The 72,089-nt window shown below is 32.0% G+C and overlaps 1 protein-coding gene across 1 annotated transcript; it reads right to left on the bottom strand.

Moving 5' to 3' along the window:
• Window positions 1-32,526: 32,526 nt before the first annotated feature.
• LOC127711168 (LIM/homeobox protein Lhx5-like) lies at window positions 32,527-61,547 on the bottom strand. Its single transcript, XM_052217120.1, has 6 exons — window positions 61,018-61,547; window positions 59,417-59,619; window positions 49,847-50,385; window positions 38,626-38,803; window positions 35,323-35,469; window positions 32,527-33,235 (listed from the first exon to the last, which is right to left on the bottom strand). Exons 1-6 carry the CDS (start codon window positions 61,227-61,229, stop codon window positions 33,066-33,068), a joined length of 1,449 nt encoding a protein of 482 aa, XP_052073080.1. The 5' UTR covers window positions 61,230-61,547; the 3' UTR covers window positions 32,527-33,065.
• Between the last annotated feature and the right edge of the window lie 10,542 nt (window positions 61,548-72,089).

Below are 72,089 nucleotides of genomic sequence, written 5' to 3'. Positions count from 1 at the left end.
CCAGACTGTCAAGAATGTTTTGTTTAAATTTCCTTTGTTTATATTTACGTAGCTTATTATACTCCCTATAACATTTATAGTAAGACCCTTTTATAATTGGGTCCCAGGGGAATTTTGATAACAGCTCACCTTTAGAAATAAGGCTTTTACGTTTTTGTACCAGGTCTTTGTCAAACCATTTTTTGTTTTTGTATTTACGTGCAACTTTTTTCTTGGTTTTACGGAATATTAAACATTTACTGGCAGCATTATCTATTATATCAAAACATTCATTAGCTGCCTTTTCAATATAGTCCTCTGAAAGATTAAATTTTGTGTCTAAAAAATTTTTGATACTATTTCTAATAATTGGCTGGCATAAAGTATCTTGAAGTTTTTGTGTAGAGGTTTCTGACCATATATATTTTCCTGGAAATAAAATAGTATTGTCTTGCTCCTTAGCTTTATGCGAGTAACTAGCTAACAGGCCAAATGTCAGTTTACAGTGACAGTCTGACAGAGTTGATAAAAAATCAGCAACATGAAAAAATAAAGTATCTTCAATCAAGTCTTCCGACATGATAACATAGTCAACCACACTACTACCTACTGCTTTTATACAAGTGTATTTACCATAAGAATCGCCCCACATTCTTCCATTTAAAATACGTAATTTGGACGCAATACACAAGTCCAGAAGTTGTTTACCTCTTGAATCTACTTTCATATCATAACTTAATCTCTTTTCTTGAATAATATCACAACTATAATTATCATACATTGGTATATGTGTATCATTAACATCATTTATTATAAAATCTGGCTCTGACCCTGTCCTTGCATTTAAGTCCCCACACAATATAATACTACCTTGATGGCTAAAATTTATGATATCTTTTTCTATGTTTTCTAGTGTGTCATCTTCTGATTGATCAACATAAAATGAAGTAGCTGGTATAATATATGCCAAACATAGGAATATATCTGTACTTAGATTAAAATAATGTTTATCAAACTGTAACCATTGATAATCTTTACATGTATTTATCAAAATCTTGATGCCCTTGCGAACTTCATATTTGATCAAAATACCTAAGCCCCCATAGTATCTAGAGTTAGCTGATTGTGGTCTACAAATAGGGTAATAGTTAAAACCCTCAATATTGACTGTAGTGTTATAACCTACATGGGTCTCAGTTAATAGTATAACATCATATTTTCTTATCTCTTGAAGAAAAAGGGGATCTGTTATTTTATCATGATGCTTTGAAATAAGCCCACCTATGCTAATATGCTATTTATTAATGTAAATATATCACAATAGAATATTAATTTCACACTCGAAAAGATGCATGATTTATTGTTGTATTCTAAATAAGGCAGTCAATGTTGTGTAAGGACAACTTCGGTTGAGTGGGTAGCAACCTTAATTGATAATAACGACTACATAATTTGATAAACTGGGATGTTATAGACAAAACAAGTAACAGAATATATGAAAGGGATTAGAAAATCATTAGTCGAAGAATCTGGACAACACCACAGCAAAATAACTACAAAAAAATACCGATGTTCGTCATCATGAGTGAAGTAGGTACAATCACATTGGACATGAGGCTAAAATGCTTTAACGCGAGGGATTGGAGTTATAAAACGTATATAAATATACATAAAGTTACCAAAGCAGAGTTTATAATACTATTGTAAGAAAATCTAAACAAACCACGAACGGAATAATAATAAAAGGATATACTTCAAGTTTCCATTTTTATTTCTGTTCTTACTCGATATTGATGAATAAACAGTTCGAAAACTGGAGACAACCAATCGAATTATTCAAAAAGAAGATAAGATGTCATACCCAGATACAAAATAATCTTAAAGCAAACTTTTAGCGTGTTCACTTAAAACTCGCAAGATAAAAATAAGGCAGAACTTTTCACTTCTCTGTTTAGCCAAACGTAGATGCTGTAAAGCTGCGGTTATCTAGATAAAGCATCCACGTACAATAATAAGCTTTTCAAAATGAAGTCCAAATTTAATATATGTTGATGTATATAATGAAAATATAGAGTAGCATAAGCATGTTAAAAGTACTAGGTGAATAATTAACGATAACGACACAAACATGAAATGTTCATGCTATTGCGCAACGTCTTCATTTTAGAATCAAACATAATATACTGTTATAAGTTATTATAAGAGAAAATCTAAAAATACATACTAATTAATTTTTCTTTCTAATTTGGTCTTGCATACTTAATCAATCCTTGACTGCTTTGATATTGTCCATTGAACCTCTCAATATCTTGGTTTTCATTGTGCAGTTTGATAAAACAAAAGTAAATCAAACCCTAACGGAAAATTATATCCGGCATGCTCTCTGTTTCTTCTATATTTTATAAACATTAAATGTAAAACTTTCGTTACGATTTAGTAAAATTTAATGGTTGACTTTACTAAAATAAAAAGATATGGTGTGGTTGTCGATAAGACTACTCAGTATTTATCATCAGCGTACCGGCCTCAGAGCAATTATCGTAGCGTGCTCAACTCGAGTGCGGAACGTCGATGGTTCGATTTCCGGCCTAGTCAAATTAAAAACTTTGAAAAAATGTGTTTGCTGCTTCTCCACAAAGAACTTGCATTTCGGGAGTAAGTGCAAATGCAAATCGTCAGAAGTAAGAATAATATGTTCAGAAACGGTAACATCCCGTCCTGTTCTGATTAGACACATGCTCCAATTGTGACAGTATTAAACTAGTTTCGGGGTACCAAACCGTTACCCTGTTTAGTTTGGTTCATGTAACTTAAACTTACCCGATTTATATCAAATGTGGTCATAGTGGGTTTTTCTATGGATCATTATACAATTGTTGGTTCAATGGCATAATACAAAAAAATAAAACATCGGCAATGGAGGACTAAACATGTTTAAAACGATTTAAGCACATGTGAAAAGTTTACTTTATAAATAAATAAAAAGTAGGTTAAGCTAAACTTGTTGAATGTAGAAATTCAACTTTAAATACTCTAGATAAGAGGCCAATGAGAAGGTATGATAAGCCAACATTTATGGCTCCTGGAATTCGAAAAACAAAAAGTAGTGTGTATATGTTCCGGACCATATGAGTATTTGGACCATATGCATATGGTCATGAACATATGGGTATATAATGGTCCGACCATACGCGTATGGTCCGGGTAATGAATACGATGGGCATTGAAAATTTGTTAAATACTGTAAATTGCCTAAGGTATGAACGACCATTGAAGCAGTAATCAATGAAGAGTTTCGAAAAACACAATTTTAACTTATTTATTCATAACTATGGTATTTATTGTTATACGAATAATTTTACTCACAAGTTAAAATAATAGTAAAAGCAATTTTACATAATCAATAAAATCGATACGTTGCCTTACGAAACAAAATATGCCGATTTTTGAAAATAACTCCAAGAAATATCTAAATGAACCGCTAAACAATAAGTCAACTGGATTTATTTCCACACTGAACCCTCTTTTTATTCTTTATTTTGGTGTTTAATGTTGGTTATGTAAATCAAAATTTCTTAAATAGTTCAAATCAATTTTAGTTATTCAATGTGTTCATGCTCCTCTTCATAGGATTTCACGATAAGAGTATGTGGAACAATAAAAATAGAGGGGCAGCACGTGATGGTATGAATAGAAGCAAGAACACACCAATTAAGTGAAAATAAGTAGAAATTAGAATGAATAATAATAATAAAAACAATCTAAACACCGGGGGAAAAAGTTGCCATGGGTTTGACTTACGGGCAAAAAAGGTAGACAGGATAAAGGCGCTTAAAATTGACTTTCGTCGATAAGATAATAGATAAATCAAGATTCCAACATTATGTCAAAGATTGAGAATTTCGGTTAGTAGCTTGTGCCGATTTGGTTCGGAGAACGAGCTGTGTGTTCCTGCGAAGAAAGATAGAATTTATAAGAAAAATACCTATATAGTCTAAATACTCATACAGTCCGGCCCGTTAATAACCAAACGAGTGTATACTCATATAGTCCGATTATACGCGTATGGTCGGACCATATGAGTATACGCATATGGTCATGACCATACGCTTATGGTCCAAATAGTCATATGGTCCGGAACATATACATGCACCCCAAAAAAAAAATCCTCCAGATTTTTGTAATACATAAGACTGTCATACATCAGTATACAAATTGCTCATCTTTATCTTACGTATTTGCTTTAAGGTTTCGAAGTTGTTGCATTTCATGTGAAACTTCCCAAAAAGCCTCATTCGTCCATTTTGTCCTAATCATTTATGTATGAACCAAGGCTTACCCAAAAAGATAGATTGCTACAGTAAGATGTCTTATACACATTAAGATGTTAGTGTGGGTTTACTATCTTTTTGGTTCTGTCTTGGTTCTTAACTGTTTCTACCAAAAACTACGTGTAGCATTGGTTATTAAGGTGAAAACATCAATTTAAAAATGTTGATGAAATCAGAAAGACGTTACAATTGACATTTATGAACTTAAAGAGTCCGTTTTATATCAAATATATTCATTTATCAGTGGAACTTACGTGCTTTAAAAACGCTAACATTTTAGCAACTTTAGTGCCGACAAATAAGGGCTTTTATCATAACACACATTCTTTGTATTACGGAAGGAATTATACTATGTATATGTCATTCACTGTGTATATGATGTAATATAGTTAGAAATGTTGAGATTACAATGCCACTGTAATATAACAAAAACTGTTGTGCCGTTTTATTGATGCTCGACCTTTCTGCGGCGTTTGATGCGATTGACCATAATATTATCGAAGCTAGATTAGAATATGCTTTTGGAATCTCAGGTTCTGCTCTGAAATGGTTACTCTCTTACCTCCGAGATAGGACACAGCGTATAGCAGTAGGCTCGGCCCACTCCAACGAATTTCGTCTTAATTGCGGTGTGCCGCAGGGCTCCGTGCTTGGCCCAAAGCTCTATATACTATATTTTCGAAGCCGATCGGCGAAATCTGTAGACGTCACAACATGTCTTATCAATGCTACGCCGATGATACGCAGATCTATTTAGTTTTTGAACCTCTTGATAACTGGAAAAACACATCGAATCGAATTGAGGACTGTTTGGCCGATATAAGTTCCTGGATGTGTGTAAACATGCTTAAACTGAACGAGGACAAAACGGAACTGATGCTATTTGCTCCGAAAAACCGAGTGAAAGATTTGAAGGATTGCAATCTCACCTTTAAAGGAAACATCATTACAAGTTCTGAGTGTATTAAAAATCTGGGTGTTCATTTTGATAAGACTCTGTCAATGCACCAACAAGTCAGTTCAGTTTCGAGATCATGTTTTTATCAAATACGAAATATAGGCCGCATACGTCCGTACATCAACGAAAATGCATGTAAAACTCTGGTCAATTCGTTAATCATTTCTAGATTGGATTATGGCAACGCTTTACTCTATGGACTACCAGCTTACATGATTCAGAGACTACAAAGGGTTCAGAACACTGTTGCGCGAGTGGTTACAAGAAAAAAGAAATACGAACACATTACTTCGACACTTGAGTCTCTTCACTGGCTGCCTGTGCAATACAGGGTGCAATACAAAATATTATTATATGTATTCAAGTCCGTGAAACATGAAGCGCCATTATATCTTAGTGAACTTGTAAATTTATACAGGCCATCAAGATCATTAAGGTCTGAAAACAACTTAACACTCGTAACTCCTATTGTGCGAACCAAAACCTACGGCAATAGAAGATTTGATCAAGCAGCGGCCATCCTTTGGAATGCATTACCAAAAAAACTTCAAAATGCAAAGTCGGTGCCTGTATTCAAAAAGAACTTAAAAACTCACTTTTTTCGACAAGCATTTTTAATCCCTTAAATTCGTTTCTGTGATACATTGTGCATAGACGTTAGCCTGCTTTTGATTTATCGAACCTTTCTTTTAACTGCAGATATGTTTCATTTATAATATGTACATTGTATGTTTTTAGTAGCACACATATTTTTCATTTCAGTAATTATATTTTTACATGGTAATATTCCTTTTTCATCTTTTGAATACGTTTTCAAATTTTTAACTTAAATTTGATAATTTTTAATAGCAATCTTATTTTAGACTTTTTTGGCTATTTATTTTACCAACTTTATTCAGTATAATTTTATTTTGATTCATTGATATATATATTCCACTTTTTTGTAAAAATTTCCACATTATTGATCCTTTTATCTAGAAAAGTTTTAACACTTAAATATTTATTTTGTGTGTTCATGTTTTATATTTTTATCACTGTCTGTGTGTATATTTCGTTTAACATGTGATGTAAAGCGCTTTGAGTAATATTGTTTTAGATTTAGCGCTATAGAAAAATTGTAATAATAATAATAATAATAATAATAACTGAACAAACAAAGAATTGAAGAAATTAAAATTTAAAATTACGTGTAATAAAAAAATAACTAACTTAAATCGCCGATATACATTTTACTTGATACTTGTTACCTTGATAAGCTGTAATGAGTCCAAATGGTTTGAAAACTTTTCCACAACAAGTAACTGGAGAAAAAGAAAAAGGTTCACACTAGGATAAGGATGTTTCCTTCCGTGCATGTAATCATTATATAATCGTAACATCAAAATATGACAGAAATCCCGACTATATGCAGATGTGTTTAATGAAGATGTGTAGAAGCACAAGCATTTGAAAGTACAAGTTGAATAATTTACAAGTACGACATAAACAGGAAATGTACAAATGAAATTGGATATTCTTGATTGTGACGATTTAAGTTTTGAGTAAATAAATTACACAAAAAATTTGCAGCGACGCGGGTTTGGTTTACTAAGGCTATATATATATATAAAGTATTATACCTTTATAAAGTATATTTGTAATGAAACATAGCATAACTTTTCTCTAAATTGTGTCTTGCTTTTCTATCCTTGAATGTTTCAATATTCCATGGAGGCTCTCAATCATTTGGTTTCATAGCAAACTTAAAACCAAACCAAATTAAGGTTAACAAAATATGTCCCACACACTCTTTATTTCCCCAATATATCAATAACTTTAAATGGTGATCTTAATGAAAAAATAGGAGGTATGCAGTGGTTACCATTGAGACAACGTGTATCTATTTAGCATTTATAAATCAGATATGTACATGTATATGTGTGCTTACTGTTACGGTTAAACAACGTAACCTTAGTTTCAAATAGATAAGTGAAGCTTTGATGCGACACAAAATAATTAAATCAAAAGAAATTCAACAAAAGACAAGCATTAAGCTCTAAATCGTAGAGCGTAACCCGAATATGTCAATAACCCGAATATGTCAGTAACCCGAATATGTCGGTAACCCGAATATGTCAGTAACCCGAATATGTTAGTAACCCGAATATGTCAGTTACCCGAATATGTCAATCGTTATATTTCGCTTCTCTACGATTGCTGCAGTAACGTGTTGGAAAAAATTGGACACGGCGATAGACTGAAATATTCGAGTTACGTAGAGCTTAAATATTTAACAGAGACTATCCAAGAACAATCATCAATATCAAAATGTTTGGACTTTGGACTAACAATAGCATGTGCCGTTGTTAAACTAAATGTGTGCTAGTGCTAGAAACCTTCCTCTTTTAACGTGACTCGTCCATTTAACTGCGTATTTTTAATGTATGTTATAATGACGGGCAGGTACTCTCCATATTTCATAGGATCGCTTCGAGGGGTTTTCTCAAAAAATATTTGACACATAAGAACGCGGACGTGTCAGTGAGCACTATTTTCTGTTGTAAACAAATGGATGCGAAACGTAGGCACACTATCCACAACAAAAGAAATATGGTCAGCAGTATGGTGATAAACGTGCACAGTGGTTTGTTAATTTTCAACATAAAATGTTAAATGTACAAAAATATAGACGTTTGTCGTACAATCAAGCGACTAGTAGGTGCTTAGCATTAAACAAAATATATACAATACATCATTAAAATCAATCAGGGACCATTTTTGGCATTTCATTTAGAATGCATACAATAAGATTCTTTCAAAATACAAATAAAGTTTACAAATCGTCTCAAATAAGACTCAAAATTAAAAGATCAGCGACAAAACGTGCGATAAAAAAAGTTCAAAAGTACTTTTTTTCATGTTCAATCATTATAGTCCATAAAAAGTTGTAATTTATTTTTCTTTACCTCATACAAATTTATGAACTACACCATAAGTCCGTGTTTTCCATTGCATAATACTATATACTGTCCCCATGTTGAATGAGTAGATGTGGTATGACTAGCAATGAGATAACTATCGACCAGAGACCAAAAGGACGAGGATATAAAAAACTATATAATACTGGGTTTAATGAACAAATCAAATACCGTTAGTAATCTAAAAAAGACCTCGGCATGACAAAATTTGGAACATTTTCCGTTCACTATTCAGTACCTACCAATTGCATGTGCTTTCTAATTTAATTTATGAATATTCATATCAACCTTGCCACAGTAAATTCCTACTATAATCTGGTGAGGTTATTAACAGATAGTTCATCCCCAGTGACACAAACTGTATGACAAGCAAATATTGCATGCATTTGTTTAATCTTGATACAACATTCCTTTCTTATGAAAATCCGTATTTTCGATACACTTTTCAGTAAGTAATATCTTAATGATAACGAAATATTTCTTTTTATATGCACTTTTTCATACTTCTCACATTACTACCAAAAAGAAAGTTCAAAAGCAAATAAGACGGAACACCTTTGGACTTTTGTTTGAAGATGAAGGTGATACGAAGGTGTGACGTTAACCTGTACATCATTCATCAATGTCCTTTTATCAAACATTTAACAAAAATCATTCTGTAATTAACTTGTCAGCTGTGAATTTTTGAAGTATAGCATGGGTAAAAATATACAGGATCAGTATAAAAAGTATATTACGATAAGTTTAACAACACCTAGATTTGTTTTACGAAACTTTGAGAATATTATGTCACAAAAAATTGAAAACAACTATACCTTTGTCCGTAATAGTTGCTGAAATAAAACAAATGTTTATATATCTTGTCGTGTAGAAGGTATATTTTAGTATAGTAGCCTTGTATGCCTTATTTTTAATTGAATGTTCGCCCCTCTGTTTTAAAAGCTTTTTAAAAGACTGTTATATAAATTGATAGAATATAAATAAGGGAACTTAAAAATTTGAAAAAATGATAGGACCGTGTCCTTGTTTTCGAGATACTAAAACACACCCGCGAAATCGCGGGCATTTAGAGCGTGGTTGAAAGTATGTAAGCTGTTGTAGGATGAATTTTGGTAAAAGATTTTATGACTGGAGAATTTCAGGAAAGGTATCAAAAGTCATAGGTACTTGGTGACAGGACAATTTTTTTTTTAGCCCTCTACCTTTTTTCCAATGTCCGTTATTTTTTGTTTTCTGTTTTTCTGTATACTATGAACATACATATACTATAAATAATAAAGTGTATTTGTTATTTACTATCAATTCCAAATTAGTAAACTTGGAATTAGTCTCCATATAATATATCAGTGACACCCGCGTAGTCGCGGGCATTTAGAGCGTGGTTGAAAGTATGTTAACTGATGTAGGATGAATTTTGGTAAAAGATTTTATGACTGGAGAATTTCAGGAAAGGTATCAAAAGTCATAGGTACTTGGTGACAGGACAATTTTTTTTTAGCCCTCTACCTTTTTTCCAATGTCCGTATTTTTTTGTTTTCTGTTTTTCTGTATACTATGAACATACATATACCATAAATAAAGTGTATTTGCTATTTACTATCAATTCCAAGTTTACTATCCACGGCGGTCACTGACATATTATATAGAGACTGGCATATTATATAGAGACTCTCTATGTTCGCCCCTCTGTTTTTTTATACATTTTTAGGCATTTAGAGCGTGGTTGAAAGTATGTAAACTGTTTGAGATTGAATTTTTGTAAAAGATTTTATGACTGTAGAATTTCTGGAAAGGTATCAAATGTCATAGGTACTTGGTGACAGGACCATTTTTTTTTTTTAGTCCTCTTCTTTTTTTTCCAAAGTCCGTAATTTTTTGTTTTCTGTTTTTCTGTATACTATGAACATACATATACCATAAATAAAGTGTATTTGCTATTTACTATCAATTCCAAGTTTACTATCGTCACTATCCACGGCGGTCATTGATGATATATTTCATATAGACTCTCTATATAGCCGTGGATAGTAAACTTGGAATTGATAGTAAATGGCAAATACACTTTTTTTTATCGTATATGTATGATCTTAGTATACAGAAAAACGCGAAAATAATGTCCTGTCCCCAAGTACTTATGAAAATTAAATGTAATTTTAAAACAGTCCTAAACGGAAGTCTTGTCTATGACTTAAAAGTCCGTCCGATGACGGAAACAATATCCGGACTCCCTTTATTTTCGTTTTTCTTCCAAAATAACCAAAACTGAATAATCATAAGCGACAAATGCGACTATGCATGGTACCTATAGGACACAGATGCATGATGATTAAATTATTATAATTTAATTTTTGATGTCAAGCGTTTTCCGATTGGCTGACGTTGTTTTGTTTATCAGCTCCACAGGCGCTTGGGTATATGATACAGAAATTTTTTTTAATTTTTTTTTGTTGTTGATTAAAATATTCAATTTTCTATATTTATACTACATATCTATCACTACTGCGCATGTCTCACCTAGTTTCGAGTGATTTTACCAACTTTGAGACAAACCCCCATTTTACTATCCACACTAAGAAACAAAAAGGCAACTAACTCGACGCCATCTTGCGTGCTATAAATAAATAATAAAATTGACCTACCTGGATTCCCCATCGATTTTTATGGAAAACATGCCTTTCTCGCAGTCCGATTGCAGACGTCGTTTCTATTTATCAAATTGCGACTGTTCGTAACATTTTTAGTCCATCTCAAGCATATAATAAAAAGATTTTCACTATTTTCACTAAATTCAAATTTACGTGCCCGGAAGTTTACTGTTTATATTCAGGGGAAGTTACTTTTTCCCGAACTTTTGTTAAAGGGAAGTAATATTGTCCCGGACTTTTTCGGAACATCTCTGCAAGTACACATAAAACAAAGAAAGGGATACAATGATTTCCGAACTATTATAAAAAAGGCGCAACTTTTTCGTTGCTGAAAAAAGAAAAGATCTGTTTTAGAAATAATGGCAAGTCAATCAAAGGAAGAAATTACGAAGGAAAACATAGTTTCATGGTAATTTATGAATATACAAATGCTCACACAAAATTGTCTTATGAAAAGAATTAAAAAAATAATCCGTGGACCATTTGATCTGATATTTTTTTTATTTTATTTTATTTTGGGGGGGGGGGAGTGCACTTACAATCAAATTAAAGGCTTGACCTTGTTCTTCGTCCATCATATCTGTTTGTTTACATTCAGTATTATTTCGGAAATCATCGTATCCCTTTCTTTGTTTTATGTGTACTTGCAGAGATGTTCCGAAAAAGTCCGGGAAAATATTACTTCCCTTTAACAAAAGTTCGGGAAAAAGTAACTTCCCCTGAATATAAACAGTAAACTTCCGGGCACGAAAATTGGAATTTAGTGAAAATAGTGAAAATCTTTTTATTATATGCTTGAGATGGACTAAAAATGTTACGAACAGTCGCAATTTGATAAATAGAAACGACGTCTGCGATCGGACTGCGAGAAAGGCATGTTTTCCATAAAAATCGATGGGGAATCCAGGTAGGTAAATTTTATTATTTATTTATAGCACGCAAGATGGCGTCGAGTTAGTTGCCTTTTTGTTTCTTAGTGTGGATAGTAAAATGGGGGTTTGTCTCAAAGTTGGTAAAATCACTCGAAACTAGGTGAGACATGCGCAGTGGTGATAGATATGTAGTATAAATATAGAAAATTGAATATTTTAATCAACAACAACAAAAAATTAAAAAAAATGTCTGTATCATATACCCAAGCGCCTGTGATCAGCTCATAGACATAATTTTGTCATGTGACCTTGACGTCATTAACGTTTTTTCATGATTTATTCCGGTTTAAAATGGAATTAGGATTAAATTATATGAAATGACTGTAACATTTTTTCTGTCTATTCGAAATAACATAAAAAATGTGGTGCACACTTTAAAATAACCCGCTACGCGGGTTATTCAGTGTGCACCACATTTTTGATGTTATTTCTTCATAGACAGAAAAAATATTACAGTCATTCCTTAAGTGGAAGGAAGAGAAGCGACACACAAAATGAGGTCTTCTCATTTAATAGTATAGATAATCAACTGAAAATTTGGCGGGAAATGATTCTCTCTAGACTTTTCATACATTTTCACATTGTCACTTTTTTTCTTACAAAAACATTGAAAAAATAACAAGGATTATATAAGATTTTCAAAAATGGAGTTTTAAACTATATGTTATAAAATTGTGAAAAGAAAAGTAGGGTTTAGCGGACAAAATTTTTATTGGCACTACATGAATAAAACTATAGGATTCCGAATATCTGACAAAATGTCAAAGCGAACATATATAAGCGAATGTATTAGAAATTTTGTAAAATCGCGAAAATAAAGCGTCGCGCAATCTGAGGGTTAAACGCGAAATAAAGTATATGCAAAAATACATTGTTTGCAGTACAAGTTTGATTTCAAAGGAATCATATATTTGTTTTTTTTTTCTTCTTCAAGTATTGCTATAAAAACTTATCTCCAGCTATCTTAACATGTTTTTCTTAAAATGAGGTTTACAGAAGTCGGAATTTCGCATCTAGATTTTTATAACAATTTTGTCATCAGCGCGTAGGAATACAACTGATGCATATATTATCATCATATAATCTGACATCTTGAAGTACATTTAAGCGTCCCATTTTCATCACTCACTAATTTTCCATTTTAATTTTCTGTCTTTGACAGTTTACATGTAATAATTTATTTTTTCCTGATAAAATTAAAATTTAATTTATGCATGGTGAGTAAAAAAATGTATCTAATTCTTGACTTTTTAAAGCTTTTATGGTCCACCAGTAATACTGCAGACACAATAAAAAGATTTTTGAAAGTAAACGGGTAGCTACTTAGCTGACAACGCCCATAGGCGTGGTTGTCATATAAGACAGTTGTGACTTTCACCTGAAGATTTGACATTCTTGGATTAAAGTTAATTATATTGTTTTGTTCCGATAGCATGGTGACAAATGGTATAAAGCCAAAACGATGAAGCTATTCTATCTTGATAATTACTTTTTAAATCCAATATTTGGTTTTTAATGACTATTTTTTATTTTTCAAAATGATCTTTTAGAAGATGTTAATCCCACATGAGTCAAACAGCTGAGGAATTTAGCCTTATAGAACGTAAAACATCTGGGGACAATTGAAGATGATGACTATGTTATGTGAGTGGAAATTCCAACAAATTAATTACAAAACTAAGTAAATGGAGCCAAATAAATAGGGGACAATTATAGATACACTTATTACAAATTGCTATTTGATTGTTGTGGTAGTAGTTTAGCGTAAATAAAATGTTGTGGTAGTAGGTTAGCGTAAATGAAAAGTATGGGGACACTTTTCCCACTACTAGTGTAATATTTATTGGAACATTAAAGCAGACAAGTTGAATATTCTGATTGCGATTAAATTGTTTCCATTTCTACAGATTTTTTCTCTGATTTATATTGATAATATTATAGGTGCGATGACAGGTGTTATAGCATACCAACGTGTAATCTGATGAAAAATTGTAAAAAATATGAATTTAATCTCATAAATATAATATAAAGAAGATGCCTTTCCTGCCATGCTAATTAAATAAATATTTCTAAAAATGAAATATATTTTTTACAGTTAAGTTTTTCTGCAAATCATTTAGTTACTTTTTTCTTTAATGAAATACAAATTACATATGCAATTCTATATGTAGCAAAAACATAATGTGTATTAGTAAAAATGCAAATGAATAAGTAAATCGAAAAAAAAAATAATATAAAAAAAAAGATGCCTCAAGTTGAATGTAAAAATGAAGAAAGGTAAAAAAACAAAAGGAGTAATCGAATATAAAATGTATTGATTTTTTTTTCTAAAAACTAACCCAATGTCAAGTTTTTAGAACAAATCAATAAATAAACAAGAAGAAAGCATACAAACAACAAACAAAACATCACTCTAAAGAACAAATATATAAATAGGGAGATGTGGTATGATTGCGAATTAAACAATTATCCGTCAGACTCTCCAAATGATGGGGAAGTAAGCAACTATATAGGTAACAGTACGGCCTTCAACAATGAGCAAAACCCGCACTGTATTGTTAGCTATAAAAGGTCCCAACGTGAAAAAATGTCAAACAATTCAAACGAGAAAACCAACTGCCTGATTTATGACAAAATGTTAAACGATTAACAAATAAAAAAAACAACGACAACCACTGAACTACAGGCTCCTGGCTTGAGATAGATATATTTCTCTTCTTTGTATCCCAGTGACCAAAATGGAAGAAAACCTTCAACTGTAAATAAAAGATAAAAACAAGTATCAACAACACTTTAGGGATTATAAGTAAAAAAAAAATATATAGTTAAAATTATGTTGTTTGAAATACTTATACACCTGCCCTTTTGGTAATCGATGCAATGACTAGACTGTGTTTAATAAATAATAAAACTGATAAGAAAAAAACACAACAAAACAAACAAAAAAAGAAAAATTAATACTTAAATAGGATATTTATAGCAACTGGAATAACAATAACATATGGTGACTCCTACGCGAACAACAGATGTATAATCAGACAAAAACCAACAAACAATACACGGTCCTGACGGTCTGACTCGGTATAAAGGCACAAAATGTGGTGGGCTTAAGCCAGTTTTACGTGCGCACAACCCAATCCCCTTCCTTTGCTTATCAAGACTATATGCCGTAAAGTAAAACACTCAAGCTACCAACAGGTATGATCACTTACGAGGACTAGGAAATAGAGGAACGGTACGCAATTTGGAAAGCGAGGCCAAAATGTGCTTGCTACTACAGAAAGCAAGGTCAAAATGTGCTTGCTACTACAGAAAGCAAGGCCAAAATGTGCTTGCTACTACAGAAAGCAAGGCCAAAATGTGCTTGCTACTACAGAAAGCAAGGCCAAAATGTGCTTGCTACTATAGAAAGCAAGGCCAAAATGTGCTTGCTACTACAGAAAGCAAGGCCAAAATGTGCTTGCTACTACAGAAAGCAAGGCCAAAATGTGCTTGCTACTATAGAAAGCAAGGCCAAAATGTGCTTGCTACTACAGAAAGCGAGGCCAAAATGTGCTTGCTACTACAGAAAGCAAGGCCAAAATGTGCTTGCTACTACAGAAAGCGAGGCCAAAATGTGCTTGCTACTACAGAAAGCAAGGCCAAAATGTGCTTGCTACTACAGAAAGCAAGGCCAAAATGTGCTTGCTACTACAGAAAGCAAGGCCAAAATGTGCTTGCTACTATAGAAAGCAAGGCCAAAATGTGCTTGCTACTACAGAAAGTCAAGGCCAAAATGTGCTTGCTACTACAGAAAGCAAGGCCAAAATGTGCTTGCTACTACAGAAAGTCAAGGCCAAAATGTGCTTGCTACTACAGAAAGCAAGGCCAAAATGTGCTTGCTACTACAGAAAGCAAGGTCAAAATGTGCTTGTCATTTTGCTTAGTTTCTTTTGTTACCTATTATGACATCGGACTCGGACTTCTTTTGAACTGAGTTTTAATGTGCGTTTTGCTATGTGTTTCTTTATTCTACATTGGCTAGAGGTATAGGGGGAGGGTTGAGATCTCACAAAACATGTTTAACCCCGCCGCATTTTTGCGCCTGTCCCAAGTCAGGAGCCTCTGGTCTTTGTTAGTCTAGTATGTTTAATTTTAGTTCATTTATATGTTTTGGAGTTTAGTGTGACGTCCATTTTCACTGAAGTAGCACACAATTTTATTTAGGGGCTAGCTGAGGACCACCTCCGGGTGCGGGATTTTCTCGCTGCATTGAAGACCCATTGGTGGCCTTCGGCTGTTGTCTGCTCTTTGGTCGGGTTGTTGTCTCTTTGACATATTCCCCATTTCCATTCTCAATTGTATTGCTACTACAGAAAGCAAGGTCAAAATGTGCTTGCTACTGCAGAAAGCAATGTCAAAATGTGCTTGATACTACAGAAAGCAAGGTCAAAATGTGCTTGCTACAACAGAAAACAATGTCAGAATGTGCTTGCTGCTACAAAAAGCAAGGTCGCAATGTGCTTGCTACTACAGAAAACAAAGTCAAAATGTGCTTGCTGCTACAAATAGCAAGGTCAAAATGTGCTTGCTACTAAAGAAAACAAACTCAAAGTGTGCTTGCTACTACAGAAAGCAAGGTCAAAATGTGCTTGCTACTACAGAAAGCAAAGTCAAAGTGTGCTTGCTACTACAGAAAGCCAAGTCAAAATGTGCTTGCTACTACAGAAAACAATGTCAGAATGTGCTTGCTACTACAGAAAGCAATGTCAAATTGTGCTTGCTACTACAGAAAGCAATGTAAAAGTGTGCTTGCTACTACAGAAAGCAATGTCAAATTGTGCTTGCTACTACAGAAAGCAATGTAAAAGTGTGCTTACTACTACAGAAAGCAAGGTCGAAATGTGCTTGCTCCTACAGAAAGCTAGCTTAATTGACCACATATTGTCGCTTAAAAAACAGAAGCAACATTTCTAACCGGTTTTGTGAAGTGTCCTAAAAATATCTAATTATAATCAACACTATTTGTGAGAGGCCAGTTGGTATTAAATTCGTCAGACTAATTGAAAAAAAAGCCAGTTTATAACTGAATTAGCACGTTTGTCTTTCATCTAATCCTTGCTGTCGAAAGATGTAAGAATGACCCCGAGTTTAAATATATTATTGTTCCAGGAACATTGTGCACGATGTTCCTACAACACGACGTTACACCAAAAATGGGACGTCAAAGAATGTTTTCTGAAATTTTGACGTCGATTAATTAAATTTGTTAGTTTCATTGGTGTTTTTTTTATGGGTTGATTCTGTCTCTGTTGTTTTTGTGATGTATATTTACCATGAATTACCTCAAGTTGTAGAAATCGATTAACAATGTTTTACCCTTAATTCCCCTTAAAATGCTGTATAATCGTAAATTATGTAGAAAGTCAAAATGGGACGGAACTATTAAATATACAGTTTTCCATAAATAAATTAAAACATAATTTTAGAAGCACAAAACTTTTATCACAGGCTGCTAAAATTTTATGGTGCATATCATATGTCATTGTAAATTTTCCATATCTCGATTCAACCCCAATACAAATATATCCGACACTATGCAAGTAAATCATTTTTTTTTAACCCTTGATTAATTTGAAATGAATTGTACTTTCCTTGACACACAATTTGTCGAAATACAGCCCTTCAATTATTTGAACCCCAGCTTCAAAATTATTTCCCCAGTCATCTATAGTTTCTTGCTTCAGTTTTCTAACGTCTGATGTACTTTTTAAATTTTAGAAATCTTCTCCTGGATCGTCCGTAAAAACGGGTAATACAATCCCGGGTTGTATTATTTCAATGACACTGTTTTCGTTGATGTTTGCAATTAGTCTTTAAGTTACCTCCGTTTCATGCACAAGTTTATTTTGACGAAAAGGTCCGGCTTCGCTAGTACATGAATTAATTTCAGTACGACAGTTAAACCATGAGTAGCAGGACAAGTCGCGAACTAAAACTTTTCGAGTACTGTACTTTTAATTTGGTGAATGTACTTTACTGAAGGGGCGACTTTAAACGATCTATATCTATTTCAGGGTACTTCCGCAACATAACGAAACATTCACCTTTAACATATAGAGGACTGTGATGGTGTCTCCAAATTGTCTTTGCAAAAGTTGTACATATCATTCGCATTCTGAATCAAACATTTGCCTCTAGCAACAATAAATCACTAAAAGCTAAAAATGGTTATAGAATATCAAAATTTAATCTGTGTCGAATCTATGTTCCGAGTTTGTCAATATGCACTATTCTTTTTTCGACAGCCTCTAATATCTTTTTCCAAATTTCACCACACGATTTGTTTTTATTATCAGGAACATTTATTGCCTCGTTCACACGTACATTTAATTCGAATTGAATTCGAATCGAATGCGAATCGAATTCGCTAATCGCGTTCACACACTCTTCTTTTTTAATTCGAATTGATTCGAATTGGCTAAATCGCATTATCCAATTCGCATTAGAAATGCGTTTTTGTTAATACGAATTAAAAGTTAACGTCGTTAGGACAGTAAAGCGAATTTGACGCGCATTGCAATTCGAATTAGAATTTACGTTTCGACGTTAAACGTTTCGAATGCGAATTAAACTAATTCGAATTAGTTAATGCGAATCGAATTCGAATTACGTGTGAACGCAGCATTAATTGAAATAAATTTAGCACATGCAACGTCGGAAATAAGCGTTTTTCGGATTTTTCGAAGTTTTCACCCGTTTGGACAAAATGACTACCGTTTTGTAATGTTTCGTAGCATTTTATTCCTTTCAGACCCAAGCATGTAGTTAATAAAAAACAAATCTAGGCATTGTGTACTCTTCGTGTATCTAACTTTTGTTTTTATAAATTATAAATAACTTATTGAAATATCAGGTAAAAAACCCGCATTAATTGCTCTGACAAATGAAATATCAACTTGGACAAAATGACTACCGCTTGAAAAGCGACTGTAAAGAGAAGATTTTATAGAATCTACAATATTTGAACTCACGAACAATGAGGCAAATAATTGTACTATTGGTAGATGTTATTATCATCTTACCATTTTTAGACATTTTCTGCTATATCTACTTATAAAATACACTTTCAGTCGTTGAGTCAACGAAAAACGTCGTTGGACATTTTTCTTATTCCAGCTTAATATGCAGCCGCCGAGTCAAATGAAATTTGACAAAATAATGACTTGATTGTCACAAAGAACCGGCACATGTCGTTGTTCTCGCCAAGTTTCAGGAAGATCAGAGAATAAGAAATAGGATCACTATACATAAGAGTTAAAACAGTTGTTCAAAAATGTAACGTTGGACATCCGTTTTTTCACATACAGCTTTGTTGATTTAATCCTCAAATATACTAGATATTACTAAGCATATGACCAAGAGCTATAAGAACATTATTGAAAACATATACTGAATTTGCTTTTATAGTGGTTAGTGTTTGCTAACATTTTTTTTTTTTTGTTTTGCGGAAGAAATGTCGAAGATTCTTTTTTAAATCCTATGGGTTGTAGGAACAGCGTGCGTAACGTTGAAACGTTTTTGTTCTATATCAACCGAAATGTTCTCATTCGCCGTTTAGTCTTTAGTGTACAGTCTATGTTAATATTTGTCTTAATTCGTTTATATGTAAAGATGTTCATACTGCCACAGACAAGGCAATTTTTTTCCAAACATGCTTTAATATTACAATGATAATACGGAGAGATTTTAACTTTTTATATTAATTTCAACACTTATTTGACCACATACGTAATATAAAATGTAACGGTAAACTTATTATAATATATGTACAAAAAAAAAAGAAAAAAAAAGCTGAACATGCTATGAATTATGAAACTAAAACATAAAAAAATGCATTGATGCTTATTTATATCACATTTTATTTGATTGTTAAATTTAGGCTTTTAACTAGTTTAATTAGTAACTAATTATAAACAACTGTCATACAATTGGGAAGTTTAGTTAGCTATAAAACCAGGTTTGATCCACCGTTTTCTTCGGAAAATGCCTGTACCAAGTCGGGAATATGGCAGTTGTTTTTCACTTTTTCGTTGATTGATATCGTCATAGATCGGTATTTTGTGTCTTGTCTTTTTACCTTTCGTTTTTGTGGTTAGTGCCGAGCTCATAAGTCAAGCCTTCCAACTGATCTTTATAGTTTATTCTTATGTTGGATTGTTACACAGTGTCCAGGGGGCGGTTGGGCGCTTAAAAACATTTAAAACCGCTTAACATGTTTTATGTGCTGTCCGAAGCCATTCACATTTTGACATACCTGTTCCTTTGATAGTTGCTTACTTTATATTTTCATGGTTTTGCTCAATGTTGAAGGATGTACCGGTGACTTGTTATTGTTAACATCTTTGTCAATTGGTTTTTATGAATAGATGTATCATGGCAATCATTCCACATTTCGTTATTTTATATTAGAATAACGTATATTAAAAAATTAATTGTTTAACTCATTGATACAAGTACAATAGATGAAAAACACATGCTGATTCAAGTTACTGAAAAAGAAAGGCGAAAGATACCAAAGAGATATTAAAAGTCGAAAACAAACTGACAATGTCATAGCAAAAAACGAAAATCGACGAAAAGACAAATAACAGTATACAAAACACAACAAAGAAAACTAAAGACTGAGCAACACGAACACCACCAAACAACCGGGGTTGATCTCATGTACTTCGGAAGTGTAAGGTGATTCTGCTCCATATGAGGCAACCGTCGTGTTGCTCATGTAAGTACAAATGAAAGCATGTTAACAGTTATTTATTTGATATAGTAATTATGCCGTGACGCTCTTAATTCGGTAGCTGCACTTCGAAATAGTTTTCATCCATAATCGCTATTCAGAATTAAAAGTAGATCGGTCAAGTGTAAAACAACATGCAACAATTTCATAAGTTGGAAAGTACTTTCACTTTTACTTTTAAGAAGGGTGCCACATGTCAAGCAGAATATGCTTAAACTTCCGCAGCACATGAGACCACCTCCTGTTGCTCAATTTCTAGTTTCCCATGTAGTGTTTTATAGACTATTGATTGTTTTTTCCCGTATTTTCTGTTTTTTTGCAATGTTCTTGTCGGTTTACCATCGAATTTAATATTTATTGTCCCTTTGGTGTCTTCTGTCATTTTTATAAAAAAAAATAGTTATAGATATTACAGAGCGAACAAAGTTCTAGCTTTCATATTTTCTGGATTATAAGGAGACATAATTTTGCTCTTATACACAAATGTTTTAAATCCTTAATGCTGGTTTTTTTTTGGGGGGGGGGCGAGGATAATATTAGTATTACTGCACTTCCATCACGTATTAAAATTTTAAAGTATAAATTTATTTTTCTTGCGTTTTTTTTCTTCAGTAACTTATTTCTTCAATTAGAGTAACCTCGTGTTTTCCTACACAAGATGTATTAATTGAGTTTGCGTTGCTCGGTCGCTGTCAATGATGTTTATCATGCATTTCTAAACCGTCATCACCACGTGATAGAGAAAAAAAATATATAATTTATATATGTGTTATGCTGAAGACGAAGATTTTAGATTTGATTCATCACAAGTAGAGATGTTATTTGAACTGTCTACATGGAATCGGTTTATCGAACAATCATAACTGATTTTAAATGATTTCTTATCTTTTTACCCACAGGTATTTGAATTCACTAAGCACATGCCGAGGTCACCAACCGACTGATGGGTCTTTTCACGATACCTGACCAATTGAGTTGGCGCCAAAGATTTGTGGTAAACACACCAAGGACAGCAACAACAGAAGTAAAAGATAGTTCCCAATGTAAGCATATATCATTGTTCGCACGTGAGAAGTCCATTTGACGCATATCCACGCCATAATGATGTTTTACGAGTTTTTAATGTTACCTATAAAATTCATAATATTTTTTTTCTATTTGATCAGATGGCGTCCGTCAATGCAATAAGTCCGCAATGAAACAACGCCTTATCATAGCAGATTGTAGTTACATCGTTTACATAATGTTGTATCTTGAACATTTCATGTAATTCTAACCCCATTATCGAGATTCATACAGACCCACTACGATGCTAAGCTCTCCAAACTAGAATTTTAAAGTTTTTTTGTTGATGTAATCTTCGTGTAGCTCAGTTTGAAAACAAGTATTTGTAGCAAAAATCTATGTAAGATCTTTTGATGTTGATCATGTACCAACTGACGAATCGGCATGTGGGAATTGTTAAGGGTCTGTTTGGGAGACGCCATTAGACAAGTACCCTTCAAAACATCATGTTCTTCAAAAGTTGTAAAAACGTAATTAAGATCGCTGTTAATGTTGTATTAATTACGGTTCTTCCGTTTTATAAGTCAATGTTTTCTGTAATTTTCTTAATTTTGTCGTCGTGTTCAGTATTTAACTTTAATCTTACCATCGTCTGAACTGCTTTTCTTTTTGTCGCTTTCATTTTTTGTTCGTTGGCTTTTATTTAAGTACATGATACCTTACAAAGTAGTTATTTATTGGCAAGTTCCTACAAAGTACCTCAGTCTTTGAAGTAAAAAGTTATGTCTATAACGGCACATGTAAAAAATGTTTAAACTAGTTTTAATTTAATGTCCCTGATAATGAGGATTAGGTTTGGTCAAGTTAAAAAAAAAAACAAATATCGGAAGAAAGCAAAACAAGCATAACCGCCTGGATGCACTACCTTGGCATGTTTTGGCATATCACACCTGTGTCCATGTGAAACTGTGACAGTAAATGTCAGTTGATATTTTTCCTCTATTGTTTCTTTCCATTTAGTGATAAAAATCAAAGGTAACGGTAATACATGTTTTTTACTAGCACTGCTAGCGACTCTACAATCGATGTGCTATCAAAAAAATGTCTTTGAATGTCATATCTAAAACGGTTTCCACGTGTTTTTTTACAAAGTGTAATGTTTCCAACGCTTAGATAATAAATCAAAGAAGAAACCATAGACGTTTATTAAAATCACAAAACAAGGAAATACAGACAAAGCCTTGGCAAAACGAAAAAAAAAAAGACGAAAACAACAGTTCACAAAATACCCGCCAAAACCTGGACTGAACTCGTGCGATCCCAAAGGGTAAACAGTCCCCGCTTAAGTAGGGCAATTATCGTCTTGCTCATGGCAAACAATATTCGATGATAAGTCGCATTCTTGTTCAATGGAGGTATGTCATCTTTCTTAGATTAAAAATCTTAGCAAACTCATAAATGGGGCTCGGATTAAAACAGTTGTAGTCCAAACCAATAACGAAGTAAAAGAACATTGAAAGCCAAAATTCAAGAAATCTGTTCCAAAATCTGACTTATTCCATCTATCAGAATGATTTTTCATTTATCATTAGATAAAACAAAATAGAAACAATAAAACCCGCAAGATAACATTCAGGAATAACAATAAAGCAAAACATTAAAAGATATTCTTCTATCGTGGAGTTGTTGTCTCGTTGACGTAATTACCACTCCTCAATTATAAAAAAAAAACAACAACAACAACCAACCTTCCAAAAAACCCTTCTAAAAGACTCTCTTTCAAAACTGGTAACCTTTTTTCTTACAATAGATGAGAATTAAACATCTCATGTTAGATATACATCATGCGTAGACGTGGAAGAATTGCAACAAAGAAAGCATGGATATTTTTTCCACCAGGAGGAGAGTAAGAATTATACAATAACAGGCGGACGAAAGAACATGTATATCCCACTTCCCTAGCGTGGGGTTTTTATAAGTATTTAAGTATACGATCAATTCTTACAGCGATATATACTCAATTACAACAAGTTTTTAGATATTTATTTATCTGTTAAAATTTTATACAATGTCATGTACTGCTCTTGACGGTCAATTCTTTTAAATGTCAATTTGGTCACCGTTTAAATAAAATACATTCTCGTCAAATAAGAAGTAGAGGGTCTCTATTGCATTTAAACAATACAGCCACGACTGTTTTATATAAGATAAACAGCTCTCAAGAGCAATTTTGAATGTTTTAATACCACTATGCTCTGTTTAATGTAAATTTTCTCTAAGTATTACATGTGCTTCAGGAGGGGAATGAATTATGTTAAGAATTTTTTCAATAGTTGACAAGTTTACTCGGTAAATATCTTTTTGAATTGAAAAACTAGTGTAAATACCCATAAACTGATACTATGACCACCTTTTTTACGGAAACAATGACGGAATATTGTTCCGGTATTGAATCAAATGCAGTAATAAAGAGGTACAAGTAAATAAACGACGCGCTACTCTACATTCGCAAAATGTCAAATAAAACGCCAACAAAGGACATTAAATTTGACAAGTAAAATGTCTTTGATAGCGATTGTTCTCCTTGCAGTTTACATGGATATTTAGAAGTCCCCTAGTCTATACTTAAATCTAAATTTAAAGACGACAGATTATAAGATAAACACAAAACGTAATGAATAAACAAATATCGACTACGTTTGCCATTTCTTAATTGTGCATCTTGATTTATGTGATAACAGTATTCGCATAGTACCTTGCACGAAATGGTGACATTATTTTGGACAAATAAAATTATCGTCCCTTATAAAACCGAACCCCCCGATTACTGTATTAGGGCATATTGCACAGCCTGTGTATACTCTTCCAAAAATCTGTATCTTTTGCATTAATCTTTATGTCATGCACTTGACAGAAATGTTCCCATCTGACCGGAAAGAGGGGAGGGTGCTATCATTTACAGAAATTATGACATATTCGCTTAACAAGATCAGTTATAAGCAATACCTAAATATGTATGTGATTTCCTGCTTATTATAAGACAGGATTTTATTTTTACTTTATTCTTTAAATGTCGCTAAAATGTATTAAAAAAACCAAACTAACGCTGATCTCTCTTCTGATATAATATGACGAAGTCCATAGAAAACACCGATATAAGCTCGTGTATATCATATATATATATATATATATATATATATATATATAAGTCTAAATTGAAAACAACGTTCAAACCTATGATTGCGTTGGATAAAAACCGCAATTTTTATACGTGTGCATGCAAAACAAATTTCTTGGTAGAGTGGTCTAAATACAGCACAAACAACATTTTCCAAAAGACCAAAAAGTGAAAAAGTATATTTTAACAAAACGCATTTGACTAGCAGGTCGAACAACGGATGTTCTTAAACCCTGCTGACTGCCATGGTGATTGCCAAATAAACGGATCACCAGATGTAAAAATGGATCTTAATTTATAAATTAAATACAAAACAGAAAACAATAAACTTGCGGAAAAGATGGTATACCGCAAACATGAGGTGCAAAAATTTGTACACCATATCCGGATTTCGACAATTAATGTCTCTTCAGTGATGTTAGGAATCGAAACTGTATTTGGAAGGCCATATAATTTACCTCAATTTGGGATTGACTCTTGAATTTTGAAGAGTCAAAATAGGATGAACGGATCATATAAGCTCGAAGGCAAATATAATACAAACCCAAACGAAAAAATATAAACAAGTCTAAATTGAAAACAACGTTCAAACCTATGATTGCGTTGGATAAAAACCGCAATTTTTATACGTGTGCATGCAAAACAAATTTCTTGATAGAGTGGTCTAAAGACAGCACAAACAACATTTTCCAAAAGACCAAAAAGTGAAAAAGTATATTTTAACAAAACGCATTTGACTAGCAGGTCGAACAACGGATGTTCTTAAACCCTGCTGACTGCCATGGCGATTGCCAAATAAACGGATCACCAGATGTAAAAATGGATCTTAATTTATAAATTAAATACAAAACAGAAAACAATAAACTTGCGGAAAAGATGGTATACCGCAAACATGAGGTGCAAAATTTTGTACACCATATCCGGATTTCGACAATTATATATATATAAGTATGTATCTTCAATTGTCTAAGTTACAGCTCATATGCTTCCATCAGATCAAGGATTTTCTATTCGAATGGAACCATCTTGATCAGACACACTGATCTGTATATTCGTGCATCTATTTAAAAAAAAGTTATTTATATAGCTTAAGCATTTCAAACATGTAAATATATAATGGTATTATATTTATTATCCTTATTTATGTTGTAAAATTGAGAATGGAAATGGGGAATGTGTCAAAGAGACAACAGCCCGAACAAAGAGCAGAATGGTTAGTCAACTTATCTCTCAAAATGTGTTTCACTTGCAAATATAAGTCCGTGTATTATCGACTGAATTGATTAACTAATTAATTGATTGTGTTTAACGCCATTTCAGCACTCCTGGCTATATCGTGGCGGCCAGTTATTATTGGTGGAGGAAACCGCAGTGCACGAAGAGAACCACAAGCCTTCGGCAAGAAAACTGGCTATCTCAGTCAAATAAGTTCGGAGTCACGTGCGGGCTTGGAACTCACAACCTTAGTGTTGATATGCCATAGTGATTGCTGCAGATGAACTACTGAGATCACTCGGCCATCGATGCCCCTCGATTGGATTGAAGAATATAGTATATTGATGGAATGCCACGTGTCCTGCCTTAAATAATACATATGACTAAACGTTCGTTGAAAACCTCACACAAGTAAAAAAAAGGTCTTCCTATATCAACAAGGCGCCTTGTCCGTATTCGTGAAATGGTAGCACAAATGCCACACAATTAATGCAAACACATAATTGTCTTGACATTTTGTGTTATCTCCCTTGCTCATCCCGGTGGACCTACTTAGATGGACCTACCTACAGTATATGATTTTTTGTTCTGGTCCTGAAAATGCGTGAAATATATGCCACTGGGCGTTACTGTAACAATCGATCAATGAATCAAACCATTTTTTCTTTATAAGTGTTCTAGACCTTAATTCTAAATATCATTTGTTGAAAGTATTGTATGTATTTTCCTTTTCGTTGTTCATGCAATGTTGTGTCACAAGAATTTTTATATCTTTGAATACTTTTCATGTTCTTTTCTTTCAGTTGTTTAATAAGACAAAATTCGCTATTATAATGACTTAATCGACATTTAAAAGTGCGTCAAAAGACTTTGAAACCTTAATATTACGACTGCATTGTGCATGTTTGCTTATATGAACTAAAAAACCCTCTTTATATGCTCATTTTAACGGGTATATTATTCAGCAAGTCACACCACGGCGTCAATTTGGGGGAAATATGCTGTAATATCCATAATTTTATGCTTGCAGTCTGGTTTGTCTTCTTTGCCGTGTAAATAGTAAATGTTTACTTGTGACGTTGTGCACGAGTCCGTACAATGGCAGTTAATAATGGGCGTAACTTATACATTTTGCTAAGATTTAATGATATTTACGGTGGGAAATATTTGCATGGATTTATTTTGTATTTTTCAATGCATTTATCATTCGAAAATATGTTCTGTTTGAAAATTTTCCGCATGGAAGATTATTATCAAGTTTTTTTGTGTTTTTTTTTCTCTCTCTCGCAAAACTGGACTACATATATATAGTGCTTTCTGAACTGATCTTGACACGCAAGGATATGGTTCCATAAGCTGAAAGTGTTTGGGTACTGGGTTTCGAATATTTGGTTAAAACATTGTGCCATACATTCAGTCGTTTTACTTTTCAAGGCAATGTGTAAAAATAACTGCATATGATCTTTTTATTAGTATTATTTCAATTTAGATACAAACAATAGTCTATCATGATCCAATTTAAAAGACAGATTTCAAATTAGCGCAAAAGTAGTCAAAATCTATTACACTAGATAAAAATGTATTTAGGAAACCCGCGTTTATATGCAGTGTTAATATCAAGTTTTTTTGTGTTTTTTTTTCTCTCTCTCGCAAAACTGGACTACATATATATAGTGCTTTCTGAACTGATCTTGACACGCAATGATATGGTTCCATAAGCTGAAAGTGTTTGGGTACTGGGTTTCGAATATTTGGTTAAAACATTGTGCCATACATTCAGTCGTTTTCTTTTCAAGGCAATGTGTAAAAATAACTGCATATGATCTTTTTATTAGTATTATTTCAATTTAGATACAAACAATAGTCTATCATGATCCAATTTAAAAGACAGATTTCAAATTAGCGCAAAAGTAGTCAAAATCTATTACACTAGATAAAAATGTATTTAGGAAAACCCGCGTTTATAAGCAGTGTTAATATGCCCTTTTAGCAATCGTACAATTCTGCATCAATGATTAAATTTAAAATTTTGACAATATTACACAATCTAGGGGCTTTTTTACTTCCAATTTACACTTCCTCAGTACTCCAATTTCATGTTAAAATATTCGCCCCATTATTCAATTTGAATATAAAGCCCAAAAGGACTGTCCAAATCTTTAATAAATTTATAGAAACATCTTTATTCGACCATATTTCATAAATGTGACAATGAAATTGCATAGTTGACAGAAATTGATAATTTATTTTTTATATAAATCCCATATTTCTTCATCAATGAATGTATTCGGATTATATTAGATTTCGAAATATTTATTAACGTCTTGATTGGAACACTAAAATCATATTGTTTTATACAGATTTTTCTTTCAGTAAAACCTATCATACAACGTGAAAAGCGAACTGCAACAAAACGAATTATAAAAAAATCACAAAAATCACCGCACATTCCTAGGTAAAGACGATTAACGAGAAGAATTGGGGAAAATTGGATTCTACTCGATGTTGAATCAAGTCCAAAAAACCAATTATGTTGCACGGTGATGCATAAAATAGAGCTTAAATTGTATTGTTTTACCTCTTTATTTCAGAATTCAATCTTATCTCAGCTTCACAGAAGACTTCAAACCGATTTACATGCAGTATTCATGATATTAATGTTGTGCTTTATGAAAAGATACATATCTATACAATACTGCCTATTTGAATTATAGCAATTGAAAAGTGTTTTTCGTGATATTGAAGAACACATTTTTGCAAAGTCTGCATGCAGCCACTTCATGCAATTTATAAAAAGACGAAGAAACAAAAACATAATGTTTATACCAACTTGAAATTTTTATGGAAGTGGACGTTGCCATGGTGTGTGGTAAACATTATGACAAATGCACTTTAAATCTCAATTTTCTGCTGCATTCATTCATTGAATTACATGATTCAACAGGTAGGACCAATTTCCACAGAATTTATCTCACACCAGGGTCATTTTCCAAAGGCCTAACAATCTTTACTAAAATTCAGAGTTTTACAGCTTCATATTATGATCAGGGGCCTCGGTGGCCAAGTGGTCTATGTAGTTCTACTACTGTAATCACTAGCCAGTCAACACTGAGGTTGTGAGTTCGAACCCCGCTCGTGCGGGTGCACTCGACTCCAATCTTAATTGACTAGGATTGTCAGTTTTCCTATCGAAGGTCGATGGTTTTCTCCGGGCACTCCGGCTTCCTCCACCAATAAAAACTGGCCGCCACGAAATAGCCCAAATGTGGCGCTAAAAAGTGGCGTTAAAACACCAACAATCAATCATCAGTCAATCATATTATGACGTATTTCTAAACAGATGTACACGTGATAAACGTCTGAAGCTACCTCAGAATCGAATGTTTGACAGATGCAGATTTTGGTAATTTTTTAGTATTTATCCAGAAAATGTATAAGAACATTGCTAACCAAAACCAAAATTCTGCTGGAAGTATATAAGTATATATTATCTTTCGGATAAACATTATTTCATTTCGGTTAGAAACGCCAATCAAAGCAAAATTTTAACAATTCATGAACATGTTTGCAATTTAGTATCAAAATGCCTTCAAAAGCAACATGTATCGATAGTGCTGATTTTCAAATCGATTTTATCGGAATATTTAAAATGGTTAAAAAAAAAATTCAAGTATATGATAGACTGTTTAATTATTCAAATTCCAGTAGAGTTTGACAACTTTTAGATTTTGGCCATGTGAGTGAAACAAATGCAAGGTGAATTGATCCTACCATTTTTACAATTTGAGATCTACACAAATATTTATAGTTTTCACATATCGAACACACCTTCTTTCATTAACCCATCTTTTTATCATGTGTATAAATTGTTTATACGGACTATGCAAAAACCCAGTACCTATTTAACTGTTCTTAAACTAAGATGTTCTGTTTATGCAAAGTTTTGATGTTCCAAAACAATTTACACATTTAACTGCTCAAAATGTTAGTTTAAGGTGTACTCGACGAAGGTTATTCAGACACACTAGTCTCTCTCATTGCTAATGACAGCATGCTCTTTTTTTTAATAAACATTGACGTGATTAAAAATACAACAAAAAAATCAACAATAACCTTACCAACAGCGTATTGATGCCAATGTCTTATTTCAAGTGTTGCGTCTTTTAACCAATAAATGAAATCGCTCCATCTAGGTTAGGTTCAGAATTGCATATTGAAAGTAAATAATTCACGACACAAAATGACTGTTATAATTATATACTTTCCTTTGCTATTTATCTAAGTTATTTGTATCTTATTTGAATTTTTTCTTGCAATTTATATATGACCATGATTTATTTTGTATTGCGTTTTCTCACTGTATTCTATGTGACAGCATATGCTCCAAACTGCTACAACTCACACCTTCGTCTTAATTGTTTTTGTTTTGCTCCTATATTGTATGATTTACTTTATTTGAAGAGTGTTTTATGGAACCGTTATTTTCCTTTCGAAAAAATTGCATATTTAAGAAGAAATAAGAAATGGCGTTATGTATGTTTTTGTTGTAATACTTTAAGTTATCCTTCATTTATGATAATCTGTGTCACTTTCAAAACCCTTGGCTATTGAATTGTTTCATATTTTTCATGTCGGGGCCTTTTATAGCCGACCATACGGTATGGGTTTTTCTCATTGTTGAAAGTCGTACGGTTGCCTATAATTGCTTACATCCACTTCATTTGAACTTTGGTGGATAGTTGTCTCATTGGCAATCATACAACATATCCTTATTTTTATATATCATGGCGACAAGTTGTCATTTACGGAGGAAGTCGGAGTTCCCGGAGAGAACCACCACCAACCTTCGGCTGAAAAACTGGCAATCCTAGTTATTTAAGATCGGAGTCAAACGCACCTTACAAGGCGCAGGGTTTCAACTCGCAACATCTGTGTTAACAGGCTAGTGATTGCTGTAAGTGAAGTACTTATATCATTCAGCTACCGACGCCTTATGCTCATCGTATGAAACAAGTTACAATTCTTAAGCAGCATGTACCACCATCAGTGCACGATAAACAACAAGTAATTCTATCAAAATGATCAATTATTTTTCATAATAAATGTAATGTTGTTAAATTTATTTTCAATTATACTACGAATTCTAAAATTGGATGAACATTTTAGATATAAGATTTAAGCGATAATAACTGAGATGAATTTGCACACTTTGTTTTTAATAAGAGTCGTTCATGCATGCACTAGTTGTAAAAGAGAAACAGAAGATAACAAAGGGATTTTCAAACTCATATACAAGTCAAAGACGACTGACAATACCATGGCAAAAAACAAAAAAACGACTGACAATACCATGGCAAAAACAAACGACTGACAATACCATGGCAAAAAACAAAAAACGACTGACAATACCATGGCAAAAAACAAAAAACGACCAAAAGACAAACAATAGTCTACAAAACACAACATAGAAACACTCGTTGTAAAATGTGTTTTGTCACATGTCTTACATCGCATAAAAGATACCAAATCTGCAATCTAAGCTTCTAATATATATTTTATTTACAGTCACGAAAGAAAAATGATGGTAGTGGCATTTTCTGCATCGTTATCTAAAAAGTAATTCTATTAAGGGACAAAGTAAGTGTGTTCAAGCAAAAGGATCCTTTGTTATAAATTCATAAGAAATTCAAAAAAAGGGTAACTGGTGAATGAGATGAAAAAAACGTAATTAGTTAATATTTTTTTCCTTTTCATTTCGTTTTGTTCATTAAAGAATGTGTTAATGTTACATATTTGATTGTCTTAAAAATGTATACACATATATTCTACACTATGTGCGTTTGAGATTTGTGACATATCGGATAGTCTTGTCTTCTATTGAAGCAGTATGTTGACCTCTGGATATTTCCATATCTTTTCATTTTTGTGTTGTCGGGTTATTGTATCATTCAAGTATGTCCAACATCTCCTTTTAATGATAGAAATAATAGAATATTATCAAATATATTAGAGGAATAGAGCTTTGATTGCTGTTCTCCATCCTGATAGTTGGTTGGAATGTCTTCAATGGTGAACTATATACATTATAGTTGATATTTACAGCACTTTCTTATGTTGTGCTGTTACACCACTGTCTTAGGTTAGGGGATGGTTAAGCGATCCCGCAATATTCTTTATGTGTCAGTAACAAGCCTGAAGCTTGTAATTCAATGTTTGTCTTTGGTTGCTGTCTGCCATATTTGTTTTTCGTAAATTATTTTGTCATACATCAGACCGTTTGTTTTCTAGTTTGCATTGCTTCACATTTTGTCATATCGGGGCCTTTTTTGCTGCCTTTACGGTAGGACGAAAGATGACTTATAGTTGGTTACATCAAGTCATTTTGGACTCTGTTGGATAGTTGTCTCATTGGCAATCATACAACATCTACCTATTTTCTCAATAGAGCTCACACCTTGCAGCAAACCAAGAATCCTCTAGCGTCGAGGCAAGCAGTATGGTCTTAATCATTGATAATAGGTATTAGGCTTGCATAAAAATAAAACAATTCAATTTTTCATCTCGCTTTATTTCACTTTTTAATTCATTCAACATGTACCACGTGACAACATTCTACAGATTCGCTGGAAGTATACACCATACAACTTTCATTCAACAAACGATTGAAACAACATGAACATGATATGATAATATTTTATGTACATGTTAACATGACAGTTTCAAAATTAATAATCCGTAGAAAAATATGCCGGAAACAGCACACTGTTTAACACGATTTTACTCTCTTTCGTATGTCACGTGAGTGAAATAAAAAAAAAATCATATGGAAAACAAATACGGGACTTTATCAACTTCATCACTCAAATTGGACAAATTCATTAAAAAAAATTCAACACCATAAAAATGAACATTGGCAAAAATGAACATTCGAACGTCAATAAATTAAAGATTACATATACACATGAAATTATAACAACAAATAGTTTCTCAGTACCGAGGTATTTCGCGGTGATCCAGTTGAAATGTTGTTTCACTATTTTATATTTCTCAACACTGGAATGGAAGGTCATATGGATGTTCGTTATGTCATCCCCACGTTTCTCCTGCCATTTCTGGATGATGAGACAAAGAACCAAAAGATCGTGGTGGACCACCAGGAAAATGATGCCCATCGTGTCCATGTAAGTTCAAGGGTTCAGGTGATGACGGTTGTACCATGTCATTTGGCAAATAATGGCTTTCTGGGCCCATGTTTCCTGAAAACACAAACAAAAAATATTCAATAATGTTATACTTATATGAATAAAATTAAAAAAATCTAATTTTGCTGCGTTTGATTAGGAGTGGATGGAAAACTATTTTTTAAACACTTTGTAATATTAATATAAGTAGATGTGTAATTTGTTTTCAATAAGACAACAACCTAACGACACAGATAGCCAAAACGGATATAATTTCTAAGTTCATTTGAAAATTGGTGTAAAACTCTATATATAAATATCGAAGAATGTAAAATTAATTAATCTGAATATTTTTAAATGAAATAAACAACGGAAACCTTTTGCTTCACATAAAATGAATTTTATTTTGATTAATGTTGTACCTTGGTACATTGATTTAGCTTTGTATTTCTAAATTTTCTGTCGTTATGCAAAACATATAGGTCTTCTTATTGAGGAATTTCTAACATCCTCATTATATAATCAAAGGTCAGCTGTATACATAGATTTCGTCATTTTAAAGCATGGCTCACATGTTTAGTAATAAAAAGTATTATTTCGTAAGTTTATAAAGATAAAACATGTGTTGCCTTGTTAGTTCTTCGTCACTTTATAATTTTACCGTTAAGCAACACTAATTAATTGATTTTTATATTATTGCTACAATTATCCAAGCTGTTACTGCTTTTCATGTTTTAGCCTTCAGAGACTATTGGTAAAGAAGAATACGTTACAGACGCATTTTGTCTATTGTCACTGTTGATTTTACGGTCCGTTGTTGTTCTATACATCTTTGCGACCGATTGGCTTTTTTGTCGACAACTGTCACAAAATTGTTTCTTGTAGCGAAATGGATTATGAACTTTTGTTCCAGGAAAGTAAATATAATAGATGGTACACGTGTAAAATATGGAAACATTACTTAACAGTTGTTGATGAACAGGACAATTCTAAAGTGACACTTTGTTGTACAAACGCTTCAGTAAAGCTTTAAAATATGTTTTCAAAGGATTAGATCAAAGATCAATTTCTGTGGTAAAGTCAAACAAACGTCATTTAAAAAAAATAAATGTTTTAATGCGATATGATAGTTTGATAATGATGTAAGAGATGCAAGGATCCTTCATTTTGCAACTACAATGATTGGCAAAATAAATAAAAAATGTACACGTATATATTATTTTTGACTTCTCCGCTTTCTAAATAATTTCTAGGGAAATGAATTAGGATTCGTCAAAGGATATTCTTTAATTGGGATGGAATACCAATAGCTTCTATTAACAAAATAGGCCTTCGCCATGGGAGACAGCTTTGGGTCAGTCGTAGGAAGTCATTCAAGAAGGTGAAATGATAGAGGGCCTTGTCATGGACGACAGTTTGGTTCAATTTTTTTTATTTGATAACGAAAAATTGTTTATGATATGACATGAAGAGATAAGTGCAGCTCTCAACATTTATTTTTAGCGCATTCGTACTCTGTTATTAGCGGGTTCAATATTCCAAATGTTATTAATGACGAGACTGAAAATTTAAGTTTTAATTAACATAACAAAGGTCTTCTTATACGTTTGTTGTTAGCTTGCCCATCTTATTTACTTATTTTAAATGTTACTTGGGATTATTACTTCATTTTAACATGACCAAAAAATCTAAATTCCATCAGATTTAAACATAACAAAGTATAATCAAAAGAAACATAATATTATACGAAATGGTTATTGAAATATATTTTATCTGTTTTGGGGCAACTCAAAATTACGTTTTATAGGATCGAGTCATTCTGACGACCATTTGGTTTGCAATAAATTGACAACTATACCATGTTATAGTCAGTTCCAATGTAGATTGCACGTCATAAAATTTCAGCTGAAATTCGATGTCTGTTTGATGGCTTCTTGTGTGCATGGGAGTAATTTCAAACGAAAATTATCTTGTTTCCCATAGGACATTATAATTGGATAGGAAAACTATAAAAGTCGAATGATTGTCTAACCTTTTTATGGGCATTTTTTTTCGTCAATTCATCTTTAATATGTTTATAGTCTGGAACGTATGTGTCAGTGGATTTCTTTACAGTCTTTAAGCAGAAATGTTTGTTGAAAATTTTAATTTTATATTTTTACCTGAATGATGCATTGGTTGGTCTAGATTTAGAGGAGGGGTTCCTTGAGACGTAGGTGGCAGGAAGTTCATATTTCCAGGTACGCCATCTTGACCAGGAAAGAAGTCGTTGTAACCTTGGTAACCCGGGTAATATTCTTGGCCATTTTCTGAAAAAAATAAAAACATTTTGATAATCATACATTTTAGAGAGAGGCGAAAGATACCAAAGGTATATTCAAACTCATAAGTCGACAACACACTGACAATGCCATAGCAAAAAACGAAAAACAAAACATAGAAAAGTGAAGACTGCAACTGATGTGTAGTGTTGTTATTCATCGTGTTTGACTCTAGTTATAGAAACACATTTTTGTTTTCAATTGTCCGTACCCAAAAAATTGACACGTGCTTTCCTGATCTGGAAATAGAACGATTGCTTCAGATAAAGTGTTCCAACGCCTAGAGGATTACTTATGCACCTTAAATCTGAGATATATATATATATATATATATATATATATATATATATATATATATATATATATAAAAAATAAGTCAAATCATGACTACAATTCATAGGCTTAAAGTATATCGATACTTTCTTCTCCTTCCTTCTGACGTGACAAAAAAAAAAACAAAAAAAAACCATTTTTCTCTTAAACAAAAAAAAGTTACCCGATTTATCCAATAACCGATGATTAACTGGAATCTTCCTCGGACATGTTGTTCTTTTAGAACATTGAGTATTTGAACAGCTTTTCTGTTGATCATAATGACTGAAACATTCGTCATTGTCAAAGATCATCACCACATGATAAATCAGAATATTTTTGTAAGCAAGAAAAAATATCCAGTCGGCATTCCTTTCTGTGGCGCACTATGTCATTCGAAAGGAAGTTATTCCGCGATCGTGCATTGGGCGATTTGGTCTCGGTGTCGTTTTTCTAAAGATAAATTTACAAAAGGTAAAAGAATGAGAAGTCTTTATATCATATTTCCAAACCACAGGTGGCATTAGAAGAAAAGTTACAACAAAAACATTGAAAAGCGGTGATGATAAAACCCTACCATCCATCACCGACCATCGTGTTTGATATTCTACACTGCGCCGCGTTGGAAGGTTTTGTAAAAATGTAAGCTGTACAAAAACTGTCAAGTTTGCAGCTTATGATGTTATGGCGATAGAGTTGTCACTGTCCTATGGGGTTAATTTTCTAATCTGTATTGTCAGTTCTATATAAAACACTCCATCACCGAGATTGTGATACAATGGAACATAACAGCTCGTTTACGAATAACAGTTTTTAAGGCTTGTCAAATCACATCTAAATATTTGACGGCACTAGCTGTGTGCAAGGAAACTAACAGAGAAGACAATACTAAACGGATAGCTTAAATTAAGATTATTTCATAGAGTAATATATGTGCACTCTTAACATATGAATTATTAATGAGAACGGTTATTTTTTTTGACAGAACCATAAATTGTCCCAATAAGACGAAATTCTTCTTTTTAAATCAAAATAGCGTACATAACTGATTAATTTTCAAATCTAGTACTGTTTTATTTTTAATTCTTAGGGAGAATGACCTGTGAAGCCTTATAAAACATTATACACTTGTCTAATGTTGAAGACTACACGTGTACGTCTAGGTGTCGTTTGGTTTAGTGTGTATCGTTGTGTTGCTGGGTCTTGGTGTTTACAGCACTTGTGTTATTGTTATATAAAACATCCATTTACAATGAGTAACATTTGAACAATGAAGATAAATAATTTTGAGCATTTCTAACACTAATAAATGAAAAGTATATTCAGTGTACTAAAATTACATCGTTTAAGTCTTGGTGTTGCATGCATATATAAAAACCTCTGTGTCTATACCTCGTATTACTTCTTTTACCAAAGCTTTGTTGACTAAAAAGTGAATTATAGAATCCACTAAAGTTATGATCGACTAAACACAATTTCTAAGACATTATCACAATATTTCCAAGCATAAATAAACTGTTTTCTCGTGAAAAATTTAATAATTTTTGTTGATAACTTTCTTAGATACAAAGCTTACAGTCATTATTAATACACAGATGCATCATTAAATCAAAATTCCGTTGAATTTTGTGTTCTAAGTAAATTTGTTCAAAGAAAAGATTTTTTCAAAGAATTGTCAAGAGAAAATGTTGTTAAAATATTTATAATTTCCGAACATCTTATTGAAGCGTAAGCCATAAACTCGTGCTATATCTATGTTTAACTATCCGTACATGGCATAGGGGCATTAATAATGCAATGCTTACGTTCATAAAAATATAAAGTCTTGAAGAAATAAGGACCCTGGAACTTTATTTTTTTTTTATCATTATCGTTTTATTGTCTTCGTAAATACAAACATGAATAGAAATAATATTGTTTAAGCAGGTGATATTCGAAATCAGATTCGGTACTATTTTTTATCTTCAATATTACCTTTTACAAACGCAAAAAAAATGTGTTCATTACCTTAAATAATTCATGTATGCAAGTATAATTTAAAATTGTTCGGGTTCCATAATCTGATAATCAGGACGATTTGCTTATATGTCAAGTCATCTGAATTATGGCAATCTCTATATCTAGCTAAGCTTCTTTTCCAAACAAAATTTAATATATTCCGGAGTTTTTTTAATAACCTTATCCCATCGGGATCTTACAAATCCCTTAGATTTTCTTTTGCAACTCCAAATCAATAAAACTACTAATGTATCAACCATTCTGATTTTTTTTAAAACTCCCAATTTATTACAAAACTGCAGATCGGTCTTGAATGAAACATGTTTGTTTTGTTTTGAGATTTAGTTCTGTCAAAGATTCATACTGTATTTCATGGTTTTTTGTGCGTTTTAGAAACCGAAGTATCCTAAGGGACTTTGAAGAGTCATTAAGATGCACTCGAACTGACATTAAAATTCATGGATACCCAAATCTCATAATCCTCTGGCTTAGTTCAACCCAACTGCGTTCCGTATTTATGATATAAAATCGTTAAAGGATCTCCAAGCCATGCCATCATTTAACATGATGAATAGAGGCTTAGATGTCGCAGATTCATTTTCGAACAAAACATAAAGATGTGGCTACAATAAATAAAAATACAATCTCAAAGTTTTGATCTATGTTTATCTAACAAATATATGTTTCTGCTAATTTTGAAAACATATAGTAGTAGAGATAAAGAATCAGCATTTTTGATGAAATCAGGCTGATTTGAAGAAAAAACGTGAATCCCTCAGCGACAAATAGCATACACGAAAGACAAATTCGCATAGAATTAAGTGAAATATTTACCCGAAAAATATCCAAAGCCCGGTCCTCCTCCCATCATCTCCTCATCTAATTCACTAGGAGACATTCCAGCCCTTAAAGCCCTCATACGTCGTGGATTCCGGAAGAAATGTCGTCTAGCTCCCAAAGCACTTAGTTGTTTCATTCTTCTTTCCTTTGACCTTCTATTTTGGAACCAAACCTGCAATAGTATGTATGTATATATATAAAATTTTGCATGAAAATAAATAGAACTTAAACGAACAAGAAAAGACAAAAGGACAACTAAAGAAGTAACAGAAAACCGACAAATACTATCTTTGGTTTTGTTACCTTGGAGGAAACTGTCAGATGGTAATAATAAATTACATTCTTAACAACTTTTTGTCATGGTGGTGATGTTGCAGTAGATTAATTATTAAAGGAAAATCTCTAACATTTCACTATTTCAAATTTAATGTGTTTGTTGGTCATTTTACTGTTAAATTACATTTGTTAAAATACAGTAAAATGACCAACAAACACATTACATTTTCTGAGATATGTCAGTGCCATCACTGACCATGTGCCATCACTGACCATGTGCCATCACTGACCATGTGCCATCTAAGTTATTCACTGTAAAAACTCACCAAAGATACCTAACCTGAATAATTCAGTCGTTATATTCCGCTGCTCTACGATGGCTACACTCGCGAATGGAGGAGTCGATCACGGAGAGGGACTGAATTATTCCGGTTACATAGATACCAGGATTATAATTTGGTACGCCAGTGTCGCGCGTTCTGTCTGCATAAGACCCATCAATGGCGCTCGAATCAAATCAGATAGAATGCCAAATCAAATATAACGTGTCATGGTTTCAAAGTTGTACCAAATACAACTTACTATACGGCAATCTTTTCCTAGGGGTAGAAAATCCTTAGTATTTTGAATAATTCGGCATTTTATAAACAGTAAATTTCCAGCAAATGAACATATCAATAATATTTCATGTCAAGACAGAAGTAAACTTACAGAAAACATTGTTAACGTAAAAACATTGATCAAAATGAAAAGAAAAAAAAGAACAAGGAAGTGTTTTGTAGTTAACTTTTCATATTGTGATAGGCAGAATACTGGCTTTCTTTTACTCAAAATTGAAACAGACGTGACACCATAGAAGTAGTACAAAAGTGTAGGATATTTTATAATCTAAATTGAATAAAAACAAAGTTTCACGTTACAAGAAGTGCTACATCGTCGGTGTCATTACTTCTATGGCCTCCTCAGCCATAACAAAGACCAACTGCACAAATGTTATTGTGTCAAGAAACCGATATGATCTACCAGAAATGTGTCAAGCACATGGCACTTTAAATATAATGTTGCAAAGATTTGGCATAAAGTATCTGTGAAACATGAATAGACTACTATTCCGAAGTGAATGAAGTATACATATTCGTCCTTAAATCCTATAGGCTTTCCTCATTTTGAACCAATTTAGGAATTGTTTAACAAGTGTACTAGCTGTAAACAAAACTAGTGAAATATCAGGTCATGAATTTCTAATACGCTCAGAGTTATCTCAAAACAAAGCTAATTTTGCACCTAAATATCAGGGCAAGACAGTATTTATTGTAAATACATTGTAGATGTCTGAAGATAAAAGATGTTTGAATCATAATATTTAAGTTTGACCTATGGCTATATTCTGTCTATACATTTGTATTTTAGTAAAGAGAAAACCTGAGAATTGAAATTCTCTTCTTTCAAAAATTATCATTTGCAAGGATGCCAAAGTAGAATTTTCTTTGGAAACACCCATGAACCTTTTGTGACAGATGTAACGTATTCTATTGTTGCCGTATGTAATCACTGTAGAGAGGCACATAGGTAAACAAGACAAGAATTCTATCCAAGTTCTGTAAGAATGGCCAGGTGTGTTAAAATAACATATCATCAATTAGAGAGGCCTGAGTCAGCACGCCTCAACGGTGGGCTTTATGTACTGACATAGTCTCAAAACATTCTACATATGTAAAACGGGAAAGTTTAAAATGGTCTATAATTATATTGTCATCCGAAATAAAACACCGAACATCTTGACATCACAGATAAAAAGCAGAGTTGAGTTCTTTTTACAGTAGATACGGGTCTTTTTGACACCATGGTACTTATAAAATTACCCCACACCGAGGTGGTACAACAATAGTAGGACGAAGTTAGATATACCTATAGGCATTGGTATTGAAAAAGACGTAACTATTAACGATTACCGACCATTGACAGTTACATTTGTACGTTTCACTTTTCATGATCGTTCCGGTCTAGATTTCAGATTTTATTGTTACTTGGATTTAGATAATAAACAAAGATTTGTTGTTGAAATGTATGAAAAGATCAAATGCGATTAAAATGGTAAGAAAAACATAAAATAATTATTATTGACCATCTAAAACTTCCTTCCAGGCAGGTGCGAATAGCGGCAATAGAAATTCCAAACAAAAGTATTAGAAAATAAAGTCACGTAAATCGCCGTCAGCAAAATGTTTCGAACAATAAGGTATAGGAGAAATAGTAAAATAATAGGAAAAACATCGAACTGTTTGGTCAATATGGCGTTATTGATATAAAAGTGCTATTTGCACAAATGTTTCCCGTTATACAATTTTTGTATACAAATCCGTGCTTTTTAAAAGTAAATCATCCATTCATTATTATTTAAGTCCTTAATCGACTTTGGTTAACATAAATGTTTACTTTACTACTTCAGGTTTATGAAAACGTTATAAGGACTTTAGTCTTTATTGCTTTAAAAATTGAAACAACAATTTTTATTTCGGAAAACAACAAAGGCCTTAATGAATTTTGTATCCGGTTTATACACATTTTCATTACCGTGTTATTTCACAAAATGGGCTAGGATATTCAATTGTGATTAAAAAAGAATATTCAACATGTTGAATATGGGCAGTATATGGAAGAAGCATAAACCATGTAATGATCAGAAGCTATTTAAAATTCGTAATGTACATAAAAACACATGTATGGTCACGAAAAACGCAAAACCATGTTTATACATCCATGTATACTACTCTTTAGGTAGCATCTTGAGGCCTGTATAGATTACTTGTCCCTATCAATTTTTCAATCCAAATTCCCAGCAAAAATTAATATATTGTCATTGCATTGTTCTGTAACATTCTCATTTATTTAACTTTTGAGTTTATGATTTTATTTATTGTTCAACCTGTACTCGTCCGAAACGTATGTATTGTGTTGGCCTAAGGATCTTAACGTTGCTGCTTCGACAAAATATTATTACTGCGTGTACTTCAAACTGATACTTACTCCACGAGCTTCCAAGATTTACAAAAATTATTTTCTTATTTTGCTACAATAAAATACACGTGTGTTGTTATTACCACTTTTATTGAAGAAAATATCGATATTATGACTTATTAACAGGTGCGCGTGAAAAGAGTTTAATATTATGATACCGTAAGTTTGTTTATGGCAACGGAACGCTTTTACATGGAGCTGTGGGTTCTTTTTAATCATATTGAAAACTTCGGTCAGCTTAACTCTTACCAACATGATATATTTTAAGTAAATTTCAAGTTAATTCTAATCAAATTGTTGTTAATGCGATTTTTAGGTTCAAATCCCCACATCACCACGACGCACCCGAAAGAACATTGGTTGTCTATTTCAAGGCTGAATTAAACCGGATTGACCACCTGGCCGGCTATGTTTCAGCTTTTATTGTAATGTTTTTCGAAACGGTAACTGGTACGCAACGCAACAATACATTTTCTGAATAAACATAGGATTTCCAAATGTAATCCTCTTAAGAACACGAATTTTCACTCGATGGAATTTAAGACACCTAGGGTTTAAATGCAGCAAATGATATTTGTAAAATTTCATATAGCTATTTTTTTCTAGCCAGACGATGCGTAAAGATTCTGTATACAATTATATAGAGAAAGTTTTTAACTTTTAACTCGTTAATTTGTCTACATCGTGGAGTTTTAGAATCGGAACTAAGATGCAAACGAAAACATCACTGCATGCATCTATGCTTTTTATAATGTATAAAAACGATCTCAGAAAATATTCACGATCAGAATGGCTTCCCGTTAGGGTAAGTGCGTATATCGCCGTATACCACGTTTAACAGGTATTGTTTCACCTTAAAAGAAAATCAATTCCGAAATGTTCCTGCTGTGCAAATTAAGTGTTCAAAATGGTAAAACGTAGTTTACACTGGAATAACAATTTCTTTATTGTTCCTGACTTGTTATATCAATTTCAGTTCACTGCTTTGGTTTCAGAAAACACAACTTTCATGAAGTATACAGTTTGGCAGTAATATTCTGAAGAACTTAGATGCGGAAATTAAAGCATTCATCAAAATATAAACGAATGACATGTGAGACAAACGTCAATAAGACAGTAACGCCACAATACGAGTAAATCAATATAGACCTTCGGGTGTCACCATATGAGTTGCAACAATGGACAAGTGCCTTAACATTCAATTCATATGTTCTTGTATCATTATGTATACAAACGTTCGTTTACATTTATAGCTAGCTATAGTACAAATTCCATGTATGTCTGTAAGTCAGAAAGATATTACGAGCGGAAAAGCATGATTATAGAACTAATAATGTCGGTATGAATATGAAGAAGAAATAAAATCAACAAAAAAAGGCATCAGGATTAAAACGTTTTACTATCTTATGAAAATTTTGTGAGTTGACAAAAGTTGATTAAGATTAGACTTCTAGTGTGTCAGTATTCTCATGGCTGTACAACAGAATACAGTTTGTTTATGACCGTCGTTGTTAACCCCTCAAAATGCTTTAGTGTACGCTTTTGAAAATACTGATAGACTCTTAAACTGCGAATTTTGGGTTAAAACACACGTGAAACATAAATTCGAAAAAACAGTACTTAGGCATGTCATACGTTTCTTTTTAAATTTAACAATCACGTTAATAGAAATTGGAGGAAACAATTTTACACTAACATATTTTTCAAAATGACATAATCGCATTTGTTATACATATGGTACACACATATATAAAATAGAATTTTGACAGTCTCATTAGAGAATTATATATATCATCAAATAACTGTATTTTCTTTGTTTTCACTCTTTTCCCATAGTAACTTTTCTTGGGATAAGGTAACACAAATATTCCAGTCGTTTATTTCGCTCAACCTCGAAGAAAGGGGATAGAACCGGAGACGATGATGGTTTGAATTATTCGAGTTATAGATGTACCTTCCATATATTCATTAGGAAAATGATTAACATGTTTTACTCTGTATTTGTTGGATGCTTAGACATTGAATATAAATATCCACATGTAAGAAAAACAGGAATTGATGTTTTAAAATAAAAATAGTAAAAGAAACTGATATAGATATGATTAAGAAATAGATATACATAAAATAAATGTATAATGCGCTACAGATTGTAGCCAAACCAGGAAATAACTCCAATAAAACTTTAGGCTGGTTGCTTCCTGTATATATATATGTGTGTGTTAAATAGTTAACTGTATTCAAATATTCTACATAAAATTGGAAAAAAAGATCTAAAAGTCGAATTAACATAATAATAAAATGATAATTTATGCATTTTCGAAGTGTTATGTGTACTCCAATATAGAAAGTAAAAAAACTATTTAACGTCACATTTATAATGTCAGCATGTATACCTTATAATTATATATAAACTTAAGGACGTATGCTTCAGAATACAATACAGTTACTAGCTAGTTAATTCACGTGATTTTACGGACGTAACGTTAAATGGTGATATATTTTATCTGTTTTAGTTTAATACATATTAAAAATACTTAAAACCGTATTTATAATGTAAAAAGTGGACAAAATATTCCAACACTGGTCATAATGGAACATTAATTCATAATTTTAATTTTATAGTCTAATAAAACATTCATTTCCCCTTATTTTAGCTAAATTTGTAAGAAAACTATAACACATTATATATGAATGTGTAATTACATATCTAGCTACTCAGCCTGGAAATGTTATAAAACCAATATTTTTTTTACTTTAATCTAATGCCTAATTTACGGTGTTTTTACTGTTTGTAATAAGGAGATGTGTTTCACCTTGATATTTTCATTTTCCCCCTTATAAATAAAAGAGTATGTTTCCATGGTGTTGGCTTATGAGAACGCTTTACAGAATATCTTTGAATTTAAATAGAAAGGAAAACGGAGCCATTATGTTAAATTTATTTAAAACTACATACACCAAACTTTCTATTCCTTCATATGCAAGCAATTATTACTGGATACACAAAATACATGAAGACTAAAACTGATCAATACGACAAAACATGATCAAATCTTCTTCCGAACAATTCCAATTTATATGATAATTAAGTTTCCCAAGTTTCACTCCTCTCTAAACCTTAACATGCAAAACTGACTTGGAAGGCTACGGCGGGGTTACTGACATACTTCGTATAATAACCTCGACTGTTTCTGAATATTCTGTCTTGCAAGTGCGTAAGTTACGTCTTCAGATTTTCATCTTTTTGGTATGAATTAAATATCTTCAAAATGGTTCTTCAGTTTGGTCTTAAATCAAATTGAATCTATCTTTGTTATATTATTATTAAGACATATAAAAACACATGGATAAAAATGTATCTTGTGCTATGATTCACAAGTAACACGCTTAACAAAGTACCAATAGCCTGATTTGGGGAATGACATTTTCATTAAAAATTTAAGGTGTTAAATACTAAAGTCAAGACAAATATCGTACAGATGCACTGCTGTGTTTACCTTGACAAAAAGTCCGTGAACTATGGTCTTCAAAATTAAAAATATTTATATAAATTATTCATTTAAATGAACTTCAGTAATCAATGCTTATAAAATGGATCATTAATTTTTTTACTTTTTCTTTTAGACAAAGAAGCTAGCCAGTCCACCATTAAAATAGGAGTGCGACTATCACACAACAGGATTAAACTATTTTATTGATTGAAAAAGTATAATTAACTAAAAAAAACTTCGATTAATTGATAAACAATTAATAAACTAGGTGATGTTTATGTTTCTTTCTAATTGTAGATGTTTATCCCGTTCGGATGTCCTTTGTCGTTTACGTCTTATTTGTGTGTCAGTAATCCCGTAATTCCAGTCTCGTTTGATTGCTATTTAATGGGACATAATGAGCGTTTTCTCCTAATTTTCATCAATTTAGAAAGAATAGGTCAATCAATGATCATAAACATGATAATAAACAGAATCAAAGATTACTCATTTTTCAACAATTTATTGACAACGATAAGAAAATTTACATCATCTGACATGAAAAATTAAATAATCACAAAATCATTAATAAATTTTATATCAATTATTGAAAATAATCATCAAGTGATTTTTTTTCAAATTGAAATTAATGGGTTTTTGTTGTTTCCAAACACATTAAAACGTCTTTTATCACGGCTTTTTACGTGAAAAAATGTTAATGTCTTTTGACCTTGTTAATTTATAAAATCATACAGGAAACAAAAAAATACATATTCGAATACTATAAAAATCATATTAAAATGTACTTTTATCCATATCTGAATAGGGCTCTACCGTTAATGACTCCAGAATAACTTTGAACTTTTAGACTTATACATTTTTTTTGTTGCAAAATATTTTCTGCATATTTAGTTGTTTATCACTTATGTTATTATTATATTTTAAAATCCTGAACATACATTAGATGACTAAATTGTATGCATTAGGAATGAATGTAAAATATCTTTATTTGACGGCAAAATGTATATTAGAGAATGTATAATGGGCTAAGTCATTAGATGTGAAACGTCACAAACTAATGGGGTGGTAGCTCATTTATCATTTTCTCTTTTCTAGTGTTGAATTTAAAAACAACATCTATTCTCAATTCATAACTTCATTAATCAAAAAAGTAGTTGTGATCTTTTTTAGATCGATTTGTATGCGTTCCAATATGGTTATACGTGAATAAGGACGCGAGTTATCACAAAATCTGTTTCGTTGAGGTCTTCAACTGGGTGGTATATCTTGTTGATGGAAATGAAATGAAAAAGAACTACTTAATAAAAGAACATCGCTTTAAAAACAAGTTGTCTTGTCAAATGACAGATCACGGAATCTACACGGTTCATTTCCGACCTAGGTCTCGGTTTTTCACATACACCCATAATTTTTTTTAATGTAAACTGAATTACATGTACAGGCTCGTATTGCATTTAGAATAATTTAGTCTGAAGTGGATTTTTTTTAACAACAATATCGTTTAAAATGTTGGCGTTTTATGATTTTGATATCCAAATGTGATTATTGAATAACTAGTTCATACCGTTCCCCAATTTTTAAAGGTTTTGTTTTTTAGGGAAATAATATTTATATAGCTTTCTTATAATTTTATTCGCTCTTCTTCTGATAATTTTAGGTCATTAATTTTCATCGATCGATCTTGTTTAATTATTATAATCTTTTTTGTAAATCACGTAATTTGCCTCTGGACTGTAATTTTATTGAAACTAATGATCAACAAACTCAAATTAGGCCTCTAAACATATAATTTTCATGGCATGCCTTATCACATCTCTGATAATCAAATTTCATGGATATTCCTATTTCTATGGACAATTTGCAATTCAAGTTAAGATAATGAGAATTTTTAATTTACAGTTTTACATGTTTGATACATCTATTATGTTAAAAACGAACTAAACATGCAAGTCCAGACGAACATTGTTTTATTTTTCACAACATTGAAACAAGGAGCATGGTTTTGTGACGTCACCGCAGACGACACTTAATTCATACAGAGTTCAATATGAAAATACCAATCAAAACATTTCTCATACCCAAAAAGTCCTAACACTATCTTTGTTTTATAAAAAAATTAAAGTAGGTTTTGAAACATCTCAAATTATGAACACCTTTTTAAATGTCATCGGTCTCAGCGTGGTACCCTTTAAAACTTCTCGATGCAAATGAAATAAAAATAACCAACGGCGTCTAAACAACACGACAAAGACAAGACCCGTCAGAAAATCATGGTCTATTGTTCTTTACTTTGAATGAACAATTTGAAATATAACACCGTTATAAGGGGTGGATCGTATAAAATTCCATTCCCATTTAAAACACAAATCTAAAATAATTTGATCCAACTTAACATATTCAACGAGTTGTACGTACAGCTTTAAAAATATAGTTTCTTTACGGATTCAAATTACACTATATTCTCTTGTATAAAATCTTCAACGAGTTTGGCAATTTGAATCGGATTCTTTAACCGAATAATAACAAAGTATTTACATTGAAACGAAACAAGAGGATTTCAATTGTTGAAATGGACAAAATTATTTTTTAAATGTTCATTCCGTAAGCATCACGTATCATAAGAACGAAGTGTCGCTATTAAGGAAAATGAACTAAAATCTAAAGCCGTTTTCAAACTCACTCAAAACTCAAAACTCAAAAGCTTAAAACTTATACATGTATATAGTAATCTTAATGCAGCAACATATTCTACCCTTTTAATTTTATAAAGGCATTTCCTCTTCCTGCTATAGAAGGGGTGTAAAAGACATTTATATATAATACCTGACAAAATGGTATATACAAATCAAATTAAAACATCGTATGTCCTGTGACTTAGCAAGACCAGACGTGATATTACATGAAGCTCTTGGTTCTGAAATGTTTTGTTCATTAAGTTTTGCGTTGAAGTAGGGAGAAATCCTAATTACACTCGTTATGATGGCTATCACAAGAAAAAAAATATTCTGAGATAAGATGAACTTGACCTTTTTATCTTTTCGCAAGAAAATGCTCTGAAAATATCACTGACGGCTTCTACAAGAACGCTGTTTGAATCAAACTGTTGCCAAAGTAAAGCATTTGGATAGTGTATAATTGACTACTTTGTGTCGCGGAGTGATATATGTCTGGTATCCATCAATCACTCCGCGAAAAGTGCATATACAAAGTCCGTACACAGTTGGAGAAGATATGCAGAAGACGGTATAGGTAATCTTGTCATCAACATCTAGTAGATTCAGACCACCCATCATTATTATCTACATCAAAGTTAAATAAACTTAAAAAAATATTTGATATGCATATACTTAATTGTTTAATGACAGTCACACTTTCAAATTTTGTTCCTGTTAGCTGTGGAACAACACCCTATATCCAATATAGCTTTGATGTACAGTGATCGGTGAGGTCGTTTGTCCGTCGGTCACCCTTCTCAAACCAATAACTTCATTTAGCGACACCTCAAGAAAGTCTTCAGATTCAGCTTCGTAATTATATTGTTTTTTTAACATCTTTAAAGGTTTGAGCGCCACTGACGAGTCTTGTTTGAATGAAATCCATGTCAGGCGTATTAAAATTAAATGCTTTGTTTATTTTCTACTTTAAAGTAAAAGCATAGCAAAACACAGTATTTTCCATGTCGATGTTAATTTGGAGAGCATTTTTCAGAAAATCCTTAGTACTTAATGGCATTGTGCGCCTTCTTTTTTATGTTTTGATCAAAATGACATTATGGGTTTCCTTTAGCAAAACAACGACGATGTTGTATGCAAAACTTAGAGGCTATGTATTCGTAACTTTACGGTGAGCCAGTGTTCTAAGAGTTTTGAATTTTTTTATTTATAAGAACCGTATCCGGAAGGTTGCAGTAATTTCTCAAGGAAAAACATATGGCTTCACATTCCATTATTTACATTTATTATTATATAATTGATGAAAATTGTAATATTGAAACGAAACTCACTATAAAATACTGCATATTTTCTTCATCTATACGTTCAACATTTAATGGCTCACATTATTTTTGTATCACTGGTGCTTCCGTTAAAATTGGAAGTATCCAAGCTTTTTATAAAGTGCTTGCCTTAATCATAAACTATATAATTCTCTTAAAAGATATGTTGAAATTATAATTATTTAATAATAAAATGCAAAAATGGTATTTCGGTACAGCAGTTTGGTTTCAAATGAACGGGGGCCAAACCAGACAAATTTCGATGATGAGCTTAGGGTATAATATATAATCTCTTATTGGAATATCGGTTTGATGTCAGTCAACAAAAAAGCAATATAAAAGCTAATCTGGGCAAAATAGCAATTAAAGCTACACAATATGAATGAATGATTCTGAAACAAGATAGATAACTCTTTTAAAAAAGATAAAAACTGACCTGTATGACCCTCATGTTGAGACCAGTCTCCTGTGCCAATTGTTCTCGTATGTGTCGGGTTGGTTTAGGCGTGGCATTAAAAGCTGCCTTCAAAGTTTCTAATTGTTTAGCTTTTATTGTTGTTCTAGGTCCTCTACGTTTCGACCCAGCAGTTGAATTCCCGTTTGTTCCGTCAATAGCTTCGTCTCCTGACCTATTACTATCCGGAGTTACATTTGAGTTTGGATGAATGGAATTTCCGTTCGTATCACAGCTCTGTGTACTATGATTAGAGTCCGATGATATTTTCAACAATGATGTGTCGTCCTCTTTGAGTGGTTCCGGACTGGATTGAGGAGAGTTCATTATACTTTTGTCGTCCAGATTATTGTTCGTAATATTGTTATTTGCAAGATTGTTATGGTGATTATTCAATATAATATTTTCTTTGGAATCTAAGTCTTGGTTGTCACCATCAATACTGAAGTCTTTATCAGACAAACTGGTCTGTTGCTCTAAAGCGCTGTCTAAATCACCTTCGTCTTCTATATCCGACGATCCTGGTTATGAAAAATAAGAAAACACCATATGTGATTTGCCAATTAAAATTTATAATTGGAAAATGTTCAAGTTTGGGCAAAAATTTTGATAAGCATCGGACCGTGGTACAGATGGATTTAATTTGACACGGATGAAAATATACTGAAGTTTTTCCTGTAAATTAGAAAATACCACCCCAAATCTGTATCCCATCATCAATCTGTACCATATGGTACCAGTCGAATTCCTGACAATCCGAAGTACTAACCAGAATTTTTGCGCCAGGTAAAATAATCAATAGTAAAGGTGGTGTTATTTTCCGCATTTGTACAGAAAAAGAAGATAAGATATTTTATGAATGAGAGAGAGAGAGAGGCATTTGAACTTTAAGTGACTTTTGATATATATTTTCAAATATTCGACTTTGAGCGTTCCTTATGAGAGTATATCCAGAATAGCGCTTCGATCGCATACCATTTATATAAAGTATTATTTTCCATTTTTTGTAATTTTTTATGTATGAAATAATGCATTGCAGTCCAAAACTGAAAATGTTTTCTCATATAAAAACTGTCTTATATTAAAATATAAGATGCTTCCGTGCATAATTACTGTATCCAATTTAGAAATTTTAATTTTCATACTTTGAATAAACCTCAGTGGTATATTTTGGTACACTTTCCTGTACAATTTTTTCACAGATTAATTTTACCAGAAAGTGCACAGCTTTTTTAAATAATAATTAGTGCCGAATATGCCTGTACATAATATTTTGAGATGGTGTGTTTGACTTGAAACAGTCGCAACACTGCTGTAAATTTTAAATGTAGGTGTGTAAACATGTACACATATGCTGTGTCTTTAAAGTCTCTCGTAAATCTTTATAAGATTGCTCTTTACATTGCAAATGTTTTAATTGTGTCATATGTTATCCTGTGAATCTATATATTTGTATGTTGTGAGACTCTAATAAAATATTGCATCTGAATCTGAATCTGTTAAGATTTTGGTAGATACCATATAGTTGTGCCAACAAAATCTGTTAATCTTTAAAACAAAACAACAAAATATAAGCCCTGTTCATTGATAATTTTCTATGTTTTCTATGTATTGTGTGCGATTTTGTCCCATGTACATTTACTCCATATCCTTTCATTTTCTAATGTTCATATTAAAAAAAAACCACAAAGTTCTTTTATTCAGAAACAAACTATACTGAACTGATCATCAATTACAAATATTCAAAAGCAAGAAAAAAGTCTGTTTGACGAATAGCTTGGTATAACTACCATCGATTAATGTAACGTGCGTGGTAAAAAAGTAAATATTTTTTCCGTCCTCTTTATCTGAGAAACTGAATAAAAAATGTAGTTTTCATAAAGACATAATCTGTCTTGATCTCTATCTTTGTTATAGAAAGAATTGGAAACAGTGGGGGACGGGATGTTATGGAATTCTAATAGGAACATAATTTATGCAGAGGAGCAAATTTGATGCTGGTGTAGTTATATCGTGGTGTGCTCCTTGACGCGAGAAAAGCGCTTGTAGTTAGCTTTTTGTAAGTCGTGATACACGCCAATGAACAGAAAATATGATGTATACAAAGTTAAAAATGTCTTTTCATAGTCTGCCTTCTGTGGGAATGGGTCTTATGGAAATAGGATAATTTATATGAGTTTATAGTGTATTAATATGACCAAATGTATGTGTGAATTTATAAATTTGTCTATAATTTCAGAGCGGCATGGACTGGCCAGACGAGTACTTATAGTTAACCCTCGAAGTCATGAATTCGGCGAAAACACTTGTACATATATGCCTAATCTGTTTGTGAGGTATTTTAGTGAGTGCCAACACACAATATAAAATTCAACGGAATCGCCTTATTTAAGTTCTGCTGAAATATTAAATAATTCACATTAAGTTATGGGAATTTACTTGCAAACCTGTAACATTGTAAAATACTATAATATTTATCTATAATAAATTGGATTACTTTTCAATAAAATATTTATAATTTCTGCTTACAGGAGATACACACAATGTTTTCTTATTTAGTTGCGGTTATTTTCCCAGGTGTGGCATGGAAATTGACTAAGGCTTTGTTTTGCCGACATTACTGATATACGATACCCAAAGAAAATGAATTGGGTGATATCAGAGCCATCATAGACAAGACAGAGATGTTCCGGTTACATAATAAGTTTTTGTTTTCGAACAACACTAATTCGATTGTATTGGAAAATTCTCAAATATGACAAGATAATTATAATATCAGTTCATATTAGTTGTTACTTTACAGGTGTGTCTGTCGTTAAATGTGTATACTTTGAACAATTTAATTTCACTGTACAATAATGAAATGACACTGAAAATTTTAACTTTTCATGACTCCATTTAAAATTTACTCTGAAAATGTTTTAACCCCCCCCCCCAAAAAAAAAAAAGAAACAAAAACAAAAAAGAATTGCAATGACTAATATTCTATGTTTGTGCCCATATAAGTCACGACGTGAAGAAAGATAAGGTTTCTGCTAAACTGAATTAACTGGAAACACGCAAAAAAAATGTGAAAATATGAAAAGATTGAAAATAACCATTCGTTTCTATTAACATAGCATTCCTGTCAAATTTGAATTTGAAAGATGTTAGTTACTTAATATCCAATAACAACTATTTTAAACATATTTACTCCAAAAGGACAAGTAAATGTCGTCATTTTATTCTAACAGATTGAGATTTTCAGCATTTACACATTTTCATAGCCCTTAACCACAAGAGTTTATTTGTAACCTTTTGGGAACCAATCAGAGCTATTATAACAAATTACCGTCATTCGAGTTTAAAATGTAGTCAACATACTTTAGCTTCGATACACATAAAAATCACCGGCGGAGAAAAATATGATCTTCAAAGGAACCCACGAGGTATTGCTCAATGTAATGGAATAAACGAACCTCTTGAAGCTTAATGTAATAACTTCGCATGCTTAACAAGTCCTACACAAATGATTTGGACTTGAAAATCCAATTTTCTCCCATTTTTACACTTGTCGTCTGCTGTTCTATACAAAATGTGCATGTCAAATATTGCAAAAAAGAATTAAAAATTATTTTTTTTCAACGTCATTATTAAGGTTTTCTTTATTGTTATTTTTGTTTTGGTCACAAGTTGAAACATTGACTTTTCCGCAATTGTTCCATATTTATTGTTTCCAGAAGATATTTAATAGACGGATGACATTAGGATATTATAGATTCTTGAGGTTTCTTGGCCACACCGTTTTGATATTTAAAACTTATTGAATCTTTGAGCTCACTGATTATTATTTACAATCGAGTCAATAGTATGCAAGAAGTAACCTTTGCATCTGTGTATATTTGCTGTGTTTTTACTTATTTTTTTCAAATATTTCTTTTAGTGGAGCACGCAGAATGTTAATACCAATTTTAAGAACCAATTCTAACAGCCATTTGAGAATCGATCCTACAACCTCAGTCCCACTCTCAGGACGAGAACTGATACAAGACCACCGAAACGATTTAATAAAAGAAAAGAAAACCACCCCAAATGCAAGGAATATATGGCACTTTGATATATATCTAGTATAAAGATGCTCATATTTGGATTATTTGTTTGTTTACAGTTGGACTGCTGTCTCATTGATCCTACACCACACCTCCTCTTATTCACGTTGTTTAAATGAGTGATCGAAATTCCTGAAGTATGTACTTCACTTGCAATGGTTATTGTGAGTAAACAACAAGTTCTTCCCTGCAAAGATATTTATCACTTGGGTTCTGTAAACGTATAGGTTAAAGCATCATCGTACATTTTTTTCTATATAAATCCGACATTATTGCCCCTAGATCCTCTTGCATTATTATTTAAAGGTATTCGTTTGACTTGAGACGGCATGATTCAGGCTTTTGGTCGAATTATCCATTTCAAGTACCTCTACTCAAATTTCGAGGAGCATTTCTCGTTCTATCAGCATCGTCCTGGCCTTGATCGATACAATGAACAAACCGACTGTTCAAATAAACGTTCCTGGGACGGGTCGATATCCTCGATGTGCGGAATCGGATAAGGACCTGTACTGAAAGATATGATTAATTATATCAATTAATCATTAGCTGAAGATTTAAAGAAGATTCTATTGAATCCAATAATTTCTCTTAAACACGTCATAAATATTTTAGACTAAATCAGACGTATCTCGGATGATGAAAACACATGAAACAGCAAAACAACGCAATCAACCGCTATTGATCCGGAATTTAGAATACTTAACGAATATCCGTTTATAAATGGGCCAGATAAATGTATATCTGTCTTGTTGAAAATTAAGCATTTAAAGTACATAAATGCAGCCAAGTGAAACGCACAACTGATCAAAGAGATTTGGGGGCAGGCATCCAAAGAAATCAACATTTCTTTTTCAATTGTTTACAAACTACTATAAATGTACGCCACTAAGTCTACCAAATGAAATACAAGGTTCACAATTTGTATGTTCTTCTTCCTTATCATTTTACATTGAAATGAAATTATTATGTTGCTTTCATATTTTCTAATAGTATGAGATGAAAGGGAACCTCCCACTGTCGAGTCTCCGAAGGCCACGAGACCGGTAACGAGATTTTCCTGCCAACTCTTGAATTATATACCATTTAACGAGTATCTTAATTGAAATAAAACGTTTAAACATGTCTTTTAAAGCACAAAATGGTTTATGTTTCAATTCGAAAATAAAAAGATCCTTTTCAGATGGTTCACATCTATAACGGCGCCATGGTTTTATGTCTAAAGAAATCCTGGCGTTTGGTAAAAGTTATGTCAAAGTTACGATATTTTAAAGATCTTGTAAAATTCGTTTTTGTCGTTTAAACAGTCATATAGGGTTACTGTTACTCATAAGAACAAAGAAACTTCAAAAAGGGCAATTTCTTTGATTATATTTCAATAAAATATTCTTGCGAAGTTTGAAAAAATCTTTTTTCAATGTATGAAGTCATTTTCTACTACACGTATATAACTGTGTGTTTGTAATAAATTCCAAAGATTAATCATCTTCATGAATATCAAATTCGTATTTTAAATGTGCTCAAAATATTTTTACACTGAATTTCTAAAAAAAAATCTTACAATTGCATGCGATAAATTACTTCTAGAATGGGATTTTCTGAAATAGCAATTATGATATTCGTTATATCTCTGAGGAAAGGCGTGAAATAGTTTCTCACACAAGGGACTCGGTAGCGATTAGTTGTGGTCAGTTCTGAACACGCGTAACGGCTGAATTCTGTAATAACTAAGATGGTATGAGAGTTCATAACAACATCATTCAAGACTAATGAAATTTACACCTCTGTAATGCAATTTTGTGAAATGGACAACCATCGTGTCTGATTCGCAATGCGAATGATTTACTCAATCAACTATTTCTCCAGATGAAGAAAAGTTTTGCGGGTTATTAACAAAATAAGGTTATAGAAATGGTTGCCGAAAGCTGGTAAATGATAATTTAATTTTTTCGTTTATCGTTGAAGCAGAAAATTTACTCTCGCGTGAGACATTATTAAATATAGATCATACTTATTATGGTTTTTCTGTTGAGTCACAAATATTCTTCACAATTTACCCAACATAATAGAAACTGGAATGTACATACGGTCCAATGTAAACTACATATGGCTGAACTATCGATACAAATATTTATTGTATATATTGCAACCAATTTGTATTTTTAGAATGATAGACAAAAGAAAAGTATAACTCTTACTTAAAAACGTTGCTTCATTGATATGTCTAAGTTCTTGTTTTTTTCAGCAATTGCTATTAGTATATAGGCTTACAAGCTTTCAAGTATGCGATGTGAATTTTGCTTATTTATAATAAGAATATTTCAATTAAATAATATAACATTTTATAATTTTTGGAAGAAAAATGTTAATGTGTTTAATAGCAATAAAATGTCCTAAAAGCGCGCGTGCTGGGTTAAATTGACTCGCAGCAACTGCAGAAAAGATTACGAAGAACCGTTAAGACGTCGATTAGACAAGCAATCGAATTTGCATTAATGACAAGCCGATGATGTTCAAACCCTTTTATTAACTGTGCGTGATAATATGCGTACAAAGACCTTTGATTTTAGAAAAAGAAAACATTTTTAAAATAGCTGTAGTGGTTATTTATCGCAATTCAATCAAGATTGCAAATGAAGTGTAATGATAGGTCGAATTAATGGTTAAACAATTCTCGAAACTGACGGACTAAATTTATCATCAGTAATGAACGAAGATACGTTGGTTTGCATTTAATCTTAATTTCAAAATCAAAAGTGTCAACTGAAAATTTTTGAAGTCTTGATTGATAAATACAGGTGACTGCATAACTATATATTTGTATACATTTAAAGTTCGAAAGTATTTTATTGTTTAAAAAATAGTTTTTGTAAGGATGACCAGGTCAGATTTGGAAACTTTTGTACAAAGTTTGTATAATCTGAAATTTTTCTGTTCAATGTTATCAAATATTACTTAATTGTTTCTGGTGTAAAGGGAAAAAGGCTTATTTGCCTTCTCGTGTCAATATATAAATTGTAAGTAATTTGTCATTAAACTAACAAATTAACACCAGACGACACCATTGAGGGCGCTTTTCTAGCTTCGTCTTTGATATGTCAGATCAAATTAAGAAATACATATTAAGAGCATTAGGTTGACTTCCAAACATGACATGACGTACAGAATTATCAATGAGTATAGTAAAAATTAAGTTCGAATTTTTTAGACGACTGCGGCCATTTTTCGAATACCATAGGGTCACCCTCGTGCAGTTTTGCGTTTAAACTCAGCAAGAATTCACAAATATTTTCCCTATGTGCTAAATGAACAATCTTTCATATTTTATTGTCTGTCAAACAGAAGAATGGATAATAGACATAATTCCTTCATAGGGAATATTCCGACACCTATTTTTCATGTTTATGAGTAGGGTGTATTTGGTTGTTAGACAGTTCTTTGTTTTACAGCCATAACCTCACGCAATGTCGTTTCACTTTTCTGCTATGTAATTCCGGGGAGGATCACTATTCACAAAACGTTGCCACCAGTCTCTAGAATCCAACATGCACATATGAATTGAAATATAAAATGTCTCACTGTGGAACTTTAGTGATACGTAATTATTTAAGCTTGGGGTTTTTATTATGCACGGTTAAAAATTTGTAATTCTTCGGTATACGTGAAAGAGTAGACATTTAAGATGTAAAAATTCTGTTTATTTTTATTCAGATAAGCAACTCGTTTATACATATTTTGAAATGGAATTTGTTGATTTAGAATATCATCGCCGCTGATAAACACGGATATTATGTTACTAATATTTTCAACAAAAATATACATACACCGTTTACATTGTTAAAGGAAAAATTGTTAAAATAAATAGAACTTTACACTAAGAAGGTTAAATATGCTAAAATATATATATTTTATTTACATCTTCACAATGGTAAACCAAATTTAGAATTTAAATTAAATTCAATATTCCATTGCAGGTGCTTGTTCTATTGTCTAAATTTAAACAAATGTTTGACAATTAAAAAAATAAGTTCTTCACATCTTCGTAATACATTATTTGTTCTGCTATTCAGAATGTCATGTAGTACTTAAGAGCCGATAAAAATAAAAATCGCAACAAGTTTAATTTTTGAAAGATTGTTTGAATTTTCATTGTCTTAGACTTTTATTGACAAAAAATCGGGTACACAAAACGAGTATGTTGACATTTGAAGGGATATAGAACCCTATAATTGTTTGAACAACCCAAGACAGGTAATCTTAATATTTTGTACACACAACGTGTTGAAAAGACTTCTTTTTCAAGATTTAGCCCATACAACTTATCCCGGTTCTAAATTTCTATGTAAACTTGACTGTCTTATAAGTACCTTATTCTTACTTTTATTTTTCTCACTTAAGATGTCGACACAGATGTTTTGAAGGAATATAGAAATATTCAAGTTTTATCAGGGATTTTAATATTTACATTTTTCTTTTTTCATACAAAAGGTTTTAATAGGACACTAGGTGCTGTTTTCATCACTTTGTTTAAATATATCTGCACCAAGTGACTGTAGTAAAATATCTTTTTTACGCAAGCATCTCATTTGTCAATTAAAATTATGTTTAAATTTATTAATATGTCGCCTAGCGTGGTGAGAATCCATTCAGGAAGTCTGAGTCTTAAAGGTCGGTGGAAAACAAAAAGTTAACGACAATAAACGTATAGCTATTTCAACGGTGGAACTAGCTCGCAATCATATAACCAGAGAAGTATTAAAATTCCAAAAGGTCGGTGTTAAAACTACAAGCACTGCTACTACTATGTCAGGAAAGTATCATAGGATAATGTATACATACATATCTGATGTTTACATGTTTCTAACATATAAAAACAAAATGTTTCATGTCTTAACCGTTAGGCGATAGGGTTTTTGACGCCTTATCACCTCGGCCCCCTATAGAGGAGAGCAGTTAATGAGATTTACATTGCTAGTATCTGTTTCAAAATGTACATTGATATAGCCTAATCATTGACAACTTACAAATGACCCAGAAGCTACAAATTTACATGGGTGACATTCGCTACTGTTGTTGACATTTGGATTTTATCTCCAGTTCTAAAAATTCCAATGAATTTTAATCTTTAAAAATAAAATTGTTATTTCGTTTTCAGATTTTTGAGTAAATATTTATTTATAAATAATGCGATTAATACAATTCTTAATACAAAACAATGAACACAGACGGTCTGTTATTACTTATATAACTTATATATTAAAGTACATATAAACCCTATACATACATGTTTTAGAGGATATACCTCCATCTAAGGCACACCACAACAAAAAAGGTGATGTTAATAATTTGGCTATTCAAAAATTTTGAAACATTTTGGAAGTTAGCAAATTTAGTAATTGGAACATTTTGGAAGTTAGCTAATTTAGTAATTGGAACATTTTGAGAGTAGATATTCAAATATTACCTTGTAGTTTACTATTAATATAATCTTCCTTGCAGATAAATCTGTTTTCGTCCATAATATATAATTCTTCTCCTGTTGACAACTGTTTCCTACAGATCATACATGTAAAACATTTTAGGTGAAATACTTTATTTCTGGCACGACGCACGAGGTCGTTTGGAGAGATACCCTGTGAACATCCGGCACATTTCGTTCCATATCGTCTGCAAAGAAAGGAAAAATAAGATTTTTTTTAAATTCTACAGTGGAAAATTATTCAAAAGATCTTGACCATGAAAACCTCTCACAAAGATTAAACGCATAAAAGTGTTCTGTCTTTATTTTTTATGTAAAATTTTTGAGACTGCAGTTGTTTGTCTTTTATTCGTTTCTTGTTTTTTGCCATGGTTTTGTCGGTTTCTCTTTTTTTTTTAATATTGATTGTCCCTTTGGTATCTTTCGTTTCTTTTTTGCAAATTAAAGTATTATTAAAAACTATCAGTAATAGTTTGGAGTAATATTTACTGTTTTGAAGACATTTATCTGTTAATTAAGTAGGACATATATTTGTGAAAAAATGTTTACACTAGTTTAGATGATAGTAAAAAACAAATTAAGCATTTCAATAACACTGCCTGAATTAAAAGTTAACATTTTTACCATTTATCTTTATAATTTTCAATCTGTTCTGATTTGCTTTCAAGTTTAAATAGCTTTTAATCATCAAATATATTTCGCTTGATCCGTTAAGGAAAATCAATGCGTTTTTCCAAGCAAAGGAACTCTTTCATGAAATTGTACGAATCATATAATAATTCTATTAATAAATCTGTCAATAAATCATGCCGCAATTTGAATGTATAAATTCATACATTTTTTGTCTTATATATGGAAATCATTTTCAATTATTAATTTACTAAAATTTCAAGGGATTGCTCAATGCCGTTTTGTGGTTTATGAGTTTATAAATTATTTTTCGTCTTCCACGCAAAATGTTTTTACAGTATATTTTCATAAAGATTTTAAATTTTAATGACATTATTTGAAATCGTTGCTTTTAGAATCTATTCAAATTCGATAAAAAATTGATGCAGAATAGCATATTTGCTTTCATATGAAATTAAACATAAATACAAGCTCGAAACTGCTTAATTCTCACGTCGTATTATTTACTTTTTAACAAACATTTTGATATGTTATAAATAATTTAATATTTAAACAATAAAATGCATTTTCTAGCAGACACTATTGATTACTATGTGGGATGAAGTACAAAAATTTGTAAAGATAACCAACTCCTCCATTAATTATTTAATTTTAAGATATTGATAGTGCTAATTTTCTTGCGTTGTGAGTGCCTGTTAACGAGCACTTATCTATACAATCGCTCAAACCTTTATGATAAACATGACAAAAATAATATTTTACTAAAGTAATAATAGCAATATTGGGTTCATTGCCTTGGTAGAGTTGACCTTGAATTTAATGAATTAAAAAATACCGTAGGTACACAATTAAATTCAACTTTATATTTTAAACAATATATGTATAAATAATGTATCTTAAGTTCATGACTAAAAAAAAAAATTTATATCATGCAAATATATAAGGAAAAAACTTACCTAAAGAAATCATTCCGACAAAATAATTTTCCGTCTCTTGAAAAACATTTATCAGTCAAAGAAGATTTGCAGTCTGAACACTGCACACATTTAGCATGCCAAGCCCTGTCCAAAACATTAAGTAAGAATCGGTCCAAAATCGGGCGCTCGCATCCGGCGCAGTGCACCATTGCCGATTTCCGTCCGACCGCCACAATGGAAGTTGAATGCATACAATCCAAAATAAAAGTTTTCCAACTTATAAACTAGAGGAAATTTATATTCCTCCAAATGTACCAGAAATGATGTCAACAGAATTATTCGGTTTATGAATCAATTTATAACATGTTCGATCCACACTTCTAAAGGTAAAATAAATTTTAAGTTTTTGTTCCGAAATCTGTAATAGTTGATTTTCTTGTTAAAAAAGTTAACTGTTTCTAGAACTTATTCAAACTTGCATGGTAATTGTTATTTTTTTAACAAATAAGTTTCAACTTTCAGTATCACAAACTTCTTAGACCGTTAGATGGGTACGTACAAACATTTATTTCTCAACACCAGTCTGTAACATTATTTAGACAAATAGTTAGGGGCGTGGCTTAGCTTTGATTTGGCCGTCAATCATATCTGTCCGTTGCTGCCTGATCAATGGGATGTGCACAGAGGGTGTGAATTATGCCGTCAGCTATCGTTTCAAATGAAATATCATTTAAATATTAAATGTGAATTAAAATATAATTGTAACCGTTTGTAAGGAGGATCGTGACCTTTTTGGTGTAGAGGCTTACTGAATAGTATATAGGTTCTCCATTCTCTGTAAAAAATCTATGAATCATAGAATACCCTTTATTCATAAAATATTTGCTTTTGTAAGAAATTAAATATGTATTTAAAAATCAGACAATCGTTCAAGCTTGTTCAATTGACAGTGATAATAAAAATGTACATATATTCACGGATTGTGCCAAAGACATAATCCACCACAGCTTTCAATATTTGCAAAATTTTTACTTTGATTTAGCGTTAAATGTCACACGATGTGTACGGAGAAATTCTATAAGATTTTAAAGCATGTTTGCTTTGGAAATGACAGTTTGTTGTGGTCTAGCACCATAAAAGAATTAAGGTCCGTAGTATTGTTATCTTGGCGTTATATGATATTTTATTACGGAGAATTAAATTCTCTCTGTCTCAACATCTTTTGTTAGGGATCCGATATTTTCTGTCGTCCGAATATTTATAATTCCTATTAAATATAGTTCAACCTTTGTTTTATTGCTGATAAATTTAACTATTATGATAGGACAGTAAGAATAAAAATACATTGAAATATAAATATATTCATGTAAATGTGACAAATGTAACATATTATGTTGTGTGTGTTTGAGAGAGAGAGAGAGAGAGAGAGAGAGAGAGAGAGAGAGTATACCCAAATGTAGACAAGACAAATACTTTATAAAAGTCTTGTTTCATGTATAATATATGTATAACACATAGACATATATATTACCTAAATATACCAAGAAATCACTATCAATCAAATGAATGGTGCTGCTGTTATAGTTATTCTTTATCTCGATTCTCGTTAAACAACAAACTAACATTTTAAATAAAAAGTGGACAAATTAACACCACATTGGTTTTAAATTGAACATAGTCAGTAAAGGCATTCCATGTGAGTTAGTCTTATAACTTAAAGAAATACCGCAACACATTTTGTCGTGTTTCTTTGTTTGTTAATATTATGGATTTTATTTGATGCATTATATTTATTCAATAATTTATTCACTAAATAAAAATCAAGTAATTGTCGTTTAAAACATCATCCATAAATTATATATCATTTAGTACTATTATATGCACATTTATATTTTACTGTTTAAAATTCGAGATCAATTAAAACAGTAAATTTTCACATTTAAATTGAAATGAAGCCATCAACCAAGGCAATAAATCTGCAATTAAAACCTGATCATAAACAAGATGTATCTTCAAAAATGATGTTACTTTTATCGATTGCGAATAGAGAGTTTTAATTTGGAATTGCTAGGATACAAAAGAAGAGGGATCTGGTTGTTATATCTGAAGTAGATCTTTTTTCTTGAAATAATTAAACAAAACATTTAAACACAACTACCAAACTTCAAAAAAGAAAATGCGCACAGGCAACTAAAACCAATGAAAACAATATAATCGCTAAATATCCCGACTTTGGCTAAGGTATTAGTTTGAGTTTATTCTTTTTTTAATTTGGAAGTATTCTGCAACTCATATAATAATAATAATAATAATGATAATTTTATCAAAAATGAAATAACTTGACATATTGCATCATTTCCAAATATAGTTATTGCTAAAACATATCTAAAAGTTATCACGGACATTTATCTACTATAACTTTCATTTGAAAAAAAAACTGTATTTCCAGTGTACATGATTATCTCACCATTGACATTTCGTTATTCGTAAGCACATACTATCTTTTTTGCAATCTTCAGGGCATTTCCGCCTATCTATGATTATTTTACAGAAAAAGTGTGAAAATGTATGTATATCGCCTATAGATAATTTCACACAGAAGATGACAAATTTCTTCCATTATTTCAGAATTTAACCGTCACCTTAACACCTTCATTTACCTGTTAATTGAATTAAACAATTACCTATTGTGTATTAATTACCACGGAATTTTTCTTGTAGAGCAATTATAATACGATAATCTTTTAATTTGTTTAAAGAGGATCGATTGATTTTTCCGCGGCGTTTTAGATGTCCTTCGTTAATCTGTTTTCCCTAAACAAACAGTCCACAGAACAAGAGTAATTCCGTCGTCTACTTTGTCTACGATTTGTAAAACTACTTTTTCTTTCTTTTTTGAGTATTTTCACATATACAAAATATTTTTATAGGAGTAGTGTTAGTTTTACAAATCGGATTTTTCCAATATTTTTTTGTTAAACATAATCCTATTATCGGTAACGATTTTATCATCTTTATTGATCTGTTTTTATAAATAATAGATTTGTTTATTTATTTCTTTTGTTAGATGAAGAAGGTTTTATACTAAGAAATATTTAGATATTTTCTTTATTTACCGTAGAACTAACATAGACTGTAAGTATGCAGTAGATATAATTATTCACATTTGGATTTTGGACATCCCAGTTGGAACAAATTGATCATCTTGACATGCACTGTTACTGATAATATACATAGAAAATCCGTCCATCACTAATTGCAATTTGCTCCACTCGATTTGGATGATGAATTTTGCATATTCTTTTCATTATATAATAAATATAACGTTGATCAAGTTGATACAAATATTATTAATATAGACAAAATGAACATAGAAAGCCGCTTCATTAAAATACTAGTAGCATTTATTTTCAAATCTAGCCCCATGAAATGAGAGCTAATGCGAGGCAAGATTTGCGACTTCTAAATAAAAGCAATACACATTCATATATACTATCAAATGAATAAATAAATATGACAAAGAAATAATCATATATCTGATATATATTAGGGAACATACTGAAACTTTGGAGAAGATGAAGAAACAAAAACATGCAGTCCCACTTCAATTTGTTTTTATAAAATTTATAAACTTTATGAAATATCAAAGACAAAAGTATTCAATATCTCTGATAATCTTTCCGATATGAATCAATGCAATCCGTTAAGGCATTGTCACACAGCAGAGCCTCATCAAGCAATTTTGTTAACCACAGACAACGGTATCATGTTTTGTTTTGATTTCAGTAAATCTAACTGGAACTGCCGTTCATTGTTGATTTGAACCTGACCAGCACCAGTAAATTAAGCTACACGTCTTTGTATGATGCAGTTTTCAAATTTCAACTTCCTCTATATAATTGGTTACCCTATCAAATTTGGTAAAATATCGGCGGTTAACGACAATTTACGATGACTTGACCAGTCGTTACAGACCTTACATCAACAATCTAAACAAAAATCTCGGATTTTGAAAATGTCCCAGACATCATAAATTTCACATCGTTGTAAATTTATGTATTAGTTTAACAAGAAAATGTGCATGCTTAAAGTTTCATTTCCGTTTTTTACATAAGAAATATTGTGCTTCAACTTTTGAATTACACATACGTATATATATTTATATATAAAAATAGAAATGTTTCGGTTACGGCTTTCTATTTATTTGCAGCAAAAATAATATTTTTGGAATTTTTCTTATTCCAAATATCCTGGTGAAAAATCGCAATTTAAAGCAACACAAATGTACGTTTAAGCTAACATAAAAATAAAGATGAACATAAAAACAAACAAATAAACGAATAAAAAAAAAATTAAATATTTTGTTGTGTAATTCTACAATCATGCATGTACGTCATGACAATTCGACACCAAAATCTAGTGACATACGTGAGAGCCACAACATATTTTATTGCTATTCCTCTTCTTGACGTTGGTTGTATTCAAAGATGAACTGAAGTCCATCAAATACTGAACGGTCCATGTATGGCGTCGAATTAAGTTGAACTCTTTGAAATTCATCGATGGTCAATTCAATGTAAATGAAGTTATGAAATAATAGAAAAAGTTTTCCTATTAATACTGTAATTTGTTGCCAGAGAAATTGCATTAATTAGTATATGCAATGTTTATAACATGAAAACAATTTTAGGATACAATAATCAAGATTACTAAAAAAATAATACTACTAGTATAATATTATATGTGTAGACAATTGCTTTTTGTTTTTTTTTCTTCTTGTAAAACGGTTGAACTGCATAATTAATTCGGAAACCAAAGTGTCCTGTAAAAAAACCGTGCGATTAAACAGTGAAACGTAAGAGAACATTGGTGTTATAGCTTTTATTTTTTGGCATGTAAAAGCTTAAAACTTAAAGGGTTCTAACACACTATTTAAAAGTAAACACTGTCCCATTTTTTATGATTTCTGAAAGTGGATTGGATGACAGGATTTTCAATGAATAAATAAATGCAAGACCAAAAAGCACGATGAATATTTTTCATAATCAACAGTTACCAATAAAATGAATTAAAAATCACAGAATTTGAGAAAAATAGCACCACACTAAACTAATTCCCATATGTTGTTTTGCTGATTTTGGTACTTTTCGTTTGTAAAATAATAAGAAAGTCGCTGATCGATACGTTGTAATTGCACATTTATTTCCTTTTAGAAATGAATTTTCCATGGTACATATATCGATTTCTATCTCAGGGGCATTTGATGCAACATCTCGGGGGAAAACGTCAAGTTTTTCACATTTTTAATTGTAAACAATTTCTGGATGGTCGGGTTGTATTGGTAAATTTCAATGAGTTAATTTGGTATTATGTATGCATGACTGTCAATTCACAGTTTTTGAATAAAACTTTGATTGGATTTCAAATGCTTGTCAAGTTGTCACAGAACCTTGCGTAATCACAAGATGACACTTGTTCGTCATTGTCCGGAGCTTCCGTTCGGTCATTTCCGTAAGGGAGACGGCAAAACAAATAATAAGAAAATGGGGAAAAAACTGAAAGTCAAATAAAAGCTTAATATAAAATGCCACAGGGTCTTTCAATTTAAAAAAAATACAGATTTAATTTATTTGCGTTGGTTTACTACCATAAACAGTAATTTTAGATTTAAGTGGCCATCTGCTATGTTGGTCGCACAGTTGGAATCCTCACCCCAAAGACTGACATTTTGATCCCGGGTAGCTGATGCGAAAAGTCCCCATGAAATGTCAGGGTAAATGGCTGACCCTTCACGGAATTTCATGCCACGATAACAAAATATGAATATTTAGTCAAATTTATAGATAGTTCTGTCATTTGAATCATGCTAAAAATTAATTTTTAGTTAACATCTGAACATTCACGGGAAATTCAATACTGAATTAGCAAAACAAAATACAGTTTGTTCAAAATCCATTCATTTTAGTGTTTTTTTCTTCTCTAAAATGTTTACTGACTGAAACTATTTATTTTCCCCTTTTCATTCAGCTTATAAGTGTTTCTTTTAAAAATATTTTTGAAACTATTTAATAATTATTTAAGTTCTGTAAGGACATGTAGGTAACATGTAGACCTTTTAAGATATTTCTGATATAAATAGTAAAATAACTAATTTATTCGCTATTGAAATCACCTTCCAAGATTCCCGGGTAGTCCATTTAGACGTTCTCACAAATTTGATCACAGATTAGAGATAATATAATAATCACATTGTTTTGACAAAATTGGTTTTTATTTTCACTTTTCCCCATGTTAGATCTAACGGAACATGTCATTTGTTGTTACAAACTTAGATGATCTTGATAGAGATGTAACAAGACATATTGTCCCCTAGGGGACACTTATCGTTTACGGATTAATTTCGTAGTCAATTCAACCGTGGGACTCTGATTTTAGATTTTTTGTTGACCACATGTCGTTAGTTTGCGGAAAAAAGAAATATATACTCTATCTCTTACTAAAAAGAAGCCAGTGTTTATCAGAAAATCGAATTATAATTTTGTAGAAAATCCTGGGTTTATATATATTTAAAATCACCTTTCAATTTGAAATGCACTATATACAGCTTCATAAGTGTTGAGAATGAAAATGTTTGAGTAAAATTTTACACACTTCAATTTATTCTAAATTTATGGTATTTCTTTTTGGGAAATCTGAAATATGCAATTTGAATCTATACTCTTAGACCAGGCGTTAGTTTCGACATTAACTGAAACCTGTCAGCTCGCTTTGTACAGTTCCTAAATTAATATACCGTCCCGATGCGAAGACCACGCATTCTGACAGTTTGCCGGTTTCTTTCCATGAAATCAAAATAATGAATTTTACAGGACTTGAACATCTATCGTCCAAAATTACAGCCACATATACGAAAACAAAAATTGGTACCATAAACTAAATTCAAGTTACGAAAGAAAAAATACAGCAGAGTATGTACGACTAAAAAGAAGAAAATGTTCAATATGGAAATTGTGTTTCCCTTTTTCACTCGATATGAGGAGTGTCATAGCTTGACTACCTCTCAGTTCTTACATATCCTTAAATATATCTGGATTTTTTTGGTGTTGTCTGCTTAACATTCGTGTATAGTGATAGTATTTAATTCCCAAAATGTATCTACACTAACTTTAGAGAAAGTGAGAAAAACAAAGTCCGTCAAACTTTCTTTTGTCGCTTTACCTGTGCAATTTACGTTTATTGTATGTATCCTACAATTGCAATAGAAGTTGGAATGTATTTTTTACACACGAATCTTTGTTTCAAGTTTTTGAAAGAGGTTCATCTGTTGTGTACTGATTGGCCCTTTTTTTCTCTCTCTAAAAAATCGACATTGCATGGACTCGGACCGAAAAACGAACTTTAATAGTAACAGAAGCAGGTACCAGCAAAAAATTAAAGGTTAGAAAAACAGTTTGAGGCCGTACTTTGACTTATAATGGTTTACTTTTACAAATTTTGACTTGGATGGAGAGTTGTCTCATTGGCACTCATACCACATCTTCTTATATAAGAAGATGTGGTTTACTTTTACAAATTTTGACTTGGATGGAGAGTTGTCTCATTGGCACTCATACCACATCTTCTTATAAGAAGATGTGGTATGAGTGCCAATGAGACAACTCTCCATCCAAGTCAAAATTAAGAAGATGTGGTATGAGTGCCAATGAGACAACTCTCCATCCAAGTCAAAATTTGTAAAAGTAAACCATTATAGGTCACAGTACGGTCTTCAACACGGAGCCTTGGCTCACACCGAACAGTAAGCTATAAAGGGCCCCCAAAATTACTAATGTAAAACCATTCAATTTATCTATCTAAATGATTGTAAACACAATACCTCACATTTGACCATATATAGATATAAAAAGATGTGATATGAGTGCCAATGAGACAACTCTCCATCCAAGTCACAATTTATAAAAGTAAACCATTATAGGTCAAAGTACGGTCTTCAACACGGAGCCTTTGCTCACACCGCACAGCAAGCTATAAAGGGCCCCAAAAATTACTAGTGTTAAACCATTCAAACGGGAAAACCAACGATCTAATCTATTCATGCATTCTTTGACAATTGATAGTCTACAAATCAGATCGAAAATAAAACGAGAATTTCACCTATTTAATTTATGATATTCAGTCAGCTATTTAAAAGATATAAGTTCCCAACTGGATTTAAAAAATGCATCTAGTAAAATATTTTAAGCAAAATTCTAGATGACCTGTTTTTACACCCAGTCAGTTATTACAGAAATGGGTTTCCTTCCTCCTTTGCTAGTCCGTATATAGCGTGTAGTTTGTTCGGATAGAACCAGTCTAAACATCTTACCATATGAATATTACATATGGAAATTGTAACTTTGAATTCTTCCGAAATGCCTTCGATATAACCTTAACATTGTAAATTACAAGGACCTCCACTTTAATGGGACATTACAAACCAAAAATTCTTGTAGACCATAATTAACGTTAATTTATTACACAACACGCTGAGCTTATCATCTTCATATTTTCATATTGATCCATTGTCAAAGGCAGCAACTGCCAACATTGTATAGTGGTGATTCGACATCTCAAATAATAACTCAATCTCGCATTTGTCGATCTACTAATTATTACTACAACACAAAACGATAAATAATTTAGAATAAGGACGAATGACATTATAACTCACAGTTCTTCGGCAGGTGGAGATGATAGGAGGGACAATGAGATGATATCCGGTCTGCCAGCTTTGTCTTTAGGGTGCATAGGAGAAGTTTAAGTGGGATTCTACCAAGATTCAGAAGTATACTAAACATGCAGTATCATCAAGACATAAGACATGCTTTCAGTTTATTGAGAATTGGAGATGTTGCTTCTTTGAGGACTTACCTAATGTATTTATTGTTAATTTGTTCTCGTCTTGAACATGCATGCCATATTTGCCACTGGACATTGAGCAACCAACAATTAATCTATTAATCTATGAGACAAAAGTAAATTATTATCTTAAAACCTTTATTGCAACCGGTCCCGTTCCTTTTAGAGTTCATGCAATTCCCTCAGTATTTGTTTGTTACCTTGCTTTGTCTTTTCTTAATCGATTTACGAGATTTGAACATCTGTAAACTTCTGTCGCCTTAATTGCACTATTATGCTATTGATTTCATATATTAAATACATTTTAACAATTTGTATGTTTCCTGTCATATAATAACATTTTGTCTGAAGAAAAGATTTCTGAGGTGCAAAGCTATTCATTGGAGACACGGGAGGAGTTTCTGTAATGGGACGAAGTTTGGTTTTGCGGGATATACAATATACAGACAATCTCAAGATTTAAGGCGACTTCAATTATAACCGTTTCCGGTATATCAGATCCTGTGTAAACGCTTAGCTTACAAGGATCTCATTCGTCACAACTCGGCCGATTCCGTACCTTCATCTAACAATAGATGAAATGGATAGAAGGAGAGTGGTGGATTCACCCGAGGATTGCCGATTGACAAGGATCTAACAACACTCCGTTCTTCTTCCTGTTCTGATAAATTATATATCAACCAATGACACTTCTGCCTCCAATTTTTTGAAGGTGTTTATCATTACGACAAAACCAAAGTATCCCGAAAGATCGTTAAACAGAAAGAAGAATGGAATGTTTTCAGATCCTTGTAAACGAAGCTTAGACACAGAATCTATATTTCAATCATATTGCGGTATATTAGCCTTATTCTGTTTCCTTTAGTGTCGGGTTATCAAACTATTTGAGAGCCCAATTTTAGAAGCTATACTTGTCCTCGTTGTGACTGACGAATCTTGTTTTGTTGCTTTATTTTAAATAACAGTAACTATATCAAGGTACATCGTCCGTTGGGAGTGTCAAATATATTATAGAACATGTTTTCTTCCTTGCATGCGAATTTCATGATCGGCAAGGTCTTACTTTACTTGAAATGTAGCTCAAGAGAAAGAAAAAAAAAAACTCAAAACCATACATGTGCATGCAACTTTCTTTTTAGCTCCCTTTTTTGTTATTACAATGGCCAAGACTTGACCGTCTCTCTATCCAGTGCAAGGTTCACGAGAATATTAAATAATGACAAGTCTGTGACAACAACGAAAAGACTATGAAAATAATACAATAAAATATAAAGGGACATACTTATACAAACAACATATAAAAACTAAAGCTTGAACAAAAAACAATCTCCCAAAGCAGTCAGAACTAATTGTTAACCGTTATCCACCAAGTGCCTTTGTTTGGGTGACGCCTGAGGTGATCTACACTTGAAGAGTGTAGGATTATGAGAACATTTGAAATAGATGGAATAAATATTCAGTTGTCTGGGTTTTTGAAGCAATATAAACTAGCTACCAAATTTCTAAATTTCTGGAACATGTAGGGATTCCTTGAGAATCGTTTTCAAAACTTTGAAATGTTTTTGTACAGCCTGAGCTTGTGATGAAAGTACTTGAAAATAAATTCCCTGATGTAAAGAAACCTCAAAAGATTTTAATATTTTCGAACAAGGACAGCTGCTTTTAGGAAACATCATAACAGACAATGTAGACAGAAAATACAGAAGAGTACAGAAAGGCACGTTATAGTTTCCGTAATATAGTAAAAATTCTGTAAAAATTAAAAGATTGTTTACAATTTTGGACATCAAGGAAATCTCATACCATATAGATATAAGAAGATGTGGTATGAGTGCCAATGAGACAACTCTCCATCCAAGTCAAAATTTATAAAAGTAAACCATTATAGGTCTTTTATACCTATATCCTGCCTTTATGGCGATCACTGTTGGTCCATAATGGTACGGGTTCACTAAAGTTGAAATAAACATGTACATCTGTTAAAGAAAATTACTGTTTATAATTTTGAAATTTCAGCGCTACAACCATATTTCCCTTCAAATGGAGAACATAGATTCCGACAATGTTCAAGATACAATAATTCAGGAAAAATATATATGTACTCATCAAGTCAACGTTTCTCTATTAAAACGGTCTCGGACAGCCTTTCTTCTAAATTTTTATTTACTCGCGTAACGTTTCATGTAAAAAGACACGAAAGATAAGAGAGGAAT

This window comes from Mytilus californianus, unplaced genomic scaffold (assembly GCF_021869535.1).
Source record: "Mytilus californianus isolate M0D057914Y unplaced genomic scaffold, xbMytCali1.0.p SCAF_8, whole genome shotgun sequence".
In the NCBI taxonomy this organism is placed as follows: Eukaryota; Metazoa; Mollusca; class Bivalvia; order Mytilida; family Mytilidae; genus Mytilus; species Mytilus californianus.
Note: the sequence above shows the minus strand (reverse complement) of the source record. Positions and strands in the feature narration are given on the sequence as shown.

Bases quoted from the DNA above. Each gene is read 5' to 3' on its own strand.
- LOC127711168 (XM_052217120.1), bottom strand. From the start codon at position 61,229: ATGCATTCAACTTCCATTGTGGCGGTCGGACGGAAATCGGCAATGGTG. The intron at 59,620-61,017 runs GTAAGTTTTTTC...CTTTCTTTGCAG, and splicing joins TGTCGGAATGATTTCTTTAG to ACGATATGGAACGAAATGTG. The intron at 33,236-35,322 runs GTAAAAATATAA...TTGTGTTTTCAG, and splicing joins CCAACCAATGCATCATTCAG to GAAACATGGGCCCAGAAAGC.